Raw genomic sequence first — 72,089 nt, forward strand, 5'->3', positions numbered from 1 at the left:
AGAATGTTTAAAGAGAGAGAGAGAGATGATTTAGAGAGTAAGAGAAGTGTGAGGGACGTGAGGGAGACGTTTAGAGAGTGAGAAATGTGTCAAGAAGGTCCCGGAAAGTGCCCTCAATATAGAAGAGTAAACCTGTATTTATAGGGGGTGTCCTCTTCCAATAAGGCTATGCACGTTTCCTCAATTTGCGAGAAAAATAGATGAAGGCCGTTTTGATAAGTCATAATTTGTTCTTATCTTTTGTTAGGCATGCTTTTGAATCTTTATCTCCAAGTTGGGGGACTCTTCATCAGTGAGGATTCCTAATCGCTATGGAGTCTAAGTTGCCAAGGAATCTAGGGCTTTGGAGAGATCTCCTTGATCCAATATGGATGCTGACCTCGGGATTGATGAGCTCCACGTGGGAGAGTGGCTGCCACATATGTGGGATTTTTGGAGCAAATATTTTGTTGAACTGTGATCATGGTCCGAGTAAGGGGATGCTTTCAGCTTCTTACCTTTGCCAATATGTTTTATGGGGGCACTCGCCAGGGTCGTCTACTGCATCTTTTTGGATCTTTTAGGATGTTACGGGCCTCTTATAATATTGAATTTTTGCATGCAATATCACGCTACATGAAATATCGACCCAAATAATGAATAATGAATAATGAATCAAGGAATTAGTTATTATTCCATTTGTCCGAAGTCTGCCACAAAGAAGCTCATTCCCAACTTGTCCCACCCATTGCATCATATCTAATTTCATTGTCCTAACCAAACATGCCCCCAAGATGTGCTTTTACTACCTAAATTGATACGTAGTCATCTTGATTTTTGTATGATAAAAATTAATACTTTTCAAATGGTTTATTTTCTTGAACAAGTTATAATTTACTCATTGTGAACATAGAAGTTCTCTTGTACCTAATTTATTCATATTATATATATATATATATATTAGCAATTTGAAGCGCAATAAAATTTTTATTTGTATTAATTAGCTGAATAAAAAAAGAAAAGAAAAGAAAATTAATAACTTATTTATATTAATACAATAAATTAACTTTAAACGTGTATGAATATTACTTTAAGAGATATCCAACTAGCTCTTCCTAAATCAGGGGTACCGATTTGATAAATTAGCTACTAACCACGTTTTTTGTTTCTTGGATTGACTGGGGAATGTTGGTTTAGACGGTCATAAATCTTTAAAAATAAGTCCAAATTAGGTATGGATACTTTCGTTTGTTAGCTAACTTCTAGCGATTTCCGCTTATATGCAGTTTATTTATTCTAACTAACCCACGCATTTCGCTCTATACCTCTCTATAATAGATCGTGTTGCAGTTGAAAATGTAAAAATACGTATTTTATGTTACATTTTTTAAACACCACATGCTCATTTTAGCTTCCATCTTTACACCCCCAAGCATTTCATATTACTTATTTAATCATTATCTCACGTTTCACCAATTTTTTCTTTATATTTCTCTATTGACATAAGTATCGGAGTGTTAATTTTTTGCAAGTTAGTTCCCCCTTGATCTTAGGACTTTCACAAAGTTGATTCAACCATTTTGGTGTTGCTGGTTTTCGGTACGCATCAAATATGAAATCATTAATTGAATTAATATAATTATTTATGAAAGAAAAAAGTGCAATTAATAACAGTTCAGACCGATCACATTTTGTCAATCGTTATCATTACTATAAATTTCTCCCTATTAATAAATAATATAAATATACTAATATATAAATGTACCAAATCAATTGAATGTTCATTTAAGCATCGGATGACAACCCCAGAAAAATTCTTTTCATCAGCCCGAAATTGTGTAGAAGTACAAACTACAACTTATTACTACATAATAACATATTATGTTTGATAAATTTTCACAAATATAAACGTAAAATAGTACATTCCAACACTAAAAAACCTTGTTCGATTTTAATTTTACACAATAGCATTATACGTATACGACCCCACTTAAAATTATAGCTTAATTTAATTAGATTTAAATTTTAAATGAAAACACACATCAATTACACAATGGTGTCCAAAAGTCATTGTCTATCCATGTAAAATCATAGTATTATATACCATGCTATTCCCACCTTGGGAGAATCAAGAAATACATTGAATTATGCTAAGAATACCAACTGGTAGAATCTCCTCCTGTGTATAGAGAACAAACAAGCAAGACATCAACATAATATGTCAAAGAAGAACTTCTCATTCTACTTCACTTGGTATCACCCTAAGTTCAATGGACCAACAAACAAATATTATGAGATTGGGACATCAATGTCTTAACTGAATAATTAAAGAAATTGAAAATCCAAAAGTTCTCAAGTGAGTCAGAAATATTTCAGCTGTGATTATTTGTGATTTTATCGTATTTCAATAAGAAAAATAAGATGTAATGAATTTGGTCGGGAGAGATTTCTTTCTTTCTCTTTTCCCTCTTGAGGGTACATTTAGATTGGTGTAGGCCCGAGCGACTGTTTACCAAAAACACAAAATCCATCAATATTCAACAAAATAGAGTTTAAAATTATAATTAAAAGATTTGAATTTTCTTTTAAATTTAGAATTATCCAAATAAATTCAAAAAAAATATTATTAATTCTTCAATTCAAATATAAACTGTGTAATAGTTTTTGCGTGTAATATATTTTGCGTTTCAGACATATTTGGAAGAATTTCTCACAGACAATTGCATATGTGATCAATTTCTCACAAGCAAGCACTCCCTTCACCGCTATTTTTCTCATGATACGCATCCATGTCATTGACCAATACGGCAACTGCAAGTCGACATTCTTTACATTAGTAACGACATATACATTATTAGTCAATCACCACATAAAGAACAAGAAAACAAAGACATATTATTAAGGTGAAAAACATTTTTTTGTTAAATGTTGCAATTATTTTAGAATTAATTACATTTAATTTTTTTTCTAAAAAATACGAAATTATATTTTTATTCAGAGAAGTTTTAAAATTACCCTAAGTCCCTCTAAAAATTTACTGTTACACTTGATTCTCTTTCATTAAAATTTGGATGGAAACTACTTACATTACCAAAAAACATTACTTATATTTTCTAATTTATCCCTGTTTAATGTTCTCATGTAATAACTTTGTACTTATAAAGGGATAAATAGAATGGTGTTAACCTCACTCGATACAATATATATATATATATAAATATATATTATATTAATACTTTTATAAGTGTAAAAATATACATGGGAATGTTAAATGAGTAGCAAATTTAAAAATTTAGATAATTTATTTTGCCTACATACAATATTTTCCGTCTAAACTCTAACGGAAGGGGGGTCAGGTGTAAATAATGAATTTTCAAAGGGGGTGTAAGTATTCAAAATTTATTTACGAAAAAATAATTTCACATTTTCAGAAGAGGTTTAAGTGTAATTAACCCATTATTGTATTCAAGTTCATTTGAATAATCAAATACATAATGTAATATTACAATCTTTAAGATATTATCTCATTATAACATTTATTATTAGGTAAATTATATGAGCTCCTATAGATTTGACATAATCATAAGTATAATTTGATTTTAATGACCATCTAGCCAATCTAATCTATAAGTCCTTGTAAGGTTTTCATAATTTTTTTTTATAGTGAATTGACCAAGATGCTCATATGGACTACGAATTATAATTTTAATTATTTTTTAATTTTTTTTTATGGATTAAGTGGATAATTTTTTTTTTATAATATTTTTAAATTTCAATCCACATCATCTATTTTATAATTATTCATTTTTTAAAAAAAATAAACAAATATAGTAACCACAAAATTGACAGTTTCATACTTTTATCAAAGAATTATATAAATTTATCAAACATTAAGAGATATTGATAATTTTCAAACAATAAAGGAGTATTCATAATTATGTTAGATTTTAGGTGAGCTTGTTATAATGCACCCTTATTATTAATATAAAGAAAGGTCCTATGAGCCCATCCAGGTCGGTCCACAGTGCTCGGTTTGTCCGACCGTCACTGTTTGTAGGCTGGCCCATCAGACCCACAAATTTAGATGAAATGTGGTCTCAGCCTAGCTGCTTGGTTTACAGTTCGGCCCAGTGGACTAATCACCTAGTGTCGAGAATATTATATCATATAAGATTAGAGTATAATTTTAAATGTTATTGTAATTATAGGAATAAATATTTAATTGAAATATACTGTGTTGTCACGACCATGGTTATTATAAAGGATTCTAGTAACAATATTATCCTTACCATTTTTAATAATTATAAAAATAAAATTTAATACAAAAAATCAAACAATAAAAATAGAACCTTGAGAAATTGTGAACAACTATAACCAATGTTTAGAACCCAAGCCCTTTTATCAAATTGGAAAAGTAAATGGATTATGGATCACTGGTTCAAAAAATTACGATCAACCATAGTTGAATCAGTGGTGTGGTATTTATTAATATATAAAATTAACTTCAAATATTAAATAATGTATATATTTTTAAAAATTTATTTTTTAAGCATTTTCCTCTTGCTATTAATATTTTAATAAAATATGGGAATATAGTATAATAATAGTCAAGACATAATAAAAGTTACCAATGTCTAAGATGAGAGGTATCAATGGGTAGAATAAGACTCTACTTGAATCCATAACATAATCCAAAGGCCCATACCCTTACCCAATGAATATTTTTAGACCAGCCCTGCAGACCCATTTAAAAAATATAGATTAGGTTTGGGTTGTACTCTACCCATCAATACCCATGTGTTTATGTACCCAATTTGGACCCATAAAATATCTATCTTTTTTTCTTAGCTTAATTAGATTATTATTTATCAATCGATCTGCTAGAGATTGCAATTTTCAGTTAATCTACCGAAAACTGACTCAATCAAAAATTTGGTTCACTTTTGATTATTTTATTTTAGATTTCAGTTATTCAGTTCGATTTCAATTTTTTACGCCAGTTAATTGAACCAAATGGAATACTAAATTTTTCAAAAATATAAATATATTATATTATGAATATATATAATTATATAAAATAATATATAGATATTAAATATCTTACTATAAGTATTTATAATAAAAAATAATAATTTTATAGTTAATACATACTCAATTGTTATATTTATGTATAATTTATAACAAATAAATTAACATTACATTTCTTTTTATAATTTTTTGTGAATTCGGTACAAAAATCAAATCGGACCAAAAAAGGTCCAATTTTTCTCGAACCAAATCAAACATTTCGGTATGGTATATGGTGTACCAAAATTTCAGTTAACTGAACTTTCGATTCAGTTCGGTTAGGCGAATTAAACACCCATATGATTTACAGAATAAATTTTAAAAATTTAAGACACCATAATATTGTTTATTGTGTAATTTTTTAACTATTTACATTTTTTAAAAATAAATAATTAATTATATTACTATATCATCATGTTGGGTATATTTTTCAATATCTTGAATTTGAAAACTTGAAGTGATAAAATAATTTTAAAATTTTATAATATTAAATTCGAGTGCTATTAAAGACGTAGATTTGATACTTTTTATGATTATTTTGTAAATGGTATAATAAATGATATAATATCTAAAAATTCTATCGAAAAAGAGTTATTGTATATTGGTCTCAATAATTATAAATTTATTGATAAATTATAGAAAAAATAAATAAAATTAATTTAATTAGTATGCCCAAAAAATGGGGGTCTGGATCTAGCTCTACTAAAAAATCTAGTCTTGATCGGCTCTAGAGACCCATGGATCCTGATGAGCCTTGAATGGAGTTTAATCAATTGGGTAGGGTTTGGGTATAGAAATTATTTTTTTCGATCTAGAGAATGTAATAAAAGTTCAACACAAATGACTACACACTTATTATTTTAGTTCAAATCATAAAAAAATAACAAAATCAACATTGTATAATTTTAATTACACCATAAAATTCTGAGGCCATGCCATACATTTACTTTTTAGTCCTTCTTAACCATTTTTCATCCTAAAACATGATGCCACAAAAATTGCTACCATCCTATCTAACTCTAACTGAGACATCGCGCAAGTTATCGTTAGGGTTAAACTAGCTTAGGTCCTATATAGCCTCAATGTTTTTAATATAATCCACATCATCTATATTTATATAATATATCTATGTTAAGATATGTATTATACTGCAGTATGCAAAAATGGTTGTGAGTGGAAAATCCATGCCTCTCCAGTGATGAGAACTACCACTTTCCAATCAAATCTATCAACGCGAGGCATAATTGTGTGTATAAAATAAAAAACAAGCAAGCAAATTGCGAGTACATTGGCAAGAGAATACCGGATTTCGTCAAAGACAATCCTTTAGAGGCACTGGAATTATTGGAAAACAAAATCAGAAGAGATATTTAGGTTGATGTTAACTTATAAATACGAAGTGTATAGAATCAAACAATATGCTGTTGAACTAATGAAGGGTGACGTAAAACAACAATATGCTATATTGTATGATTATTGTGCCACAGTTTGCAAACATAATTCTGGTAGTTCAATAATACTAAAAATTGATAGAGGGCTGAGTCCAGTTGTTTTGCAAAAAATATATGTATGCTATAAATAATAATTTTATTTCTTTTAAGAAAATATAAAATTCTAATCAAGTATTTTAAGTTAAACTCCTAGAACCCAAAATTGGGTTAGGGTAGGGGTGACATGAGACAGGATTGGTACTAGCGCCATACCTGTAGTAGGAGATACCATAGTAACCTGGCTTTGGGGTGGGTTCTCCGTGGACAATGCCACCTTAAATCGTTTTTTTAGTCTTCATCATTTACTCCCCTTTATTTTAGTAGGCGCCAGTCTTCTTCATCTGGCCGCATTGCATCAATATGGATCAAATAATCCATTGGGTGTACATTCAGAGATGGATAAAATTTCTTTTTACCCTTATTTTTATGTAAAGGATCTAATCAGCCAATCGTGGCACAAGTCCCAACGAGAAGAGGAAACCCCATCGAAGAGATAGAACTACCTTGGCCTATTCCTAAGCCCATCTTGGCTATGGATCTTAAGGTAGTAAGGATTTCCTTACTAAACTAATTCAACGGCCGATCTGACATGGAAGATAGAATAAAATGGTTCCATCCAAATAGAGGCAGTATGGATTGGGCCTAGAAGCGGGGTGGGGAAGGTCCCCAGTCTTAATAAATTAAGCGGGTACGTCTCCAATTTGTCAAATGATTAATGAAAAGTAATCCAAGCACACTCCGGACACTTCTTCAATTCAACATAAGACCTCCCTATTAAAATGGTGAGAGCCCCTCAATAATTATCTACATATGGGAAAACATACTTTTGCCAAGGTTAATCTAGTAAATATATTTTTTGATATTTTTGAATTAGAAAAATACTATTATTATAATATTCGGTACTCAATATAATAACATTTGTATCAACTAACAAATTCAAAGAAACAAAAATAATAATATACTAGTATTAAAAGTAAACTAGATATGTATACTCGTAGAGCTCGAATTGACAATCAGACTTCAATCTCACCACTCAGATAAGAGATCATTAATATCTAAATATTATAATCGTAAAATTGTGTGGTGTCTCTTCATTCTTCTTCTGTGGACATGACTTTTTTGCCTTCCTACAAATTTTTCCTCCATTAATAATAGAAATTTTTTCACGATAATAAAGTTTATAATTTTTACAGAAAGTCAAGAGTAACATATTTTTTAGCTTATTGAGCATTCAAAGAGTTTTTAGTCCTTAACAGTACGGCCCTCACACATTCTATATACCATTCATAATATTTAATACCAAATTACTTACTAATGATTCCTTGTCTGGATGGTCAGGTTGAGGTCTCACAATCAAGAGCTCGTGAGTTTCAATCATACTCCTGTAGGTCTTACTCTACTTTTATAGTAGTATTTGAATGTTGTTTTCTTGTTTCACTTGAAGTCGTTGACTGATTTAAAAATATTATATACTGCTTATCGAATATTGTAATAGTCTATTACTTACTTTAAAAATATGACAGTATATTTTAAAAAAAAAAATACCAAATTACCTGAGCGATAATTCCCATCCACACATCATAATGCATTTAAAATCAACACTCACAATAATTTCAAATTCAATAAAAAAAATTAAAATTTATTTAAACACTTATCTTGTTTTGAGTCAGCCCGATTTCTACGACTTTTGTAAGGTTATGTCACCACATCGTGGCCACATAATAATTAATTGTGCTGTAATAAATTGGACAATGTACGTAACACACATTAGTTTATGTTATCCTCCACACTAAGAAATTGTTAGACCAACTAATTCATGTGATTAATATAATAAAAACGCTTAAATCATTGCTTATCTATAAAAGGCTGCCAGCGTGGATATATTCTATGATTGGCGTCGGAAATAATTAATAATCACCAGCTCATGAGCCAACAAATGATTAATCAAAATTATGTACCAATGAGTGGAGAGATAAGCCACAGGTGTCAGCGGCGCGCCGGCCTTTTAATTCTTTATTTTTGTTTAATAATAATATGTCATTATGATTATACTAATTGAGAGTGACAAGAGATTGATGTTACGTGAGAGTGCGAGGTTGAGACATTACAATTGAAATAAAAATAATTATATATTTTTTTTATGAAATTTGATATAATTATATATAAATCTCTTATACTTCAAAAATTATATATAGTATTTTTGGAATTTACTTTCGTCTAATAAACAAGTCTCTCATTTAATTAAAATTTATCGAATTTGCTGATATTACAAAAAAAATAGAATAAAAATTTATATTTATCCTCAATTGATTCATTATTGATTTATTGCAGGTCAAATAAACTTTTTTATGATCGAATTATTCTTATATATCTTTATATATTAATGCATATGGGAAGGTATATCTTCTCCGTTTTATCGGTAGTTTAGTTAGAAAAAATTTGTTTCACCTGCAACAAGTCAATCGGGATTACATAAATACATATTTTTATCCAATTTGTTTGTTAATATTTATAAATTCGATGAATTTTGACTAATAGAGTTGTGTTGTCCTTTTTCTATTAATATTTTCATAGAAAATAAAATATAATTAACGTTAAGAAATAATATGAGAATTATTGATGAAGCATTGCATGCGATCTGAACAATTATTCAACCAAGTAGAGAACATATATATATGTCTGTTTGATAATAATTCAATGTCTTGGTGTGGACAAGGCGTACCCTTCCCAAACAAACGGCTACTTTTCAGGGACATGTAAGGAAGACCTTTTTTTTTTTTTTTTAATATAATTTTCTCATGTTAGGAAAAGACTGTTATAGAACAAAAGGGAAAAGAATATTGGTGAGATAATCTTGGTTTCGGTTTATTCAATATAATTTTTATTATTTTTAAATATTCAATATTCGATTTAATTTTAATTTTAAGTATTGGTCATCGAACAAGATTGAATATTGCAATATTTATTCATATATTAATTTTTTATATTACTCTTATTATTTTACTTAATAAAAATTTTAAAAAGTAAAATATTGTAATTATCGATTTTAGTATCTAATACTTTATTATTTTTATAATTTTTTTGAAAAATTCAATTTATCAAATACAGAACCAAAAAATATAAAATTTTTTCGATGATTACCAAAATGAAATCGAGTAATTAGATTCCATGTATCATTCATTATGGAGTATAAGACAGAAGATTCAGCTCGTTTCGATTTTACCGAATATAACACCCCTGATTATTCGTATCATACCTCGGAACGTGTCACAATATTTTCCAACATTTTTTTTAAAAAAGAATTGAGTGCATGTTATATTTAATATTTAATACTCATTAATCAATAAATAATAATTATTATGAACATATACAAATATCAATATTTTAGTGGAATTCAGACTCAAAATGTTTTATACCCTAACTTTAGTCACCCAATCTTAGTGATTTGCATAATGAATAGTGTTATATCACGATGTGGTGGTGTAATTTTTTATGGAGGTGTTTATTGTGGTTAAACATATATCATAATATAAATGTTGATTTTTACATGGTTAGTCCCTTCTCTCTCTTTTATTTATTTACTCTTTTTATTTTTGCAACAGTAAGTCAACTATAGGGACTCTAACCGTGCAGACATAGCTCCATGTGTTCATTCAATATGTTTAGGTTTTGATTTTTTGCAACAGTAGATCAATTATAGGGACTTTAACCGCGGACACATGGCTCTATGTGTTCATTCAACATGTTTAGGCCTCGATTTTTTTTTTCAACAGTAAATCAACTATAGGAACTGCTGCCGACACGACACACATAATTATGAGTTGATTTTCATGTGGTTAGATTTTAATCAACTATAGAAATTGCTGTCGACACACATAATTTTATGAATTGATTTTTACGTAGTTAGGATTTTAACTTTTTACAACAGTAAATCAATGAATATCTAACTTATTCACATACGGTAAAAGAATTCCATCCACACAAAAAAGGAAGCGGCCTCCCAAAGCAGCCGCCCCTCTACCCTTTGTCTAGTCTAGTGCACCCAAAACGTTGATAACACTCAAAGACCGACATTTCTTTTCATCTTAAATCAATTCCTCACTAAATTTTATTTCATTTAATATATACATTCATGTGACGTGTATATATTAATTAACATAAAAGATCTGATATAATTTAGAATGAAAAATTCAATCCAAATGAATCCAAACTATTTACATAAACGTAAATTTCTATCAATGATTTGCATTCTTTTTCTTTAGAGAAATAACATGAAAAACAAGGAATTCAAATAAGTTGATGATTCAACATACACGCCACGATATAATATGGTATAAGATTTGTGTCGATATGACAAAAAAGATTACACTACTCCTAAATTTGTTTTAAATGACTGCACTCTAAAAATTTATGTATTTTTATTTAAATTGGATTGATTCAGGCCGACCCGATTATAGCATCACTCATACAAAACCATCTATTTATCTAAGATTAGTGGAGCTCAATCATCTATTGTTGATCTAGGCAAGCATCCCAGGTTGGTCGCAAACGCAAAATTTGAGTGGCTTATAAGCACCAAGGCCTCCTCTTCCTAGTGAGGCTCATTTTCAAGACAAAACCGTGAGGCTCATATAAAATCAAAGCGGACAAACTCTTGCACAACAGATCACTGATATCTACCCAATAGGGCATTGATTGAGTCGCAAGCCGCATTATCTATCTAGTGTTTAGCGTCTAAGAAAACTTCAATGAATACCCTTGAACTGTCTATTTACTCACTCGTAAAATATTCTTGAATCTTATAATTTTTAACATAAAAAATTTCTATTTCAGGACTACATTTGAGGACAACATGAGATCAAAAAATTTGATGGGATGATTAAAATTTAAATCAGCTTCCATATGAGCCTCAATTTAATACATATATATACATACATACGTTATGAAGGTAGATTAATATATTCTAGATATGACATTGAAGCATCAATCTTATTCAAATAATTACATGAGGGCCGAAGTCCCCAAAATTCTTCCATTTTAAACTAAGTGTCGGCGGTGGGTCGCCGCTATGGCTGAACCTCAACGCCCGCCCCACCCACAATCAAACCTCGTTCTCCTCCAATCCAACTTAATGCTGGATTGAATTTTTATTTTACATCGCGCGATTGTGGCACGTTGATTTTGTATATATATAATGAATAAATTTTTTTATATATTTTAAAATATATTAGACATAATATTATAAAAAAAATAAAATATATAAATTAATATATTACATTAAAATAAAAATAAGAAAGAAAAAGAAAAATTAATTAATATAAAATTTTAAAAGTTAAATAAGTTAGTTATTTTATCGATAGAAGAGTATTATTGGCTTCACAAAAATTGGTACAACGGTGTCATTAAATATTTATCGCTATGGAATGCCTTTTCTTTTTATATAGTATAAATACGTATTTTTATTTTATTCAGGATAAATTACAGTTATTGTTTTTAAATTTTTGCATAATTATAAATACCTCATGTCTGAAAAATTATAAATACCTCCTTATTTAATATACTTATAATAACGAGCTCGTTTCATTAGATTTTCATTTAATTTTTAGTCAACTGCCAAAATGACCTTTTGAATTATGAATATGAATTATAATTTTATATACCTTTTAAATTTTTATAAAATATTTTTATGAATTAATATTTTCAATGATTATTTACTTTATCCACCCTCAATATTTTTTCAAATATTTAATTTTTAAATAAAAGCAATGATAGAATAGTAATTTTTATTTCACCGTTTAATGACAACATAATTATTTTTTCATTTAAAGGGGATATTTGTATGTAATTGATCAAACAATGAGAAGATAAGTAAAACTACATAAAAAACTTCAGGGGAAGTAGCTCTAATTTACCTTTTTATTTAATATATACACAACAAATATATAAAGATGATATTATTTATTTAAGGTATAATTACATTTTAATATCTCTTGATCGGTGGTCTATTTACAAAAACTGCTCCTATCTTTTGCATAACTACAAAACTCAGTTTTTGGCGGTTAAAAAAAGGGTTAGTTTGTAAATGTTGTTGATATTTGTGGCGGGTATGTGTAATTTTTTTTAAAGAATAAAAATGATTTGGGTAAATGATATTGATATATATGAGTGTATGTATAATTTTTCAAAAAATAAGAATAAATAAACATAATTATTAAAAGGTATGGATGTAATTATTCCTTTATTTTCATTTCTAAAAATATTTTATACACATCTTTTGTATATAATATTAAAAGACCAAAATACGTCCAAGAAAAATTCATTACACAACACAACAACTAACACTGAATAATACAAAACATACAAACGCAGAATTATTATGTAGTGATTGGTCATATCACAGTGAAAATGAAGTCATCACAGCGAGTCACTAGGCCCCATCCCTCTCCCACAAACTCTCTGTATAAATCTTCTCTCATCACACTGCATTAGCCCATCCTTCACTCAGCACCACTGCAAAAATTTCTCTACTCTTCTTCCATCTTCTTGCCCTTTGAATTTTCTTGATTTTCTCGCTTCCAAGATGGAGAGCAAAGAGGAGGATGTGAATGTAGGTGCCAACAAGTTCTCGGAGAGGCAGCCGATCGGGACGGCGGCGCAGAGCCAGGACAAGGACTACAGGGAACCGCCACCGGAGCCGCTTTTCGTGCCCAGTGAGCTGACGTCGTGGTCCTTCTACAGAGCTGGGATTGCTGAGTTCATTGCCACTTTTCTGTTTCTGTATGTGAGCATTTTGACGGTTATGGGGGTTAACAAGTCTGACTCCAAGTGTTCGACAGTCGGAATTCAGGGAATTGCTTGGGCTTTTGGTGGAATGATCTTTGCCCTTGTTTACTGCACTGCTGGAATTTCAGGTGAGTTTTAACTAAGGAAGTTTTTGACTGATCGTATTGATGTACTGTCTTTGTGCATTGATTGATGAACCGTATTTGATGTTATGCAGGTGGACACATCAACCCTGCTGTGACGTTCGGGCTATTCTTGGCGAGAAAGTTGTCGTTGACGAGGGCGTTGTTCTACATGGTGATGCAGTGCCTGGGAGCCATCTGCGGGGCTGGTGTGGTGAAGGGGTTCGGCAAGACCCTCTACCAGACCAAGGGCGGTGGTGCCAACGTGGTTGCACACGGCTACACCAAGGGCGACGGCCTTGGTGCCGAAATTGTTGGTACTTTTGTTCTTGTTTACACTGTCTTCTCTGCTACTGATGCCAAGCGCAGCGCTAGAGACTCCCACGTCCCTGTAAGTACTAAGTAGAGTAATCTTTGTAGTTTTCCTTGATGACATATATCAGCTAAGATTAGTAAATTCCGTTTCAAAGAATGGGGATTGATGATCGAATGGGTGATTGAATGTGTTTTTTCAGATATTGGCACCATTGCCTATTGGGTTTGCCGTGTTCTTGGTGCACTTGGCGACCATCCCTATTACCGGCACTGGTATTAACCCTGCACGGAGTCTTGGTGCAGCCATCATCTACAACAAGGATCATGCCTGGGACGATCATGTAAGCTAATAATTTGACTTCTTTTTCATTTGAATTTCACCATCACCAAATTAGAAGAGAACCAGATATCAATATATGAAAGAAATCTGCCTAAAAATTATATATAGTTCTTAAAAACTTGTTCTTACTATGTGAGTATGATGATATTGTTGCAGTGGATATTCTGGGTCGGACCGTTCATCGGGGCAGCACTTGCAGCTCTATATCACCAGGTGGTGATCAGGGCCATCCCCTTCAAGTCCAAGTGATTCCTATTTCAACTACATGAAAGCAATCCCTTCTGCTCCTCATGAGCATATTGTTATCATTTCATGAAGATGAAGACTTGAAAGTCCTGTTGTGTTTTTCTATTCCCCTGTTGTTCGGATTGTGACTTTGTTGTATGTATATTAATCTTCTATTTGATAGATGCCAATTATGTGATGGGGCAATGCTCATCAGTAGATGGTATTTTACTTCTTGAATGAAAGTCAAACAAAGGACTAGGTTGGCTTTGGTATGATTGTAACTGGCTGTGCAATGAGAAGTTATAATAATAGCACAATGCTCATACCTACCATCTCTTTGTGCGCATATTACACCTGCACCTTCTATATATATATATATATATATATTTGTTGATGGGAAAACAAATATCATTAAGGTGGCAAATCTAACCTGATCAAGTCACAAGCAGGAAATGGAAGTAAGGTAGTGCCTTCATCTCTGCCAACAGCATGACGAGCGTACAACTATATTACTAGTTCTACAAACTTCGGAAAAGAGCAAGACACAAAACTAGAAGAAAGCAATGAAACGTACTTACAACTGATTGGTTCTTTGCTGATACTTGTTGTTCTATTTGAGTATTTTCTGTGTTGTTTATGTAATTGTACCTAAATGTATTCCTTGGAGGTTACTTATTCATATGGTTGACGTTGTGGCCAATGTTTGTTTGAATACTTTCTGGTGGGGTAATTATTTAAATAATATAAAAAAAAATTACAAAAGTAACGCTGGTGTGAATTTGTTAAAGAATTAGGTGGCACCGCGATTTGCAACCGCGGTGCCTGCCATTTTTATTAAAAAAAAATAAAAATTTTAGAGGCACCGCGATTTCGTATCGCGGTGCCTCTTTTTATTTGAAAAAAAAATAAAAATTTAGTGGCCATTTTCTAGAGTTATTAATTTTTTATTAAAAAATTATATTAATATAAATTTTTTAAATATATTAATAATAATATAACGAATAGCGATTTAAAATCGTGACTCAATTAAAAAATTATTTTTTTTAAATGAAAAGTCCAAGTCGCAATTCGAAAGTGCGACTCCAAGTTGCGATTTTTTTTGTACAGTTTTAAAAAATATAATAAGTATACAATTATTCTTGACAATCCAATACTGTCACATTGAATTGTGTAGAAGAATTTCCGGAATTACACAAATACCGTTTGTATTTTTTTTTCTCTTTAATTAAATTTTGAATAATTGATTATATAATTTTATTTAATTATATATAATTAACATATTAAAGTTACAGTTGTATTAATTAACATATTTAATTTATAATTTTGTTTAATTAAAATTATATTAATTTAAAAAATTATAATTAAGTGTACAAATATAATAATATATATTTTTTGTACAGTTGTAAAAAATATAATGAAATATAAAATTATTCTTGACAACCCGATACCGGCACATCTGATTGTGTAGAAGAATTTTCGAAATATTTCTATGAATATTCTATCAATTTATCGTTACTATATAATTTAATTAAGCAACAATACATATAATTACGTATTTAGTTAAATATAACAAATCTAATAATTTAGTTAACCAACTATATTATTTTTATATCAAATGTGATGTTTAATTGAACATTAATATAAATAGCCAAAATCATAAAATACTCCGGTTAAATAATACATCACTCAATATAAACTATATTTAATAAAAAGACTAATTAAATAATATACGAGATGGATTGGGCACAAATGCGTGCAAGACAACAATCCCAACAAAGAAATTTTTCTACACAATCAGATGTGCCGGTATCGAGTTGTTAAGAATAATTGTATACTTCATGGTATTTTTTACAACTATACAAAAAAATTGCGACTCATTATATTATTATTAATATATTTAAAAAATTTATATTAATATAATTTTTTTTATAATAAAAAAATTAATAACTCTAGAAAATGGCCATTGAATTTTTATTTTTTCAAATAAAAAAAGGCACCGCGATACGAAATCGCGATGCCTCTAAAATTTTATTTTTTTTAATAAAAATGGCAGGCACCGCAGTTGCAAATCGCCGTGCCGCCTAATTCTTTAACAAATTTACAGCAGCGTTACTTTTGTAATATATTTTTTTTAATATTATTTAAATAATTACCCCCTTTCTGGTTTTGTTTCTAATGTTGCCTGATCGTTTGCTGTTGTAGTCAATAGCTTTTTTTTGCAAGTTTTTCTAACCCCTTTCACAGGTTCAACGGCTGCTATAGCCATACAGACAAGATCTCCACGCTCATACTAATGTTCATTTATTTATCCTTTTGGAACATTAAATACATTCTGACTTGGCTCCTCTGTACAGATTTATTTGAAGGTACTGTGTGATCCACGATGTGGTGGGATAACAAGAACCTTTTTGACTCGCCATAATTTTTTTTGAACTTGTTCGTGTCTTTTGTTTTAAGGGAGCAGTACTCCTTGTTTAATATTGCTCTATTTGTAAGAGGGTAGTACTCCTTGTTTATAACTTTCTAGAAATTATAGGGAAGTAGCTCTTCCCGCTGTAACTCTTTTTATGCACCTTAATATAGAATTGGGGAACTCCGAAAAACTCCCCCTACCTCTAGGTGGTTAGCCTAGAAAAAAAAAAGAAAGAAAAGAAAACGATGAAACGTTATAGACAATTGTTGAGAAAATGTGGCCCAGGACCTTTTTTGGTAGGTCCAGCCCAAATCCACCTTAATCCATTATTGGATGGCTTGGCCCATTACCCACCCCTTTGGCCCGACCTACTCCTCATTCGACTCGGTTCTTTGCCTAATTAAAAGGATCTCTCACTCTCTCTTACTGCAGAATGAAAACCCTAATCAAACTATGTTGCCGCTTCGTCTCTCCCTCCTTCTCTCGATTTTCTCCACCGCCGCCTTCTTCTCTCTCCGATATCAATATTCACCTATATATACCTCCGATAGTTTTTTGGTAAATAATAACCCGGATAAAAAAACCCCTTCTCCCTATTCTCGATCGAAAGTTTTTTGTGAATTGATTTCTTGGTGAAATCTAAGTGAATTATCCTTTGTGGTATTAGCCAAAGTAACCATAGTAGTTGCCGGCGTTTGGCGAGTTTGGGCTTCCTCCTTCATAGATCTGGCTCCCTGAGCCATTAGTCTCTCTTTTATGTTTTGTTCTTTTGATTTAGTTCTTTAATTATAATTGTGTGATTTATTATTGTATTATTGATTTGTAATATTTAGGTTTTTGGAACCCATCATTTTTTTGTAATGGTTTGATTAGGGTCTCGATTTTTTTTGGGCTCATCACTGCTGGAAGAAGTTTCCAATAGTGGTATCAGAGCCACTCGATTCTGATTTTCTCCAATTGCATTTTGGTAAGATCTAAATCTTATCCCTTTTATTTTTTTCAGCTGAAATATTACTGTGGGGTAAATTCTTTGGTGCAAATAATTTTTCTGTTTTGTGGATCCATTTTATTGTACGTTGTGTGGGGAGAATAATATGTTATCTAATTTTTTTGAAAATCTTGAGATTTTTTGCTGCATGGAATCTGTTTCAGGTTAGTGTTTAAAATTTACGACATTTTCTGAAATTTTTCTGCAATATCTATTCTCTCGAAATTATTTTCTAAAAATTATTTCTGCAAAATATATATTGAAGTCCGTTTTGTGCGAAAAATAGTTTAGTGAATTTTTTCGAAAAAATCTGATATTCCTTAGTACTGTGTTTATTCTGCTATGTGCGATCGCTTCAATCTTGCTATCTTTCTTGAGTGCTTTTTTGTGAAAAATAGCTTAGTGTGAAAATAATTTAGTTTTGGCCATTTTTTTGAAAAACTGATATTAACCGCTTTAGTGCGAAAAATAGCTCAGTGTTGATTAGTATTTGAAAAATCTTAAATTTTTCCGCTGTGTGCGAACACTTTTTTGGTGTGTACAAAAGTTATTTAATGCTTAGTGCATAAAAAGTACTGCTTAGTGAATCTAATTCAATCTTCTTTGTGGTTAGTGCATTATTGCTAGTTTTCTGCTCAGTGCATAGTGCAAATATCCTTACCACGTTTATTGCTTAGTGCATGTTTTCTTTTTGGATATTGTTGCTAGTGCATTACTATTGTTATTATTGTTCTATTGATCTGCTGGAAAATAATATTTCTTATTAGTGTGATTATGTACTGCTTTGTGCATTATTCTTACTGCTTATTATTTTCAGCCTAAGACCAAAACCCTTGCTAATTTTCTCACCTAGTCGAGCCCTTGAGGCTAACGGGTATCTGGTTGAGATTTAGGTAAATCTGTTGATATTAATTTGTTGAAAATATTCTGTATCAATTGTTACCTCCTGCTTTGATTAATATTGATCCTGCATTGTGGATTCTCCTGTTTATTTATTACTATTATTTTCTGCATTTATGGCTTTTATTGGATCTGTTGGACATTTTTGGATTTACTGCATTGATAGTAACTTTTTACTGAAAATTGGTATTTCTATGTTTTCTGCCAAAAGCTTTTTAAAAAATAATGGTTGGTTATCATTTGCAACCTTTTGATGGTACATCTAACTTTTTATTTGGCAACAGGAAATAGAAGGTATTTGAATTCAATAGAAGGTTTTCAAAGCTATTGATGAAAACTATTCAAAAAATATTTTTGAAAAAAAGAAAATTAAAAATGGTGAATATGCTTATTCTTCTATAATTCTAAATCTTTCAGACACTGTTTTAGGAAAAGTTGAAAAATAAAATTCTACAAAAAAATTTATGGAGAAGATTAAAAGAAGTTTATACTGAAACATCTTTACCAAGTAAGTTATTTTTACATGTTGTTTCGATACAAACTGAATTTATTTAAAAATATTGGAAAAAATTATGGATGACTTCACAAAATTAATCCAGGATGTTAAACTAATAGGAGATAAAAAATATTATTGATTATTCTCCCATTATTTTACTAAATACAATACCTGATAACTATAGTGATGTTAAAGCTGCAATAAAATATGATAGAGATAATGTCAGTCTAGACACTGTAGTTAAGGGATTAAAAAGTAAAAAAATAGACTTTAAAACTAGTAAACATAGTCAGGACTAGAATGAGGTTAATTATGTTAGGGGAAGATCTAAAAATAGAGATTCAGACTATAAACATAGAAGACATAGTCAAGATAGAAGTTTCTAAGTCTAAGACTAGGGGTTCCCTCTTTTGGGTCTTGGTTCAAGGTGGGAGAATGTTGAGAAAATGTGGCCCAGTACCTTTTCTGGTAGGCCCTGCCCAAATTCGCCCCAATCTATTAATAGATGGCTTGGCCCATTACCCGCCCCATTAGCCCAACCCACTCCTCACGCAACCCAGTTCTTTGCCTAATTAAAAGGGTCTCTCGCTCTCTCTTGCTGTAAAATGAAAACCCTAGTCAAACTATATTGTTGCCTCGTCTCTCCCTCTTTCTACTCTTGATTTTCTCCACGCTTCCTTCCTATCTCCAATATCAGTGTTCCTCACTTATATATATCTTTGGTGGTTTTCTGGCAAATAATAACTCAGATAAAAGATTTCCTTTCTCCCTATTCTAGATTGAAAGTTTTTTGTGAATTGATTTTTTGGTGAAATCTAAATGAGTGGTCCTTGCTGGACAAAGCCTTTGTGGTATTGGCCAAAGCAACCGTAATGGTTGCTGGCGTTTGGAGGGTTTGGGTTTTCCCCTTCACGGATTTGGCTCCTCCAGCCATTAATCTCTCTTTTCTATTTTGTTCTCCATTACTGATTTAGTTCTGTAGTTATAATTGTATTATTGATTTGTAATATTCAAATTTATGATAATCCATCATTTTTCTGTAATAATTTGATTAGGATTTCAGTTTTTCTTGGGCTCATCACGGGATAAATTCCCAACAACAATCAATATTTGAAGAATGTTCCAGTGAAGGCTAAAGCTGGGATTAGAGAGCGGCACAATTCGGTTCTGGCTAAATCGTTAAGGCCCGTTGGGTAGCATTTTTGCGTTCAGTTGAAAGAGTTGTATGTAGTTAGATTGCTGGCCACGCAAGAAAATGCCCATCAGAATCAGAAGCAATTACTCCTACTTCGAAGTCCTGGTAGTCAGTTTGGGGAATGAAAACTAGAAAACCATCCTTTAATATCCCATTTTAAAAAGGACTCTCAACTTGTTCATAATAGAGCAACATTCAATATATTAATGAAATTCAAGCTCATAGTCGGTAAAATCATGTAATTTCAACTTCCTCAATTGAAAGCATTGTAGACATGAAAGTAGATAAATATTGGATATACGAAGAATTGAACCATCAATCTTATTTCAATAATTATGAGGTTTGAAGCCCCCAAATTATTACATTTAATTAAAGTGCGGGCGGTGGTCGCCGCTCTATTTTCATAATCATTTAATCATTTATCCACAAACCTGTGGACCTCGTTTTGCCAGATAATGGCAGAAGAACACGCAGCCACCTTCAACCACAACCAAACGTCGTTTTCCTCCGGAACGCACACCCAAGAAATATTCACACACACATCACACAGTACTCAATACAGAACATATAAACCCAGAATTATTATAGAGTGGTCGGTCATATCACAGTGAAGTTGAAGTCATCACAGCGAGTCTCTAGGCCCCATCCCTCTCCTACCTACCATCTCTCTGTATAAATCTTCTCTCATCACACTGCATTAGCCATTCCATCACTCAGCACCACAGCCAAATTTCTCTACTCTTCTTCCATTTTCTTGCCCTTTGAATTTTCTTGATTTTCTCGCTTACGAGATGGAGAGCAAAGAGGAGGATGTGAATCTGGGTGCCAACAAGTTCTCGGAGAGGCAGCCGATCGGGACGGCGGCGCAGAGCCAGGACAAGGACTACACGGAACCACCACCGGAGCCGCTTTTCGTGCCCAGTGAGCTGACGTCGTGGTCCTTCTACAGAGCTGGGATTGCTGAGTTCATTGCCACTTTTCTGTTTCTGTATGTGAGCATTCTGACTGTTATGGGGGTTAACAAGTCTGACTCCAAGTGTTCGACAGTCGGAATTCAGGGAATTGCTTGGGCGTTTGGTGGAATGATCTTTGCCCTTGTTTACTGCACTGCTGGAATTTCAGGTGAGTTTTAACTAAGTTTGTTTTTGACTGATCGATTCATGTACTGTATTTGTGCATTGATTGATGAACCGTATTTGATGTTATGCAGGTGGACACATCAACCCTGCTGTGACGTTCGGGCTATTCTTGGCGAGAAAGTTGTCGTTGACGAGGGCGTTGTTCTACATGGTGATGCAGTGCCTGGGAGCCATCTGCGGGGCTGGTGTGGTGAAGGGGTTCGGCAAGACCCTCTACCAGACCAAGGGCGGTGGTGCCAACGTGGTTGCACACGGCTACACCAAGGGCGACGGCCTTGGTGCCGAAATTGTTGGTACTTTTGTTCTTGTTTACACTGTCTTCTCTGCTACTGATGCCAAGCGCAGCGCTAGAGACTCCCACGTCCCTGTAAGTATAGCACTCGTTCCAGTTTTTTGATGACATATATTGGCTAAGACTAGTTAATTCCATTTCAAGAATGGGAATTGATGATTGAAGGGGTGATTGAATGTGTATTTTCAGATATTGGCACCATTGCCTATTGGGTTTGCCGTGTTCTTGGTGCACTTGGCGACCATCCCTATTACCGGCACCGGTATTAACCCTGCACGGAGTCTTGGTGCAGCCATCATCTACAACAAGGATCATGCCTGGGATGATCATGTAAGCTAATAATTTGACTTATTTCATAACTTTCCCATTCATTTGACTTTCACCATCACCGAAGAAGAGAACCAGATATCAACATGGTGAAAGAAATCTGCCAAAAAATGTTGTATAGCTCTTGAAAACTAGTTCTTACTATCTGAATATGGTGATATTATTGCAGTGGATATTCTGGGTCGGACCGTTCATCGGGGCAGCACTTGCAGCTCTATACCACCAGGTGGTGATCAGGGCCATCCCCTTCAAGTCCAAGTGATTATCCTATATTCCACTACATGAAAGCAATCCCTTCTGCTCATCATGAGCATACTGTTATGATCATTTCATGAAGATGAAGACGTGAAAAGTTCTGTTGTATTTTTCTATTTCCCTATTGTTTGGCTTGTGATTTTGTTGTCTGTATATGAATCTTATCCATGTGAGATGCCAATTATGTGATGGGGCAATGCTGTCGTCAAAGAGTGTTTTTTAATCAAAGTTCAACAGAAGAGTAGGTTGGCTTTGGTGTCATTGTAAATGAGAGATTGTTGTAATAAAATAAATTATAGCACAATGCTCATTAATTAATTATAGCTACCATCTCAGTTATGCGAATATTACACCTGCACTGTCCGTATTTTGCTCTTAACCATATAGAGGCTATATATAATATTCGCCCAATTAGTCTGAGCAATGAAAATTTGAATATATATATATATATATATATGTGTGTGTGTGTGTGTGTGTGTGTATTCCAGTATAAATTGTTTGTTTTTACTTTTTTCTTAGGTATTTTTTTTACTAAAATGCCCTTTTTATTTTTATTTTGTATTTTTTAATAATTTAAATTGAAATATTAAATTATGTTTAATTTATTTAATATTAAATATTAAATTAAATTATATTTAAATTTAAATAATTTTATAATTGTTAAATCTAAAATTATTTTTAATTAATTAAATATATATTTAATTACAATTATTATTATTATTATTATTATTCATAATTAGCTAAAATATATTTTAATTAATATAAATCTAAAATTATTTTTAATTAACTAAAATATTTAATTATTAAAATTATTTAAAATATTCTTAATTAACTAAAATATATTTTAATTAATATAATTAAAATTAATTAAAAAAATTTTTAAAAAAAAGAAACTAATTTGCCCCTTTTTGGCCAAAAACTTGAACTTAGAAACATGTTTCCGGCGCCGTCCGGACGAGTTTCCGACAGCCAATAGTACTATTCAAATCCTTTCTTCAAGATGAATATTTTCACATTAATTTGAGTTTTAGTCAATCGAAAAGACTGGGCTTAAGTCATGATTGTCGAACTTGTTTGCCGTCAATTCATTGCCGATCGGTCAAATCTGGGTCTCAAACCACCACCATCAGACTCGTGTTTTCAAGACGATTCCAACGAGGCCGACCTCACTCAATTTGACAAAAAACTTACAAAGATAGGAAGATTTTAAGAAATTGCGCCCCCACGATGGAGATGGTGGTAGGGGGCAGCGGGGCTAAGGGGGTGGGGTGGGGTAGTTAGTTTTTTTTATTAAATATATAATAACATATTTTTTAAATTTTAAGTTATTTATATATAATATAAGTAATAATTTGTTGAATCTAAACCTTTTATCTTTTTAAAATCTAACGGTTGAGATTAATGATTAGATCAACGATCAACATTTGATAAAAGAAGATCTAACAGTCATTAAAATAAGAAATAATATATATTAAGCAAACGTATAACAGTAGTTGGATTTAACAGAAAGGTGGCAATTATGTTGAGTTTTATAAAACACAGGGGGGCTTTTAATCTATTCTCATAAAAGGAGAGTTTTTTTTTTGCAGATTTTTTAAAATACATGGATTTATGCATTTTATCCTTTCTTATTTTGATGATTGTTGGTGAAGGATCAATACAAGCCTGACACGTAAGTAAGCAATGAAAGAGGATAAATAAAATATTAAACGGGATTGAATCCCATATCAACTGGATTGTTCATGCACTTGCACATCAACTAGTTGATGCAAGTCAAAGAGAATGCATCTCTTTGAAAGAGTTGAGGGTCCTAGCTTCAAGAAGCTCACCTCCAACAAAATTCCTTGATTGTTCGCACAATAGCAAAAAAATGCTCTCTCTAACAAGTCCATGCAAAGTACCAATTTGTGTCTCTTTGAGTCTTCCTAGAAACTCAAGAGGGTCAAATTAGAACAACTCTTCTATATATGAAGCAAAGTATTCTGGGAATTTTTAGAAGGATGCAAGAGCAAATACTCTTGAGGAAGAAAAGAGAAGTAGGAGAGGTAGAGAAGCAAATGAAGACACACCAAAGGCCAAGAGCTTGCTAATACCAAACACTCCCTCTATTTATAGAGGAGTGACTTACTTCAAGTCAAGGGAGTGGGTAAGCATCCATCATGCCTTAGCTAAACCCTAGTCGAATGTCTTTATTATATGGTAGGACCTTGTGGTCCTTTGAGGATTCCTTAGGGTTTAACCACATTTTGAATTAAATATATTGATTTTTATTAGTAATTATTTGATCAAACCAATTAATTTCAAATCCGCATCAAATCCTAGTTCAATTCTTCATCTTGAGATTAATTAATCCAATTAATCATTCTAAATCTCAATATTTAATTAATTTATTTAATTAACACTTTGAATTTTTTATTTGATGATACCCCTAGAACCTTTCCTCTAAGCCCAAAGAATAAGGTAATGGGCCCCATCAAGGCATACCAGCGGGCATAGCCCTACTGGAACACGAGCAAGGTAACAAAGCCCATAACTTGCATTAGCATTACTAACTTGATAGACCCAAGAATTAAGTCAAAACCAACAAACTCGATTAGCATACAATAGGGAGGACACGCCATACAGGTTGTTGATACATTAAAACACGTCATAGTAAAAATTCTCCAATTAACTCCAAGAGACTCGATTGTAATTAAATCTAGTAAACAAGTAACTGAATCTTGGAATACTCGAAAAGACTGGACAAAACTCCATCCAATGGTCATATATTCGTCTAGATAAGTTTAAATGTTGAAATTCTTATTTTGTTGTGTAGCTAATATGTGCAACTATCCAATGGTATTGGATTCATCCCAACTACCTTTCGAGGGAAGCACTTGCCTCCCTACTGCAGTAGTCTTTGTTGTTCCACCTCCAAGCAAGCATTAGGGGATCTGCATGCCCTCACTCCACCTTTCGACCTTGCAGTCGTGCCTGCTGCTGGCAACTTTCTCTTCCATAAGCAACTTCGAGAGTGCATTGTGGAGACCATCAATTCAACACTCAGAGTTCCCACACCAGTGGAGAGAGAGACAGTCTTTCCAGTAGGTCAGAAGCGTGGCACTAGGTGATCTAGAAACCAACGAGCAAGTTCCTATTATTTTTCAGCAGGAAGTCTGGAACCTGCTAAGCTTGCCTGCGAAGAGGTAGTTGCCCAAGAGCCCCCTGAGAGCTAGTATTCTCTCATTAAAAAGATGGTGAAGTTTCACTAAGATGTAAGGAGGGAAACCCCTCTCTTGGAATGTGGTATTCCCTTCAATGCTGACATCATTATAGAGGAACTCCATGCTCATTTCAAGGCAGCCTCTCATCTGCCTCCCTTACAAGGACAATATCGACCTTGCTGAGCACATTCGTAAGTAAGTTTGAGAACATAGCATTGCTGCACAAGTAAAAACCATTTGAATTCTACTATCATTGCTTGTAAGATCATCATTTCTACCGGGCCTATTTTGCTTATAAGATAATCTTTTCTACCGGGCCTACTTTGCTTGCAAGGAATGTGCGACTCAAAATATGGAAAGTGAATAGTTGATTTCTTTGATAATGTATAACTCTACATGTGCTTTGTTCTTCACCTTCTTTTTTGAATCACAGAAGAACCTATTCAAATATTTATATTGCCTTGTAAGCATGACTGACATTATAATAATCAAACACAACTATATATATCTTATTTAATAGGTACCTCTCAAATGGGTACATCTACTTGTATTGCACGACACCTCCTAGATGAGCCTCGTATGACAGGTGAACAACGAGTTGCTTCATTAAGTTGAAGAAAACTGAAGAAAATAATTTTTCGAGGTTGCACAGGATGGCAACAACACTACCTTCTAACACCTCAGGTTCGGTGATATCTAGCATGGTCAAGTATAAGACTTAGAATAGAAGGTTCACCTCCGTTAATGCGCTCCACTCATGCTCTAGAACCATATCAAGGAAGGCAATCGGGATCAATTTCTGCATAAATACTTGATATGTGTAGCTCTTCATGCCGTGCATCCTCAACTCCGTCATGTCAATGCACCGAGCAACGTTAGATGCATACTCATCAAGAAATCTCATACAATGAATCCACTCTAGGAGTAGTAGATGAGTCGAGTCGGCTTGCGAGGTTTGATTTTAAGCTCGACTCTAGCTTGAGCTCGGTATACTTTGTTCATAAGCTCACGGGCGAGCGAGCTTTTTGATATGCAATACTATATCAACTTTAATATTCAAAATTAACCATATATTATAATTATTTATTCATATATTTTAATTTGAGATAATTTGAAACTATGGTACTTTTATTTATATATTTAATCACTATACAAAAATAAGCTTAATCAACAATTAGTAGGTTTTAATATTTCTTTTATAAATAATTATTTAATATGACTCATATAAATTTTATTTTAGATTTAAAAATGCATGTGTAATCTCTTATACTTCTTTAAACTAACAAGTCCTGACAGTTAACTTATATATTTTTATATCTATTTGTGAGTATATTTTTATACCAAGATTCATCTTATGGAACTTATTTATTACTTATAAACTTATTTCAAAATGTGATAATTCTCATGAATTAATCTAAAGATAATTAATAATAATAATACTGATGGTTGAACAATTTAATTATTTTTATTGTTATATTATATATTTATAATGAAACCAATCACTATTTTTGTACTTTAATTTAAAGTATTCGTCTATTAATTTTTATTTTGTATATAATGAGATCAACCTCTTTTAGAAAATAACTTATGTTTATTTCTTTATTAATATTAATACTATACAAAATTATAACAATTAGTATTTTTATAATTTTTCTGTACTTTTACTAATTATATTACTACTAAACTAATTAGTAGTTTATATTTATAACAATATATTAAAATATTGTATCATATATTTAATATTTTTTTATAATTAATATAATACTATTTAATGTTATTTATTTATTATAATAAAACTTTATTAAATTTGTAGAAAACTTGAACTCTGGCTCAAGCTCGATGGGAATCGAGCTGACGAGCTTGAGCTTGAACTGTAAAAAGGAAATTGAAGCTCGAGCTTGAGCCCACAAAAAATGGTCAAGCTGGAGCCTTGTTAATTTACTCCCCTAATCCACTCACATACCTTCCTCTTCTACTCCCTGCGTCAGGGTATATCCGTTTTAGGCATAACTTTTGATCTTCGTTTGTCCACATTAAGCTTCGACTGATTATATATGATTTTTAAGTCCTTCCATACATTTAGATTCTTCTATATTTTCTCCTTTATGCCCATCACAGTGTTGAATATGTTGTCAAACACATTCTTCTCAATGTGCATGACATCAAGATTGTGGTGTATCAGATGCGTTGCCCAGTACGAAAGATCTCATAAGATGTTTTTCTTCATCCACTTGAGGTCACTACCGCTAGTGGGAGTGTCAAAAGTTGTTCAGCTGCAAGACTCAACTCTACCACATAATCGCTGATCTGCTCTCCGTTCAGTCTCGACCGTGCAATCTTCCTTTCCACCCGATTTTAAGTGAAGGCCCCGACGATACTGTATATGCTCGCAAATCAAAGAGAGATTTGAGAGTGCATGTGGGTTAATAATTTAAGAGAGTGAGAAAGAATGAAATGTAACAACATGCCACACATATATATAAGATTTTTGGAACGATTGTTGGAGCGGCAAAAAGTAGCTGTTATAATATATAGTAGTTAGGGCGTTGAACGCATTTTTGAAACGATTTTTATATCATATTGCAGCTGAACAAAAAAATCGTTACACTGCTAATTAATACAACTTGTAACGGCTCCAAACCGTTCCAAAACTGTAACAATTTTTCATACACTATTGGAACGGAAGTTTTAGTATTCAACATTTTCGTTCTAAATCAAAGGTGGTCATCTAATATGTATTCCAAATTTGTAACGGTCTCATTTTGGAACAATTTACGAACATATATCTACTATTAAAATGGGTCTTGTAATAATACATTACCCATTACAAAAATACGATAATTCAACATAAGAACTACATGACGATAGCATGGATGTTCCGTTATGGTATTAAAAAGATCATTACAATTTGGAACAAACAATATATATTCCAAAATTTCTGCTCCAAACCACGTGTTTTTTGTACTGGAGTTACTCGTTGAATTTATTAAAATAAAAAAGCCTATTTTTAAAATATAAGGGAAGGTTTCTAGCTATTTAGCAAAAATAAGAGATAAAAACGGAGTTTAGACAAGAGAATGCCATTAAGGTGCCAGTGCAATATGCGCATAATAGAGATGGTAGGTATGAGCATTGTGCGATTATTATAAGTTCACCTCATTCAACAGCCATTTACAATCATACAAATCCAACCTACTCCGTTGTTGGACTTTCATTCAAGAAAAATACCATCTTCTGATGAGCATTGCCCCATCACATAATTGGCATTCTAACAAATATAAGATTAATATACATACAACAAAGCCATAAACCAAAAACTGAAATAGAAAATACAACAGGACTTTCATGTCACAATGCCCACATGCTCATGATGAGCAAAAGGGATTGCTTTCATGTAGTGGGAATAGGATAATCACTTGGACTTGAAGGGGATGGCCCTGATCACCACCTGATGGTATAAGGCTGCAAGTGCTGCCCCGATGAACGGTCCGACCCAGAATATCCACTGCAATAATATCACCATATTCAGATAGTAAGAACTAGTTTTCAAGAGCTATACATAATTTTTTGGCAGAGTTCTTTCACCATATTGATATCTGGTTGTCTTCTTTGGTGATGGTGAAAGTCAAATGAATGGGAAAGTTATGAAGTAAGTCAAATTATTAGCTTACATGATCATCCCAGGCATGATCCTTGTTGTAGATGATGGCTGCACCAAGACTCCGTGCAGGGTTAATACCAGTGCCGGTAATAGGGATGGTCGCCAAGTGCACCAAGAACACGGCAAACCCAATAGGCAATGGTGCCAATATCTGAAAAACACATTCAATCACCCCTTCAATCATCAATTCCCATTCTTGAAATGGAATTAACTAGTCTTAGCCAATATATGTCATCAAAGAAAACTGGAACGAGTGCTATACTTACAGGGACGTGGGAGTCTCTAGCGCTGCGCTTGGCATCAGTAGCAGAGAAGACAGTGTAAACAAGAACAAAAGTACCAACAATTTCGGCACCAAGGCCGTCGCCCTTGGTGTAGCCGTGTGCAACCACGTTGGCACCACCGCCCTTGGTCTGGTAGAGGGTCTTGCCGAACCCCTTCACCACACCAGCCCCGCAGATGGCTCCCAGGCACTGCATCACCATGTAGAACAACGCCCTCGTCAACGACAACTTTCTCGCCAAGAATAGCCCAAACGTCACAGCAGGGTTGATGTGTCCACCTGCATAACATCAAATACGGTTCATCAATCAATGCACAAATACAGTACATGAATCGATCAGTCAAAAACTTACTTAGTTAAAACTCACCTGAAATTCCAGCAGTGCAGTAAACAAGGGCAAAGATCATTCCACCAAACGCCCAAGCAATTCCCTGAATTCCGACTGTCGAACACTTGGAGTCAGACTTGCTAACCCCCATAACAGTCAGAATGCTCACATACAGAAACAGAAAAGTGGCAATGAACTCAGCAATCCCAGCTCTGTAGAAGGACCACGACGTCAGCTCACTGGGCACGAAAAGCGGCTCCGGTGGCGGTTCCCTGTAGTCCTTGTCCTGGCTCTGCGCCGCCGTCCCGATCGGCTGCCTCTCCGAGAACTTGTTGGCTCCTACATTCACATCCTCCTCTTTGCTCTCCATCTTGGAAGCGAAAAATCAAGAAAATTCAAAGGGCAAGAAGATGGAAGAAGAGTAGAGAAATTTTTGCTGTGGTGCTGAGTGAAGGATGGGCCAATGCAGTGTGATGAGAGAAGATTTATACAGAGAGTTTGTGGGAGAGGGATGGGGCCTAGTGACTCGCTGTGATGACTTCATTTTCACTGTGATATGACCGACCACTCTATAATAATTCTGGGTTTATATGTTCTGTAGTGAGTACTGTGTGTTGTGTGTGTGAATATTTCTTGGATGTGCATTCCGGAGGAAAACGACGTTTGGTTGTGGTTGAGGGTGGCTGGATGTTCTTCTGCCATTATCTGGCAAAATGAGGTCCACAGGTTTGTTGATAAATGATTAAATGATTATGAAAATAGAGCGGCGACCACCGCCCACACTTAAGATTAAATGGAATAATTTTGTGGCTTCAAACCTCATAATTGTTGGAGTAAGATTGATGTTTCAATTCTTCATATTTCCAATATTTATCTACTTTGATGTCAACGATACATTCAAATGACAGAGTTGAAATTATGACTTTACATGTTACTAGCTTAAATTCCATCAATATATTGAATGTTCTACTATAATAATATACCATCTTTTTATGCATTGACTTTTCACCTGAAACAAACAAACCTTTAGATGCAATAATTTAAACAATCAAAAGTGAATATCTCCACAAAACGTACATCATCTTTTACTATTGGGTAATTATATGCTTCCTCACTAGCCTACTAAGTGAAGATGAATAATACTAGTTCAGTAAAAAAATATTTATTTTACCTGCAATAAATTTATAATAAATCATTCAATAATAAAATTAAATTTTTATTCATTTTTTTTCCCTAATGTCAACAAAATTCTATAAATTGTACTAATATATCAATCTATTTATTAGAAAAAAATAAATATTAAAAATATCAAATGTATTTCTCAAACCATATCAGATCTATATATGAACATCATACCTCAAGAGATGACTGTGTAGTTATCCATTACTTTTTAATATTCAATTAATAGTACGGTTTTTGTTACTGCCTGATGATATCCTCAAATACTAATTTATGAATCTTTAAACTCGCAATAATGGGATCTCAATCAATTCCCCACAGCAAACCGATGCTTATTCCCCAGGAGTAAATGAAAATGAGAACAAAAGAAAGTTAGTAGTTTTACTCAAAATTGCTCAGATCCAGATCACAAAATAAAATTTTCGGGTTGGAGTACAGCACCAATAAAATGCAGGTAACGTACAACAATAGAAAAAAATATATAGATGAGCTACTACATTGGAGGGAGTCCCACAGAAGCAAAACCGGAGTCTACTACAGGATCTGCGCAGCCGTATTCAGCTTTTCAGCTAAGCTGAGTTGTGTTCTTGTAATACTAGACAAATAAAGTAACAGAAGTTGGTCCTGCAAGAAGTAGAAAGTTGGGGTGAGTTGAGATTTTCATGAAGAACTCACCTCTATCACGAAGCAAGAACGGTAACCAGCTGAAAATATAAATAGAAAAGCCACTTTGATGTCAAAATCGCATGGTTCCTTTCTTCATTCATCTCTTACAAGTTTAATCACCCAACTTTAAAGTTTCTGCGTTATTTTAAGCTGTCCTATTTTGTTGATATGAAATCCTGATGATAGCCAACATTGTTGTCATGATCATTCGAAGGATAAATCAAGCTACTTCTGTAAAGTGACAAATCAAAGGAATCTGCTTCAACTCATATATGCAGCACTGTCGCCCCTCTTTTCTAGAGATAGCATAATTTTATACAATCTTGCGATTTTGTATTCAAGAAATTGTTTTTCTAGATACAAGAAAGATGGATTTCATTTAATAGGACTGCTCAATTTTTGCTATCTCTTAAGAGGTAGGATGTTACAGGTAGAGAAAATATGTTGTTTTCAAGATAATGGTCCTCTTCTTTACTTCTTTCAATCAACTTATGTTTCTTTTTAGATGGTTTAAGATCTCCAAGCTAGACAGGAACGCATAAGAGAGAAACATCTAAGCAGACTTCAGTTTTGGTAAAACTGAACCTGGAAAAGGTGGGAGCGGCAACTAGTATTTGCTTAAAAGTAATTTCAACAGTTTCATATTGGAAGCTGGATAGAAATAGTATATACCTGCAGACTATCATTCATTAGCTTATCAAAAGCATGTGGTGATAGTTTCGGGAGGGATGTTACGGTGTTAGATATAAATCTTCCAATTTTATTGTCAGGGGCAACACGCCCTTCCTGAAATGTAAAAAGAAAGCAAGTCAAGATGATATAGAAGGTTCGTAAGATGGATAGGAAGAGTTTCTAGATATCTACTCACCACAACATCATCTACATATTTGTAAACATCATCTATAAGAGCAAGCAAGCGTTCCATTGAGGCTTCCATCCCCTCAAGATCACTGGGAAGCTTGTCTACATTTGTTGGCTTAAGTACATCAACTACACATACAAAACCAAGTTCAATATGAGTGTATAGAAACTAGTTACCAGAACATGCAATACTGATATATTCAACCTAAAACCCTGTTGAGGTAGCCTGAGCAGCAACGTGATAAATCACTTGCAAAACAAGAAACAAATAAGACTCCACCTAATGGATCCAACAACAAGCTAAAATACCAAATAATTTGTCTTCTGTGCTCTGTGCATGGCTTAGCAGTTAATTGCACATGCACCATTCTAAAGCACTAAAATAGGATAGGTCTAAGAAACCGATCACTCGTTTCATTCCACTTCAACTCAGATTCCACCATACATTCAGAGAAAGAATCTTCAAAATAGAAAGCTTTGTGCAGCGACAAGGTCAAAATTTAGCCAGATGACCCATGGTCCCAGATAATCAATTAGGCCAACAAAAACAAAAACCACAAATACATCTAAGCTGAACCACAAATCGTTGTTGAGTGCTGTAGAATATAACCTAACCACAAAAGTCAGACCTCATCTTTTATTCCCCTACAACATAGAACCCTGCAAGTGGATTGTCATGTCATGCATGGTCACGTCTGTATGCTCATGCATATGATCAAGAATACACATAGCATATAAACAATAACGACTAACTTTAGTGAAGTAAAAATCACATCAATAAGCATCTCATTAAACTACAAGGCCAGATCGATACATACATCCAATCTGCTCTGCCTCAACCATACGTAAGTCCAACGGAATTTCTTGAAATTGTGCAGCAAGTTGTAAATCCCCAAGAGACAGACTAACAGAGATAAAGGCCTTTATTGCAGCATTTCCGCTTCTGAATTCAGTATCAACAGTCAAATGAATAGGATTGCTAACTTCTCTAGAGTAAAACTCATGGATCAAAGCACTGCCACCGGTGACTGTACCAGTTGAAAACCTATCAAAATATACATGTGCATAAGATCATAATCAACTTCACAAAATTAAGAAATTATTTGAACTCCATGAGATCAGACAAGCCATGTATTCTCAGTAATCATTTGTTTTCCTCACTGACTTAAGTTGGTAGAAATAAATTAAAGCAAGGGCCTGGGGGATGGAACCATGAGCAATGCAGACATAAATTTGAAAGATTGCAGCAAGCACAAACAATCTTCATGAACTGGAATCCATACGCAAAGAACAATAATGCATCTCAGGAAATTAACAGTAGTAAAAGTTTTACTTCATGACACATCACCATACAAAGTTGTAAAAATGAAAAGGAAAGGAAATAGCCTAAGAAACCAAAAATTACCATCCAACAATGACTTCCTTCGGGTTCACCTTCTGGTGTGATGACAACATATTGTGATGATAATCGATATCCAATGCAACCTAAATCCAAATCAAATTAAGTATGTAAGTGACAAGCAAAGAAAGAAACATTTTCACCATTCAATTGTAACAAACCAAATAAATACCATTTTATAACAAACCAACAACAATCAAACCACCCAATATGAGAGAAACTACAGAAACAAAGAGCAATGTTCAGTTACTGAATCCAACAATTAATTTTGAACTCCAACAGAGCATGCTCACAGTAAGTAACTACATTGGAACAGTTCATAAAAACTCAGAAAAGAATAGCAACTGAAAAAACAACACAATTAGAAAAAATAACAGTAGTCAAACTTACTTCAAAATCTAAAAAAAAGAAAAAGAAAATCTCGTTTACCTGATCGGAAGATTCATTGTGAGGAACGGCATAAGAGTTGCGAATATCAACAGTTCCGTCAGGCAACACCGATCCGAGGAGTGTGCCGATTACGCGCTCGGCTTGGTCCGGTCGCCTCACATAGCAATCGCAGATGTTGAATATGACCAGAGGATGAACCCTAGCCGACACGCTCGTTGGTGATGGTACGAACTGCAGCACCGTTTGTTCGTTGGAACCCATTGTTTCAACGATGCTGTGCAGAGAGAGAGAGAGAGCGAGCGAAGAGAGCGAGATCCTAGGGTTTATGAATGAGGAATGGAATTGGGGCAGAGATGTTGGACTTAATATGAAATGGGCCTGAAATGGTTTGGACTTTGGACACTCAATATTTCATACATAAGGTGTTGGATAACATTGCTATGGAATGTAGGGTCCAATATTCTAATACCTGAAAATACCGAAATGCCCCTGAATATTAGATATATGGGATGATTACACTATCTCTCCCTAAAGTTCGGTGTAATTACACATAAACTTTAATAGTTTAAAAAATTACATCTATTATTCTTGATAGAACCCTCCATCAGCTAAAATTCACTGAATTTGATGATATTAACGAAAAATAAATAATATAAATCCATATTTATCCTAAATTGATTTATTATCGACTTATTGTAGGTAAAATAAATCTTTTTTTGACAAAATTATCTTATAAGAGAGAAATGTACCTCCTCATATGCATTTTTTTGTGCAAAAGTATAAAAGTAGTTTAGTTAAAAAAAATCATTTAACCTATAATAAGTTATTAATAAGCTAATCAGGGTAAATATAGAATTTCATTCAAATTTTTGCTAATAACATCAAATGGGGGAATTTTTTTTCTAATGAATGGATCTATTTATTAGAGGAAAATAAATCTCAAGAGTACTAGATGTAATTTTTCAAATTACATAAGATGTATGTGCAATTACACCAACCTATGGGAATATCGATGTAATAATCTCTAAATATATTTATCAAGTAAAAATTTTCTTGGTACCTAAGTTGTATCATTGTTATCAAATTGATATATGGACTTTTTTAAATAATTTAATTGCTACCAAAGTTTTTTCATAAATGACAAATTTTGTAAGATAAATACATCCTTTAATCCAAAAAATAGTTTCTCTGTATTCTTTTTTTCTATTTGAATCAAAATTAGTGACGAGTATTCATTTATTCATCACGATACAATATGTGATCAAATAAATTATATGATTTAATTATAATAATAAATGTATTAGTAAATGGTAAGGGAAGTACATATTTTGTCCTTTGCTGACCCAAAAACATTGAAACAAATTTTTTAATAAAATATATATATATATATATATATATATGTTATTCATTGAAGGTATAATAGAATTTTAGTTTTAGTTCCTGTAATAGGGGTGCGGAGTGTTGGTTGGTTGGATTGATACCATCTCGATAAAAGTGAATTTAACTTAATGCTCTGAAACTCATCCTAACCTAGATGCTTGGATTGTTTGAATGGTCAATCGGATAACAAAATGAACTGGTTGAAACCAAATAATTGGAGGAGAAAGAAAATTACTTTTTTTTTTTATGAAAATTATTTGACCTAGTGGTTCAACTAATGAACCGTGTGACCTGATACTAGATTGATTGAATCAGACGAATCAACAATTAAGTATAAATATATGATAAAATCTTTAATTTTTCTTCTAATTACTGTTAAGTACTCTGATATTATGTTATTCATTGAAAGTATAATTTGAAATGTGCATTATTTCAGTTAAGTTTTCAATTTTGCTATTTCTGTTATACTATTTCTGATAATTTAGTGCATCGGATTTTCTGTAAGTTTGAAAATGTGTAGTATTATTTCTTATATTTGATCTTTTTATTAGTTGTTTTTAAATTTATTTACCCCTTAAATTCACTTTTTTCCTTCAAAACAAATTTGGTCAGAATAATAATTTCAAAGTTTTTTAGTAATCTCACAATTTTTACAATATTTTTCCGCTCACTCATTACTCTATGTTTCTCTCTCTGCAAATTTCTCCATATTTGTTTTTCTGACAAACTTTTATATTTTTTAATAAACTCTCCATCTCACATCACAATTCTTTTTATATGCTCGTGGGATCGATTGCAACAACAACTAGTATAATTGAAAAACATCTTTTTGGTGTCTTTGATGTTTTTGGTCTGTTTTTTTTAATTATTCTATATTCATTTTTCTATCTTTTTTCTCAACTTTCCATATTTCTATTTTCTTAACTTCAAATTTCTTTTTCTTCTCACTATTTTCCAAATAATTTTCATAATTTCCTTCTATTTTTAAAACTATTTTTTATTAACTCTAAATATACTTTTAAATAATAATTAATTTTTAATTTAAAACTAATTTTGCATACAGTTGATCGTACCACATATACCACGCAAAAAAATAATAGTGAGCCAATAAGTTACTATTTTGGTTGTTTGAATTTTTATAAAATTTCAAAATTACGTTTAAGTGTAACTTAATTATTGATTAAATCAAGCATGAACAATTCCTATAGAAAAATGAAATATTAGTGACAAAATATAAGTGACAGTATTGAAATTGTCATTAATTGTATGTATTAAGTGATAAGAATATTTTGTGTTGTTACTATAATGATTTTCACGATTCTAAACAATGTATAAAAGTTGCCGCTAACAATAATTAGTGAAAAAAAAGATTTATGCATAAAGTTATTATTATAGATAATTACGACACATTATAGTGATAATATGGAGTTATAACAAATATAATTGTCACTATTTTTATATTGTCATTATTGTTGTGCCATGAATCATTTATATTGGCAACTTTATGTACAATTCTTGTTACTGAGAATCATATTATGTATAACATAATAAAATTTGTTGTTATTTAATATTTATTTTTAATAAAAATTTTAAAATTACCGCTTATATTTTATTAGTAGTATGATCTTTTCTTGTAATAAATTAATTTTTAATTGAGTAGAACAAGAGTTGAAAGCAAATTACTTGAGGTTTTTACGAATCAAAATCAAATTAAATGATATTTTAGTAACAATTTAAATAAAGTAATCAGTAACTTAATTTTTTCTAGCCTTAATTTCTTTTAAAATTTTATATTTATTATTATAATAGTTCTAATAAAAATCTTGATCTCAAATTTTATTAGAGGAATGCAGGTTTATAAGTCCCCTCTTATCACCAAAACGCATACCTTAATTATATGCAAATATTTCAATAATAATCTTGTAAAATTAAATGTGAAAAAATGTGATTTATGTAGTTAATATGAGATATGAAGGTCCTGTTTCATACCATCAATGCCCATATTAAAATCATATTTTTTATTTTTTCATCACCTAATACAATAAAAGACCAAAGATAACAAATCATCAATACAGTGCATCAAGAAATATGATCGGATAATTCATTGCAAAATTTATACCTAGCTGACATTTGCAGGGATCTTTTGCCAACGCTAGCGTCAAACACCACTCCAGTTTCCTTCAACATTCCAGTGAAGTGAATTTTAAACTAAACTCCAAGCAAATATAAGTAGGAAACAAACTCTTCGAACATTAACAAGCAAAAACACAAAAAGCTCATGTATACACATTATATTGATAGAAACATACCTTTCTCCCAAGTTGAGCTAATTTTTCAATAGGACCAGTTTTCCAATAATCAAACCATTGGATAAAGACTGTGTTCACTTTGTTTTTCAGTTATATCATCCTGTTTGTATATGGCTGCCTTATCCTCATTTGGCTCATACACAACTATGTTCCCCTTATTGCGAACTATATTATATATGTTTATACCAAAACTACCTCCCACTTCTGATTTACGTTTTTTACATTTAGATGTTTTTTTTTTTAATGTCGTCTTCTTGGACCGAGTATCCATGGAAAGTGAGTTATATATAATATTAATATCACTGCAATGTTAAAAGCTGCAATCAAATGATAGCATTAAAAGTACAAAAAGAGATGACAACAAATTCAACAAATTTGGCTCATCTACTAAAACTGCTTAGCAAAAGAAATCTGCAAAACTAATATATCATGATCTCTATACTCTAGTTTCGCTCATGAGTAACTTAAGATTATTCAAATGTCACTCGCTTAAAATCTTAAGATATTTGAGAGACAGAATCTTTAGCATATCTAGGCGTATCTTCATCATGATATGTCAAAATATCTTCCTTGTTAGAAATGTCAAGTCCTTGCTTTATTGTCACAATTTCAATTGCATTTTTTAAATTTGCAGCTTCATATGCAACTGAAGACCCCATAAATATAACTATATCATTCATCTTCTTTGATCCCAAACAAATAACAACCGGGACATGGTCACGATCATCTTTCCTGTTTAAATATGGGTTATAAGAAATTTGCTTAAGTAAAGATTGCCAGCAATACAATGTTGTATTATGCATGAAAATAGTTCAATCTTTTTCTATTTTGAGTTTAAAGCAAAAGTCATTCTTACATTTGCAGAGCTATTTGGTTGAATATAATTATACATGTTCTGAGTTGAGTGTATTCCACCCTCTCCAACAACACCTCTATTTTTTAAACTATCAATAATCACCATCATCTCCTCATAAGATTGGTTTTTATCACTCAGCACAAGTCTTAAAAATCATCAAATAAATAGTATGGCATGTTAAGATATGATAACAAAATGAACAATATTATGATTGACAACAGAAGCTTTCTTGGTTTTGAGTTCAAAGAGAAGGGTATTATTAGACATTTGTAGAGTCATTTGGTTGAATATGATTGGATGTGATCTGAGTTGTGTATAATCCATCATCTCCAACAATACCGCAATTTTTTATACTATCACGAACCACCATCATATCCTTGCTTTCAGCATTTTTAGATTCTCGGTCTTTGGCATCTCATCACCAAGGGCTCCATCTGTTGGGAAATTTATTTCTAATCACCTATTTTTGTGTCTCTATCATAATATATAATGCATCATGATGAGGATTAGACTCATATTGCAGTTTTTCATCTTGTGTAAATAGTTCAAAAAGAAAAATAAAATAACAACAATAAAGAAGAAATTGTTGAATATGACTGAGAATGGAACATAACAAAGTTAAAGAAATTATTGTTTTTGAACAAAGAAGATAAAATTAATTACAAAGCTATAATCAGTTGTCCACGCTACCTTGTTGACAACTTGCCTCAATTACATCGTCCTTTTCCTTCAGTTCACAACCCTAACTACCACCATCTTTGTCTTTGCTCTCATTCAAGTCATCATTTTGATCAAACTTAAATGCCAAGCTTCTTCTTAAGCCGTTTAAGCCTAATGTATTTGGTCTTCTTTTTTCCTGACAACATTATCTCAATGCTTAAATCAAATAGATTATGGTCTAAGTAAAACTCAATATTTAACATGCATGACCAAGCGCCAAACAAAGCTAAAGAATTTTGGAATGCCAACATATAGTTCTCCAATTTTCATTGGCAAATTGTTCCCTAATAGACAAACATATTCATTCTATCATGTACTACTAGATACCTAAATCTACTTTCACTCTTAAAAATCACAAGATGCTGGAAATAAAAACTATAGAGAAAATTAGATAAAACATATACTATTTGAACAATGTGGCTTATGTATACACGCATTTATAATAATCAATAAATGAGAAAACATTACGTCATCTACTATTTACAATAGTAAAAGAAATATAGCATATTTGGATATGTAAAATTACTTATCCAAACTAAATTTATTATCTTCAAATGAGAAAGTTGTCTAAGTAATGTCATAAGCAGTATAAGAGTCCCAAATAATTTAACGGATGTTTTTTTAAAATTTTAAACACTAATCCTTAGTACAGAAAGTTTTCTAACCAATTTGATAGGAACAAAGCTTCTCTTAAAGAATATACTTAAGAAATAATAATTCTCTTGATATAAAAATACAATGCTTTATGTATACTAACAATTATATGGAAAGTTGTCTAATTAATGCACAAGAATGAAAATATCCTTATAGCACATCAATAAAAGAATTACAATAATATTTAATAAACATAGTTGTCTTAAACATATAAGTATTTATAAAGAAAGTTGTCCAACTATTATTACATATATGAGACCAAAATCTACAAAATATTTATAAGAATTCATAATATTATTGAAAGAATTAAGCACGTAATGAAGATTCAACATGATCAAATATATAGATGAATCCTGGCGAGACGATATTCAGGAAGGTGCCGAAACTGGTAACTTGTTGTCTTTAATAGAACTATCTTCATATTTGTCATATTCAAAGTGATCAGAATCCCCTTCAATATCTTCAATGCTAATTCCATATGGTTCTCTATTTTGTTCAAGTAGAGGAACATAAAAACTATGAAATATCACTCTTTAGTATAACTAATTAATGTATGCTAGTTCTACATAGTGAAGATTGGATCTAAAAATATTAATTTAATTAGATACAGAAAGCAACAAATTGAAATAGAATATTTAAAGATGAGAAGGATACAAATTACTATCCAAAAAAACAGGTTTATTGTCATGGACAAAATAACCACTCAAATGAATACTCTGTGGGCCAATATTGAGAAAGTAAAGTCGTATGCCTCATTAAACTCCAACAACAGGCGGCATGACTCAGCTTTATTTAGCACTAGCGGATATGATAATTGACCTCTTACTCCCAATACTACAATGGATAAATGTCTTTTTTGTCGCATTACCTCCTAATAAAGAACAAGTACTCAACATAATTAAGTTCAATCTCACACAACGATCATGATTGGAGCTAAAGACGCAAATTAAATGAGATAAAAAAAAACAATCAATTTAAATAGAATATTTAAAGATGAGAAGAATACGAATCACTATCCTAAAAATAGATTTATTGTCATAGACAAAATAACTAGTAAATTGAATACTTTGTGAGCCAACTGAGAAGGGCAAATTGTATGCATCATCAAATTTCAATTCTAGATGGCATGACTCAGCTTTATTCAGCACCAAAGCCCAGAGGATAATTGGTCTCTTCCTCCCAACACTACCTTGGATAAAGATTTTTTTTTTTTTTGGATTACCAATCCCCAAAGATGCCTAAAAAATAAGAAGTATTCAACATGATTCAATCACACACGATGATCATGATTGGATCTAAATATGCGAATTTAATGAGATAAAGAATGCAATCAATTTACAACACTTAAAGATGATAAGGATATGAATCATTATCCAAAAAAATAGATTTATTGTCATGGAGAAAATAAAATGTCAAATAAATACTCGATAGGCAATCATTGAAAAAGTCAAGTCGTATGCATCATACAATTCCAACTCTAGATGACATGACTCAACTTTATTCAGCACTAAAGTTTAGAGGGTAATTGATCTCTTCCTCCCAACACTACATTGAATAAAGGTATTTTCTATCGCATTATCGATCCTCAAAGAAGACTAAAAAAACAACAAGTAGTTAACATGATCAAGTTCAATCTTACACAACAATCATGTTTCGATCTATTAGATGTTAATTTAATGAGATAAAGAAACCAACCAATTTAAATAGAACACTTAAAGATGAGAAATACGAACCACTATTGAAAAAATAGGTTTATTGTCGTGGACAAAATAAGCAGTCAAATCAATACTCTGTGAGTCAATCATTGAGAAGGTCAGGTCGTATGTATCACCAAATTCCAACTCCAAACGGCTTGACTCAACTTTATTTAGCACTAAATCGCAGAGGATAATTGGCCTCATCCTCCCACCATTACATTGGATAAAGTTTTTTTTCTATGGCATTACCAATATCCAAAGACGCCTAAAAAACAATGAGTATTCAACATGATTAAGTTCAATCTCACACTACTATTATGATTGTATCTAAAGATGCTAATTTAATGATATAAAGAAAGCAACCAATTTAAATAGAACAATTAAGGATGAGAAGGATACAAATCACTGTACAAAAAAATAGATTCATTATCCTGAACAAAATAACCAGTCAGATGAATACTCTATCGCCAATCACTGAGATCTGAGAAGGTCAAGTCATATGCCCCATCAAATTCCAACTCCAGACTGCATAACTCAATTTTATTCAGCACCAAAGCACAAAGAATAATTGGCATCTTCCTCCCATAACTATATTGGGTAAAGGTTTTTTCTATCGCATTATCAATTTCCAAAGACGCCTAAAACACAACAAGTATTTAATATAATTAAGTTCAATCTCACACAACGATCTTGATTGGATTTAAAGATGCTAATTTAATGAGTAAACAAAGCAACCAATTTAAATAGAATAGTTAAAGATGTAAAGGATACAAATTACTGTTCAAAAAAATAGATTTATTGTCCTAAACAAAATAACTAGTCAGATGAATACTTCGTCGCCAATGACTAAGAAGGCCAAATCGTATACCTCATCAAATTCCAACTCCAAACTACATGACTCTGCTTTATTCAGCACTGAAGCGCAGAGGGTTACTAGTCTGTTCAGTAACAAAGGCGCCTAAAAAACACTAAGTATTGAACATCAAGTTCAATCACACACAACAATCATGATTTAATGTAAAGATGATAATTTAATGAGATAAAGAAAATAACCAATTTAAATACAATACTTAAAGATGAAAAGTATACGAATCACTATTCAAAAAATAGGTTCGTTGTCACGGACAAAATAACTAGTCAAATGAATAATACTTTGTGGGTCAATACTGAGAATGTCAAGTCGCATGCATCACCAAATTCCAATTTTAGCCAGCATGACTCAGTTTTATTCAGCACCAAAGCGCAGAGAATAATTGGCGTCTTCCTCCCGGCACTACACTGGATAAGGTCTTTTCTATTGCATTACAAATCCCGAATGTTGTCTAAAAAATAAGTTCTCAATATGATCAAGTTCAATCCCACACACTGATCATGATTAGATCTAAATATGTTAATTTAATGAGATAAAGAGAAAATAACTAATTTAAACAGAAAACTTAAATATGAGAAGAATACAAATAATAGTTCCAAGAAAAAAGGTTTATTGTCATGAACAAAATAACCAGTAAATGAATACTCTATGGCTAAACAATGAGAAAGTGAAGTCGTATGCCTTATCTAATTCTAACTACAGATATGATGGCTCAACTTTATTCAGCACAAAACACTTAGGATATAGCTGGCTTCTTTCTCCAAACACTGCATTAGATATTGGTTTTTCTGTCGCATTACCAGTCTAGACGCCAAAAAAACAACACGTATTCAATTGATCAAGTCCAATCACACACAATGATCATGATTAGATTTAAAGATGCAAATTTAATGAGATAACAAAAGCAACCAATTTAAATAAAATACTTAAGATGAGAAAGATATGAATCACTATCCAAAAAATAAGTTTATTACTATGGACAAAATAAAAACTCTAATGAATACTCTGTGGGCCAATCACTGAGAAGGTCAAGTCATATGCCATATAAAATTCTAACTCTAGACAACATGATTCACCTTTATTTAGCACCAAAGCGTGGAGGACGATTGACTTGTTTCTCCCAATACTATATTGGATAAAGGTCTTTCTAGTCGCATTACCAATTTCCTAAGACACCTAAAAAACACGGATTCAACATGAACAAGTTCATCACAATGATCATGATTGGATTTGAAGATGCTAATTTAATGAGATAAAAAAAAACAATTAATTACATAGAATACTCAAAGAAGAGAAGGATACGAGTCATTATTCGAAAAGTTAGGTTTATTGTCATGGACAAAACCAGTCAAATGAAGACTTTATGAGCTAATCACTGAGAAGGTCAAGTCATACATCTCATCAAATTCGAACACCACACGACATGACTCAACTTTATTCAGCACCAAAGCACAGAGAATAATTGATCTCTTTATTCCAGCATTATATCGGATAAAGATCTTTCTTGTCGTATTACCCATCCCCAGGAACACCTAAAAAATAAAAAGTAATAAACATAATCAAGTTCAATCACACACAACGATCATGATTGGATCTGGAGATGCTAATTTAATGAGATAAATAAAGCAACCAATTTGAATAAAACACTTAAAGATGAGAAGGATATAAGTCACCATCCAAAAGAATAGGTATTGTCATGGATAAAATCACCAGTCAAATGAATAGTCTGTGGGCCAATCACTAAAAATATCAAGTTGTATGCCTCATCAAAAATTCGAATTCCAGATGGCATGACTCAGTTTTATTCAGCACCAGAGTGCAGATGATAATTAGTCTCTTTCTCTCAATACTATATTGGATAAAGGTCTATCTTATCGTATTACCCATTCCCAGGGACGCCTAGAAAACAACAGGTATTCAACATGATTAAGTTCAATCATACACAACTATCATGATTGGATTTAGAGATAATTTAATATGATAAAGAAAGCAATTAATTTAAATACAATACTAGAGATGAGAAGGATATGAATTGCTATCTGAAAAATAGATTTATTGTCATGAAAGAAAATAACCCGTCAAATGAATACTTCATGGGTCAATCACTGATAAAATCAAGTCATATACCTCATCAAATTCTAACCAGATAGCACGACTTAGCTTTATTCAACACCAAAGTGCAAAGGATAATTGGTCTCTTTCTCCCAACACTCTATTCGATAAAGGTATTTTCTGTTGCATTACCAATTCCTAAAGACCCCTAAAAAATGAGGATTCAACATAATCAAGTTCAATCACTCACAATAATCATAATTGGATCTAAAGATGCTAATTTAATGAAATAAAGAAGCAACCAATTTAAATAGAATACTTAAAGATGAGAAGGATGCGAGTCACTATTAAAAAAAAATAGGTTTATTATCACGGACAAAATAACTAGTCAAATGAATACTCTGTGTGCCAATCACTGAGAAGGTCAATTCGTATGCCCCATCAAATTCCAACTCTATACTGCATGACTCGATTTTTTTCAACACCAAAGCGCAGAGGATAACTAGTATTTTCCTCCTAACATTACATTACATTACATTAGGTCTTTTCTGTTGCATTACCAATCCCCAAGATAGCTTAGAAACAACAAGTATTCAACATGATCAAGTGTAAGCACAGATCAAGGTGTTCATTCCTAATCAACCTTAATCCTTTATCATAATTATGTGTTGATAATTTACAAATAAAATTTAAAAGGCCCTTCTTCCCACTATATATATTGTTCATATAAACTCTCAGTTCACTCAATCCTGATTATCTAAATCAATATTTTCAAAAACATGCTTCCGACCCTCAACATATCTAAAATTGGGTTTTGATACAAAATATCCTTCCCACTAGAATTCAACACTATGACATTCAAAATTCTACATATCACTTTACAAAAAATAAATAAAAAAGAAGAAAAAAGCACCAACAATTTCAGAGGGGGATTAAACACACCTAAATTAGGGTATATCTGCCCTTTTGGCATGTGGATTTAACCTAAGCTATATACAATAAATTAATATAGAAAAAAAGGCTTAAGGATCGCACGACAAGTAGTTATATCTGAGACCATACCGAACAATTATTATAAACATTTCATACTCATCCAAAAAAAAATTCAAAAGGAGTATTTAAGCACCACATGTCAGTCAATCCAAAGATATAAAAAAATTATAAAAATAAATTAGAATTTAATTAAAATAATAAAAAGTATAACACTTTGCAGAAATATTGATTCCCTAATTACAAGGACATATACAAAAATTTAATAACCCTAACTACAAACCACATAAAACCCTAGACATAGGGAAACAGATGAATACCCTCACTATGTCCACAATGGATTAAAATGATACACGATAATCTTGTCAAATAGTGAAATATATAAGAACTAGAAAAAAAATTAAAAAATACACAAAATAAGAACAAAACCCAAAAATGTAAATGTTACTATTTTTTTTTACTATAGATCGATCCCTTGCTTTTCCAATCTTAGAATGTTGCAATTTAAAAACTCTGTACACAGATTTCTAATCTTCTAGACGGTTTGAATCACTAACCTAACAACCTATTAAATCAGTAGTTTGTTCTAAAACATCATAAATTTTTTGATCCGACAAATTTTTCAAATGACTCAAGTTACGTATTTAGGGTTCTTTTATATCTAGGGTTCCCTCTCAAATTCCCTCTTTTTTCATCTCTCGACATTTTTATTGATTGAAAGTCAAGTCAACCTTCTCATATATATAAGGGAGGGCAATTCAATCTTTTACCTGTCCTTGGACTTTCAATTTCATTAGGCAGGCAATGAGCTTTATTTTTAACTATACAGGAGTTCCTTTGCTTATTTATTTAATTTACAAAGGAAATAAATCTCCCTTTTTGGCTAAGTAATTAAATCATCGTTCCCCATTAATTATTTCAAGTTCCACCAGATATATAAGTACTTATTTCACCTAATATGAATTTATTGTAAAAAATATTTATCTCACTAAATATTATTTTTATTGTAATATCAATTTATTCTATCAACGCTTTTTCTCCGATCCAAACAACAACATTAATAGCAGTGGTGTCTGAAAAATGGGGTATTAGTTGGCAGCAAAACTGACGAATGCATGCTGACAAACCTTAGTGGAGACAAGAAAGAAGGCGACGGAATTTAGGGGGATGCCTAGATTTCACACCCCTCACACACACAAACTTCATTAGAATTGTCGAATCTCACTGAAAAACATTTTCCCTTTCCCCCCTCGAATCTTGATGTCTGTAAGTAGAGTGGAATACATTTTCCTTCTGTGATGAACTCGATGGGGAAAAAAACGGGCAGAAATCTTGTTATCACTATATACTTGGAGGAAAGGAAAGGGACAGCTAAATCCGACGCATGGCACTTTTATCCATCCCTACTTTTGGTTCTTCCCATGACACATTCATATATAGAGAGAGAGGATTAAAATACATCGGGTTCTTTTGAAATTTGTCATAATTATAAATACTCTTTCGTTATTTAAAAAATTATAAATATCTTTGTAAAATTAACGATCGTCTAACAAATACTTCTATGCAATGGACTGTCTTTTTAGAAATATTTATAATTTTTTAAACATTTGAGGAGTATTTGTAATTATAACGAATTTTTAAGAGCCCGTTGCAATTTATATATTTAGGGAAAGAGAGAAGAATATGAATTTTTTTGAACTAGAAGCTAGGTAACCAACATTATAACAAAAAGAAGAAAAAGATTATTTCCTACAATATTATATATCACTCGTACGGTTTAAAAATCTTAACGAATCAATATATACTCTCTACCATGTTAAATAAAATTGATGTCGAAAATGGCCAAAATTAGTATTTGGAATAGTTTTTAGTTGTATCTAATATTTTGATCCCGCTTACAAAACAACGGCTAATAATTGTTGGGCAGTATGATTAATTAGTATTAATCATAATTTTTAATTTTTAACTATGATAATCAATTTTAATAAAAATTAATATTTCTTTTATGGAGATTAATTAATTAATTTATGGTATCATAATATAAGTTGCTAGATATTCGACATTTGTTGACTACTCTGTGTTTTATGTACGATCCATGGTGAAAAACTGAGTGGCTCTTTTGATCGAATGATCTTAGAGTTAAAAATTTTGAATTTAGTGTTTGCAACAAATTCATTGTGCATACTTAAATTGCATTTTTAGACCTGAAACTGACCTATTATTTTTGGTATCATCTTTATTTAATAATTTTCAGTTTAATTTTGGTCGGACATTCTATTAATCAGTTGGAATGCAAGTCTTGAATCAATTACAAGACTGTAAGTTCTGAACATCATTTTAGATAATTATGTGTCGTTATTGTAAACTGGACGTCAGTGCCGTGTTATTTCTCTATGCATATAGTAAATATTATTTTATATTTTAAAATATATTATGTATAAAATAAAATATATAAATTAATAAATCAATTTTTTAAAAAAAAACAGCCCAAGGTATTATGGAGACAAAAAAAAGATGTAATGATGTTAAAATAACGTTAAGTCACTTTTGTTAAAAAAAGGAGTAATTACAATTTATTTTTAAAAGTACCTAATTGGAGGTATAATTATTATATTTTAAAATTAGTGTGGTAATATTATTAACCTCTATACACAAGTGTGGAAGATTTATATATATATATATATATATATATATATATTAGTATAGATGACAATAATGAACCATTTTTACAATTGCAAATTATTTTTCTCTCAAATAATTCAACCCGACTCCACGAAAAGGTTGGTTTCAAGAATGGTGCTAAAATTTGAAGTTTGACTTAGATTGAAGGGTGGATCGATTATGATTACATCATATATTTTATTTATTAATAATTATAACAATTATTACATCAATAATTAGTATTAAATATTTATAATTAATCCATCATTGTTATGAAAGTAAATTAATAACTTTTTAATAAATAGGATAATACTCAGACATTTGTGGAATTTGAAGTCTATATCCTTATAGTTATTCGTCAATTAAATTAGATTGTATTGACCCGCAATCATAAGTATAAAGTATAGACCGACATATCTATAATATACTTATATATGTCGGTCTCTCTCACTGGCCCTGCAGATTTGGGAAAATTGTAATTTTTCATCGTGTGTCGTGATTAAAATGTAATATTTAATCATGGCTAATAATAAAATAATCGTTGCAAATAGTCCTTGACCATGGTCATGCAACGGTTGCCGACCGTGGTATCCGCTAGGGTGGCTAAATCATTTGTCATGGCAAATAACTTGTTTTTTGGTGGAAACCTATAATTTCGTATCGATTTTATTTAACCGTGGTCAATAAAAATTATTTACCACGGGCTTTAGTCCATAATTATTAAATTATAGACAATAGTCATTTTTTGTTCTAGTGCGTATACTTTCAGTTTTATTAGTTAGGAGATTCTCATTAATGATCTCATAAGTTACAAAATTTCTATTTGTGATTTTTTATGTAACTTATAGGACTATTAATGACACTAAAAATGTTAAATATATGACTAAAAGTGGTTGAAACGGCTGCGTATTAAAAACTTAACTTTTTTTTTATTAAAATACTATCTAAATCTGATGAATGAGATTTTTTATAACTTATGAGATCATTAACAAAAATTTCATAATTAATAAGACGAAAATTATACTGATCCTAAAATCTGGGACAAAAATACTATTTCCCAATCCTAGTGTCATCACAAGATAAGAGAGATGACCAATACAAGTGCATATATAAGGTGATGGTAGTAGTTCTAGAGTGCACACAAATAATCTGATCGAAAATAACAAACAAACAAAAAAAGGGAAAAGAAAAGAAAGAAATACTCAGTACAAATTGGTGTAGATGTATATAGAAAGAAAATGCATTTTTCGTCTAATTACAATGCGGTAGCGTCACACATTTAGTCTACTTCAATTTTAATTTTATAGTTAAGGATAATACTTGTTTTTTAAAAAAAGTTGGAACATTTCATCCAATTTTTGTTGGAAAATACCAATTTTGTTAGAGTACGAACAAATGCTTGGCACGTTATAATCTTTTTTTTTGATAAAATTAATAATTTCATGAAAATGAGAGAAAATGTATTACATTTTAAAATTTATTGTTCTCAAATGCAGAACTGAAATCGAAGTGGACAAAAAGTATAAACTCCCAAAGTTGTAAGATGAAAAATGTATCTTTTCCAATATATATACATATTACTTCAAAGTTAGTCAGTTTCCAAAAATTTAAAAAAAAAAGAATTAAAAAAACAATGCCGACTGAAAGCCAATGGCGTGTTTGGGAGATCGACATTTCTAGGAGTTAGAATGATGCAAATGGCAGAGCCAAGAGCAAAGGACAAATCATCTGATTACTAAATTATAGGGTTACATATAGAGATCCAAACATTCTTGGGACTTGTGTAAAGCAAGCACAACAAATTGGCTGGTCCAATTTCCCGATTCTTATTGTTATGGAATCATGTGCCCTTCAAATCTAATATAAAACGTATTATTGTTCCTTGACTAAGGATAAGAAGTGCGACATCATCATTAATTAATATTAAACGACTTATTATGTGGAAGAAGGGATAAATAAATCAAACAATTAGCTAATTAAAAGATATATATATATATATATATATATATTAATTATAGTTAGAGCTTTGAAGTTGATTTGCAATCTACCTTAGTTCTTGTTAGTTTAAGGTTAAGAGGGGATTCGACATCATTTCTTGGTCGTAATTTGACTTAATTTTGTCTATATGATGGCATTGAAACTTTTTCGGTTGGGTAAATTGATTCTAATATACAAATACTTCATATTTTTTATAAAATTATAAGTATAATCATTTTTAATGGGAGTTAGTGTGAATTGTGACGCACCTCAAAGAAAATTTGTGTAAACTTGTGTTACTGAACATGGAATGTACTTGTATTTTGCAAAGAGGAATAAATATTTTTGTATCTATGATATGGGGTATATGTATAATACGTCATTGTGGGAAAAAAAAATCCTCCATATTTTTAAAAATGAAGAAAAATCCCCTTATAGAGGGTTATATATAATATATAATATTTATAAGAATATGTATTTTTATTTAAAAAAATACAAATCTAAAATCCTCTCTTGATTTGGTCGCCACCCCCTTCCTCTATCCCTGTCACGGGTAAATTATATTTTTGGTCCCATAAGTGGATCTGTTTCTAATTTTAGTCCCACACTCGAGCCAATTCGCAATTTAGTCCCATATGTGGATCTTTTTTTCAATTTCAGGACCAAAGGGGGGATTCCATTAAAACCTTAACGCCAGCCTCAATTTTTTAACAGAATCCCCCTTTGGTCCTGAAATTGGAAAAAAAATCCACATATGGGACTAAATGTGCGAATTGGTCTAACTGTAGGACTAAAATTGAAAACAAGTTCACTTATGGGACCAAAAATATAATTTACCTCATTGTCAAATGCCCTATCAGTCGAGTATATGGATATTTTTGGATAACTCCAACAACATATTAGTATATAATTAAATATTGAAAACTATGATTTATTTATTATAGATTTTTTTTTTAAAAATGGAACTAGATATATCAATAAACAAAAAGTGCGTAAAATAGGGGTAATTATTTTCATAGAAAATAAAAATATATTATTTTAATATATAAAAAATTATATATTGTTTTAAATATATATATATATTTGTATCCATATGTATATTTCTAAATTTAGTTTCCCTCTCCTCCCATATCTCCATCGTTCGATGACTTCTCGACGCCAACATACCACCATTGGAAAGCCCATCTAACAACGAGTATTTTAATACCCCACCCACCGCCAATCTCCTAGACATCAGCGAGTCATCTTTATTTTCTTTTGTTCAAAAAATCCTAACCAGTGGTCGATCTTGTATCGCCTTTTTCTCCACCGTCCGATCACCTCTCGATATTGGTCTACAACTATTGGAAAATCCATCCAATAACGAGTATTTTAACAGCCCACCCACCACCATCTAGCATTCAGTGAGTTATCTTCATTTTTTCTTTCATCAATCTCCTAACCTGCGCTCCGGTCTTCTACTACTTTTTTGTCTCCGTCGCGGCCACCGCGCTTTAGCTCCTAGTTGACTACTTCTGAAAACCAACTTCAAGCGGTCATTTTGCACCATCACCCACCTTCAATCTCCCTTCCTCTGGTGACTTCTCCTCCTTTTTGCGGTCCATCATTCCACCGTGTTTCAACATCCTCCTGTCACCAACCTCCATCGTATTCGCTTTTCTCCCCTCGTTGATCCTTTTCCTGTCGCCTCCACCACCTGCCCCCTAACTTTCCCTCATCGTCGTGCCCTCTCCTCATCTACCCCACCACCCTCTCGTAACCACCCTCCAGCCCCCATTGCCGTTGTCGTCACTGCCCTTCCCCTCCAATCCTTCTCTCTCTCTCTCTATATATATATATACACACTTATACATTATATATTTTGAATTAAATTATAATATATATTATATAAATGTACAATTAAATCAATTGTTGGTCGTAATTAAGTACAATCTGATCATTGATCTGTTAGTTTAATTTGAACTTATATTCAAATAAGATCCAACGAATTTTAAATAAATAATATAGATATTCTTTTATAATTTAAAATAAAGAAAAGCACAAGAAAACACACAATTGCAAGGGGTGGTTTTGCTTCATTCCGAAAAATACATGGGATTAAATTATTTTTTTTATAAAAAAATAAATTGCTCATTTACAATATCATGAATGGTAAATTACATTTATCCCCAGTATTATGTATCTATTACATGTTTTCTTGATTTAAATTCCTTAATTTTTTTAATATGAAATGAAGTCAGAAATTTTCGTTGAAAGAGACATATATGCTTCTTTAATGAGTACATATATATACACCTATATATACATGTAGTATATATATATATATAGTATATATAAATGATCGCTTCAGAATTCTTTAAAACTCATCCAATGTAATTCACATATATGAAAAATGCCGATCAAAACTCTCTTTTATTTATTTGTTGATTTTAATTATCTCATTTTTGACAAATTATAAGTACACCCCCTTTAGGGGTGTCAATACATATAATCTAATTTAGGACTGTATTTATAAAATTTTGACAGTAAATAAAAAGTGTATTTATAATTATAACTACAATTTTAAGAGATCTTACTTATAATTCTTTTAAGAAAAAAGAGGGACTATTTGTGTAATTAGATGAAAACTACGGGATGTCAAAATAATTTACTCAATATATATGTGTGTGAGAGAGAGATTAATTTCATAATCTCTTGGAGAATGGATTTGAGTTGCATGCAAAAGAAATTAACGTAGCAAAAGACAAGAAAAAAGAAAATAAAAGTTAAGTTAAAGAAAACGTTGAAACTTGAATTGGACCTCCATCAAGACAAACCCTAAAGAACAAAAAGTGGTGTTATCACCCAATTAATGAACTACACGCTTTTAAATATCTATAAAAACCCTGCATGCGTTTCTTGGGTTAATTAAATTTATTTTTCATTTGGTAATTAAAGTTTCTTGGAATATTAATTGAGATATATATAATTAAACCAAAGTTTGATATATAGGAATTAATATTTCATTAAAGAAATAAACCCTAATATATATATAAATAAATAAATAAGACAGGAAAAGGAGTGAGACATGAGAAAAGGCAAGTTGGGGTTTGGTCCCCCTTAGGCTTAGGGTTTGAGTTGGTGATGGCATGTGTTGTCTTTCTCTCTCTCAAATCTCAAATTGGTGGCTTTTTATGTCCTCTAGTTCTTGTCTGTCTCTCTCTAGCATCCTTAAAAGGAGGGCTTTTTTCATCCCAAAACACAAATGTTTTTTTGACTGAATTAATATTGTTGAAGATCAGATGTGGTGCTGCTCTGGTCAATTCACCTCAGTAGTAGTAGTAGTATCTATGTCAGTAATGAATGTTTTGTGATCACAACCCTCCAACTGGGATCAAACAATGTGAACATTGACTTTCATAACCATGCATATCATCAATTCTTGCTTCCTACTAATATTATTATAATAATAATAATAATATTCATATATATATATAGTACTCTTGTTCAAAAAATTACATTATTCGTTAATTAGTACTCTCTCTCTGTTAAGTTTTATTTTTCTCTCATGGTGATTAAATTTATTGTTTCTTGATATATATATATATATATATATTACAAATGGATAAAATAAAATAAAAAAGTAAGAAAAATCCATCCATTTAGGGTTAATTAGGTTAATTTGTTTACTCGATCAAAATGAAACAAAGACCAGGCCATTATTTGTTGAATTGTTATTTTAAATATTATTGTAAAGAATTACATGAATTTGCATAAACTGCAAAATATCGATCGGTCCCAGTTATAATTTATAAAACTATTCTTTGCTGCTTTTTCTGAAAATTAAACACAAAGAGGAATTTATGTTTGATGTGGCTTATGAAATTGGTGCCCAGTATTGTCCGCTATAATTTTGTATTAGTCTCAGAAAAAAATTTGAAAAAAACACAAAATTAAAAAAAAGGATGTCTGGAGGCTTATTATAAGTCATTCAAACTCTTTGTTTGCGATCGATATAGGATCGTGTTACATCACTGTTTCTACACATTTTCTTTCGCCAAAAATACAGTGATACATAGTTTAAATTGTAGTTTAATTTGTAATTACAATAAATAATTAATTAATAGGACAATTACCTCCCATGAGGTTTTGGTGTAATTACATATAAACTTCATGTTGTTAGAAATTACATCTAGTACCTCTGATATTTGTTTACATCTAAACCTTACTGAATTTGTTGATATTAGCAAATAAATTAAATAAAAGTCCATATTTACTCTGATTAACTTAATTACTCATTTATTGCAGGTTAAATAAATCTTTTCTAACTAAAATATTTTTATAATACCTCCTGACTTGTATCAGCGTATGAAAATGTATAAATGCATAGGTCAATAATAAGTTAATTCGTGGTAAATATGAATTTTTATCCAATTTTTTTGTTAATATCAGTAAATTCGGTAAATTTCAACTAACGGGAGAAAAAGAACTTATTTATTAGACATAAACAAACTTAAAAAACTATCATATATAAATTTTCAAACCATAAAAGAATAATTAGAGCAAATCTCGGGAATTATCGCTAATTAACAAATATAACAAGCCCACACGTTATGTATATACTTAAATGAATTAAGAAAATAGGCAGTTAATGGATGCGATCACAAAAAGGTGTTGTCTCAAAACAGTTTACGAATCAGCGGGAAATTTTTAATGCAAAAATGTACTACTCACCTCTTTGTCTGGTCGCGCGACCCTAAACTTTGAACAGTGGCAGCTTTTGCGCATGTCTATCTCTCTTCCCTCTACACAAAAAACCAGGCGAAAAACCAAAAAAAAAACACCACCCCTCAAATCCTCAAACTTCTCTATCCCATCCCTAAAATCAATGTACTATGCATATAGTCACATTAACGTTAAAGCTCTTATCTTACATTAAAAAACCAACACATCAAAACTTTCCTTACACTTGTGCTTGTGCTATAAATAGGTAACACCAATAGGACTCACTCTTTTATAGCTCAACAAAGAACTTCAAACCTAAAAGATTACAAAGTTCCAAAAGTTTCAATTCAAAAAATGGATGAGTATTCGGCAGGGTTTTGCATTAGGGCGTCCCGTGGCGGCGGCACAGGGACTAAGTGCGGGCGGTGGAACCCGACAAGTGAACAAGTAAAAGTTCTGACCGAACTGTTCAGGTCAGGTCTAAGAACTCCCAGTACGGATCAAATTCAAAAGATTTCGTCACAGTTGAGCTTTTATGGCAAGATTGAGAGCAAGAATGTTTTTTATTGGTTTCAAAACCATAAAGCCAGGGAGAGACAGAAACGGCGCAGGGTTTTGGTAGATGAAGGCAATGAGATTATGCACTTACATGACAGCACCAAGGTTTCATCAACAAAACGTAAGTTATTAACATTTTTTTTTGGCTTCAAGTACAAGTATTAATTTAATTAATTAATTAATACTTACTAATATTGGTGCTATTCTATAGTAATTTCTTCTAATAATTAAATAAAAATAAGATTCACTACCTTCCTTAAAATGTTACATATTTTACTTTAATTCTTGTTTATATTAGATATATTTAAATTTATAATGCTTTGAATATATATATATATATTTCGTTATTAAAATTTAAATCCAAGACTTCTAAAAATTAAAGTTTAAATCCAAGATTGCATGCTTTGGAATGTCAACTCACACTCTATCTGTATATTCCAAGATTACGGCTTTCTTCTCTTCTCTTTTTCTAAGGTGTCAGAAAAAGAAAAAGACTCTCTATTTTCTAAGATGATTTTTTTTCTAAACACAATCTTCCAATTTAAACGACCATTTGAACATTATTAACTCATAATCATCTTTTTCGGACAATAAAGAGGTATAGAACATTTCATTACATATCAACCCTTGCTTCAAAATTTGTTTAGCATCAAAACAAACCTGTAATTTTTCGAAAAAGGGTATATATATGTTACGAAGAAATGGGTTAGTTTTAAATAAACTCGAATAAAAGATGAAAGATGGGAGCGGATCATGATAATGAGACTTACATCTCTGATTATATCTTTTTTTTTTTTCTTCCTATGTTAACAGATTATACGGAAGCTAATCAGGTTTCAGAGTCAGAAAGAGTGATTGAAACTCTGCAACTCTTTCCACTAAACTCTTTTACTGAATCAGGTTCAGAGAAAGTGAGACAATTTACAAACGATTGCAAGGAAAATGCCTCGTTTACGTACAATATTGGCACAGAAATGGATCATCCCACGTTGGATTTGCGATTAAGCTTTGTTTAGAACATGTAGAAAGGATATGGATCCTCTTATCATATGTCTTTCTTAAAGGACTAATATTTCTCGTCTAACCCTGTCGAAGAGATTTAGTCGTAGATTAATGCATGAACGTGAAGTACGTACGTTTATCAAGAAAATATTGTCAAAGTTGGTGTTAAGTTATTTTTAGATGTACAATGCACGTAGCTCTAGATAATGAATCAATGTTTTGATATTCGAAAATGCTTGGACATTCTGTGAAAATTTGCAGGAAAACCAGAAACCAAAAGAAGAAGAAACAGAGGAAAAACCATTGTTGAATGTGCTTTGCTCTCAATTATGAAAATATCTCAAGTATAGAAAAGGGTTCGAACCCCAGCTTAAATACATAGCCAAAGCTGTAAAACGGAATGCTAAGATAATAACTGCCCGAACCAGCTACGTGGACCAATCCCCCAACAAATAAATGACTCAACAACCACATAGGCAAATCAACAAAAGCTATACGTACAAAATGAATTAAAGGTGCTATTCGAAAACGACTACACTATCCAGCATCAAGAACAACAGCATCGTCGTCTTCATCCTGAATCTCCAAGTCGGCAACAATGGTAGAAGGTTGTGATGGATATTCAACAGCCCCGCACAAGTGGGACTGGGTTGCAGAGCAAACCAGGCCCAACTTGGCTATTGAAGAAGCAAAATGTTTCGAACTGAAAGTTTTGGTAAACATGTTAGTTATCAGCAAAGTACTACGGATATGAGAGGGAGCAAAGAAGCCATCCTTGTAAGCATCCCGAACCACGTGACAATCGAGCTCACGTGCTTCGTCCGTTCATGAAAAATGGGATTAGCCATGATGTGTAAAGCAGCCTGATTATCACAAAAGAGTTTGATAGGTAGCTGCAGAGAAATGCCACGATCTGAAAGCATATAAGAGAGTCATTGCAATTCACAGACAGTAGTCGCCATACCTCTATACTTTGCTTCAGCCGTAGAACGAGAAATTGTGGAATGCTTCTTGGTATTCCAAGATACAAATGCATCGCCAAGGAAAATACAAAATTGAGGGAACGCCTAGAATCTGTACAAGATGTCCAATCAACGTCACAATAAGCACGAAGTTCAAAAGAAGAACGAGAGGGCAAGAACAATCGCTTTGAAGGAGTACCCTTAAGATACCAAACAACATGAATAGCAGCTCTCCAACGCACGTCACAGGGCCTAATCAGAAACTGACTTAATTGCTGCACAGAATGAGGTATATCTGGGCATGTAAATCCCAGATACAATAAACACCCAACTAACCTTCTTTATTTTCTGATCAAGAAGCAGAGCACAACAATTCTCACTCAATTTCAGACTCAAAGGAAGCGGGGGTGGAAGTAGATTTTGCACTCAACAAGCCAATGTCCTGCACATACTTCGTTTGGGCGATTTATATATCATCATAATTTCTAGCAATTTTTAAGCCAGGAAGTACCTTGCATCCCTGACATCTTTAATAGTAAAAAGAGAATGAAGATAATCCTTTACAGTTTGAATGATAGCCAAAGTAGGAGCAGTTACCAGTATATCATCCACGTACACAAAGGGACCATAACACTTGGGGGAGTAGCCTTAGTAAACAAACAATGATCATGGACCGACTGTCTAAACCCAAACTCCAAAAACTTCAATGTTAATTCAGCATTCCACTGGCGTGAGGCTTGTTTCAAGCCATATATGGAGCATCCCAACTTGCAGACTAAACCAGGCTCTACAGAATATCCCTTAGGAGGAGTCATGTACAGGTCCTCATCCAAATGCCCGTGCAAGAAGGCATTATTAACATCCATTTGTTGCCCGAGCCAACCATGAGGTGCAGCCAAAGTAAGAAATAAATGGACTGTCACTGTCTTTGCCACAGGAGAGAAATTATCGTTGTAATCAACACCTACAATTTGATTGAAACCCTTCGCCACAAGACGCACCTTATAGTGCTCAACAGATCCATTAGCTTGGAGCTTAGTTTTAAAAACCCATTTACAACCTATGGATCGTTTTCCTGTTGGTAAAGGAGTGAGCTTCCAAGTATAATTTCGTTCCAAGGCATCAAGTTCAGTCTTCATGGCATCCTGCCATTCTACATGTTCCACTACCTCCAAATACAATTTGGACTCCTGCAAAATTGACAAAGAAGCCACAAACAACGAATGTGCAGTATTGCAAGAGTATAACAGAGAAGTATTAGAAGCACAAGAGATGATGGTGGTTTGTGAGTTTATCTGTGAGAATGTCTAAGAGGAGGAGGGGCATAACTAGTACTATCAGTGATAGGTGAAGCAGGAGTGGCAGAGAGTTATGAGGAACTCTTTGTTCAGTCGATTTAGTAAGATGTGAGGAAGGAGCTAATGTATGATATGAATGTAGTAGCACTGTTGGCAAAGGAAGTGAAGAACTTTCACACTTTGTGTTTGAGAAAGGGAAAATAGTTTCATAGAAATCCACATCTCTAGAGAAAAGGACCGATTGATTATCTAGATCAAACAGCTTATATACCTTTTGGTGCATAGCATATCCAATCAAAATGCATCTTAAGGTTCTGTTGTGGAACTTTGACTTGTGGGTAGTAAGAATAGTAACATAACATAGAGACCCAAAAATTCTTAGATGACTATATTGAGGAGGATGGCCATAAAGCTTATCATAAGGTGTTTTCCAGATTCTGTTTATGATATAGGTTGTTGTAAGTACTGCAACCCCCTAGAATTTAACGGGAAGAGATGCCTGAAACAATAAGGCTCGAGCACATTCAATAAATATCGCTGTTTCCTTTCAACTCTACCATTTTGTTGGAGAGTATAGGTACAAGATGTTTGATGTATGATTCTAAGGCTAGCACAAAGTGTTTGACACTCTTGATTGATAAATTCTGATCCATTATCAGAATATATGATTTTTATGCATTTATTGAACTGATTTCGAACCAAGCAGCAGAAATTTCTAAGTATCGATGAGACTTGGGTTTTCTGTTTAAGGAGAAAGGTCCATAAGGAACAAGAGTGATCATCTACTAGAGTTAATATGTATGCCAGATATGGTATTAGCTGTGTAAGAACCCCATAAGTCCATGTGAATCAGATAAAAAATTTCAAGAGAATGTGAGAACTAAGTGGAAGAGGAAGCCAACTCTGTTTCGCTTTATGACAAATGTCATAAGGTATATCAGTGGAAATATCACTACAATCAACTTCCAGACTATGTTTTATTGCTTGAACATCTCATGACCTAAACGATTATGCCACACAGTAAGATTACAGCGAGTACTAGAAGAGCAAGATACATTTTGAAATAATGCATGAAGCATCCCACCAGGGCACTGTACAGAATGTCGCAACCTAAGCTTGTGGAGCTTAGGAAGCAGCTAAAGGACATGTTGGAGAGTGGCATCATTAAGCTCGCTAATAGAAGAATCAACAGGAAGATTATGATGTTGCTTGTAGATGTATAGCTTCTTTAAAAGAACTCCCATGACCAGGTTTTCTTTAGTTCCCTGGTCCTGCAAAACACAGCCATCCTGATGACAATTGGCTAATTGATAATAAGTTCACTGAAAATTGAGGTATGAAAAGAACATTCTCAAGGATGATTTTATTATTAAGTTTCACAGTTCCAGTATATTGAACAAGCTTTTTTGAACCATTAGGTAGGTGTATATAGTGAGGATGAATAAGTTTGACATATGACTGAAAGAAAGCAATATTTGCACAAAACATGGTTAGTGGCCCCAGTGTCAATAATCCAACAATTCAAATTAATACTAGTGGGCATAACAGTGTTACCTGCAAACTCTTCGTCAAAATGTGCATAGTTTGCGTAATTGGTTAGTGGATCCAAGTGAATGTTATTCTTCTACAACAATTTAAGTACTTTAGCCACTAATTCTGTAACGTTTTGTGGAAATGCTTTCACTGAACCTTCATCTTTTCCCTCTTTTCTTTTTAGCAACCAATGTTTTGTACTAATCCGGCACACCATGGAGTTGAAAACAAGTGTCTTGTGCATGCCCCTTCTTGTGACAGTGTGCGCATATCAAATTCTTCTTATCAATAAACGATTTCTTCCTTTATATAGATTTATCACCTTCTCTTCTATTTTCACTCAAGGCTAATTGATAAGCCATATCACTGGAAGTGACCTCCAGATCAGTTTGCACCGCTCTCTGTTTCTCAACAACATAAATCATAAAGTCCGCAAAAAAAACCGTCCTATTTTAAAAATAGACTAAAAGCTCCCATGTATTTTGTAAAACTCATCTCAATCGCCCATTCTCCGTTAAATCCAACTACGGTGTTATTTTTTTAGAAAATGACCGTTATACCTTTATTTAATATATATTATTTCTAATTTTAATAACCGTTGGATCTTTTTTGATCAAATATTAATCGTTAGATCTAATCAATTAATCTCAACCATTAGATTTTAAAAAAAATAAAAGATCTAAATTCAACAAATTATTTAACTTATATTACATATAAATAATTTAAAATTTTTAAAAATATATTATTATAATATATTAAAAAAAAAAACTAACTATCCCACCCACCTCGTTATCCCCACTGCCCCCCGTCCCCACCCCCTTACCCCGGCTTCCCCCCGAAAATCTCGTCGTATTTTGTTACCAAATTTAGCGAGCCTAGTCTCGTTAGAATCGTCTTGAAGAGACGAGTCTGATTGTGGTGGTCTGAGATCGAGATTCGATCAGACGGAGATGAATCGACGACAAACATATTCGGCGATCGTTGCTTGAGCCCACTCTCTATAATTGACGAAAACTCAAATTGAAGGCATGAAAATGTTCGTCTTGAAGAGAGGATTCTAATGGTACCACTGGCCGTCGGAGGAGCGAAATAGCAGATTTTCTTTTTTTTTAAAATTTTTTTTAATTAATTTTAATTATATTAATTAAAATATGTTTTAGTAAATTGAGAATATTTTAAACAATTATAATAATTAAATATTTTTGGCTAATTAATAATAATTATTGTAATTAAATATATATTTTAATTAATTAAAAATAATTTTAGATTTAATAATTAATAATTATAAAATTATTTGAATTTAAATATAATATAATTTAATATTTAATATTAAATAAAACAAATATAGTTTAATATTTTAATTTAAATTTAATATAGCAATTTAATACTTATTTTTAGGGTTTGAAATGATAAAAGAAAGACACAAAATAAGCCAAAAAGCCTTTTGAATATTATATAGACCCATATAGGGGTATTTTAGTCCAAATTATCATTAAATATGAATTTAAACCGCAGAAAATGACTACTGAACGCAGCAGACGCGCATTTCCTTCACTTTTCGTTAGTTATTAACAGAATGTGGTTTTTTTGGTGACTAAAACAAAACAGGAGGGGATTTTTAGCATATTATGAAAATAGATGGGTGTTTTTTGCATACTTTTTAAAATACAGGGAGGTTTTCATGCATTTTGTCAGATATTGAAAGTAAAAAAGAAGAGAGATAATGAACTCTCCCATGTCCTGTTATTGCTCTTCATTTCAATAAATACTCTTTCATATCAGGTAAACAAAAATAAGAATACACATCTACGCAAGCACACAAAAATGTTATAAATGACATAAATAAATCACAAAGATACACAATACCCGTAATGAGCGTAAAATGTTGCGAAACAATGGTGATATCCTGCACGAGAAAAAGGGTTGTGTAGATACAAATGAAGACTTAGAAACTGAAGCAGAATGGCAAATGTAACAAGACGCATATGGCATTCGTTGGCGCAGAAAATAAAGGCAACACCTCAGTTCTTCTATGTTCAAAATGGAAGTAAAATATATTTTGCCGTGACACACGCACACACACACACACCCCGCACACGCACACACACACACACCCCCAAACACCACACACACACACACGCACACACACACACACAAAAAAAAAAAAGAAAAAAGACGCACAGACAAGGAAATTGAAAAGCCGGAACAATAAGGGCGCATCATTCAGCAAAACTTCTCAAGAATTGGTTAGCAGATCATAACCACCTAAGCCATTTATCAGATTTCATGAATCCTCCACTCATTTTCTCTCACTATATCCCCTCTAGCAAAGTAAATCAATCCAAGACCACTCTTGCTAACGAGATATATGAAAGGACAAAATGCATAAAAGCCCACTGTGTTTTAAAAACTCTGCAAAAGACCCCTCCTATTTTCAAAATAAGCTAAAAACTACCATGTATTTTGTAAAACTCAGCTCAATCGCCCCCTCTCCGTTAAATCCAAATAAGAGAAACAATGAACTCACCCATGTCCTGTTATTGCTCTTCATCTCAATAAATATTCTTTCATATCAGATAAACAAAAATAAGAACACACATCTACGCAAGCACACAAAAATATTATAAATGACATAAATAAACCACAAAGATACACAACACCTGCTATGAGCATAAAATGTTGCGAAACAATGGTAACATCCTTCACAAGAAAAAAGGTTGTGGAGATACAAATGAAGACTTAGAAACTGAAGCAGAATGACAAATGTAACAAGACGCATATGGCATTCGTTGGCGCAGAAAATAAAGGCAACACCTCAGTTCTTCTATGTTCAAAATGTAAGTAAAATATATTTTATCGTGACACACGCACACACACACTACACACACACACACACACCCCGCACACGCACACACACACAACCACACACACTCACACACACACACACCCCGCACGCACGCACACACACTACACACTACACACGCACACACACACACACACCCCGCACACGCACACACACCCCCCCACACACCACACACACACACACACTGCACACGCACACACACCCACACACCACACACACACAATGCACACACACACACACACACACACACATACTGCACACGCACACGCACACACACACACACACACACCCCCACACACCACACACACACACACATTCCGCACACGCACACACACACCCACACACCACACACACCCACACTCACACACACACACACACACACACCGCACATGCACACACACTACACACGCACACACACACACACACTCCGCACACGCACACAAACACACACACACACCCACACACCACACACACACTCACACACACAAAAAAAAAAAAAGAAAAAAGACGCACAGACAAGGAAATTGAAAAGCCAGATCAAGAAAGGCGCATCATTCAACAAAACATCTCAAGAATTAGTTAGCAGATCATACCACCTAAGGCATTTATCAGATTTCATGAATCCTCCACTCATTTTCTCTCACTATATCCCCTCTACTAACGTAAATCAATCCAAGACCACTCTTGCTAACGAGATATATTAAAGGACAAAATATATAAAAGCCCACTGTGTTTTAAAAACTCTGCAAAAAAAAAGCCCCCTATTCTTAAAATAAGCTAAAAGCTACCATGTATTTTGTAAAACTCACCTCAATCGCCCCTCTCCGTTAAATCCAAATAAGAGAAACAATGAACTCTCCCATGTCCTGTTATTGCTCTTCATTTCAATAAATACTTTTTCATATCTGGAAAACAAAAATAAGAATACACATCAACGCAAGCACACCAAAAGGTTGTAAATGACATAAATAAACCACAAAGATACACAATACCCGTAATGAGCATAAAATATTGCGAAACAATGGTAACATCCTGCACGAGAAAAAGGGTTGTGTAGATACAAATGAAGACTTAGAAACTGAAGAAGAATGAAAAATATAACAAGACGCATAGGGCATTCGTTGGCGCAGAAAATAAAAGCAACACCTCAGTTCTTCTATGTTGAAAATGGAAGTAAAACATATTTTACCGTGACACACGCACACACACACACACTGCACACACACACACACCCCGCACACACACACCCCGCACACGCACACACACACACCCACACCCCGCACATGCACACACACACACACACACCCACACAAACACTCACACACACACACACACATCGCACATGCACACACACGCACGCACATGCACACACACACACACACACACCCCACACACACACACACCCTCACACACACACACACAAAAGAAAAAAGACGCACAGACAAGAAAATTGAAAAGTCGGAACAAGAAGGGCGCATCATTCAGCAAAACTTCTCAAGAATTGGTTATCAGATCATAACCACCTAAGCCATTTATCAGATTTCATGAATCCTCCACTCATTTTCTCTCACTATATCCCCTCTAGTAAAGTAAATCAATCCAAGACCACTTTTGCTAACGAGATATATTAAAGGACAAAATGCATAAAACCCCAATGTGTTTTAAAAACTCTGGAAAAAAAACCCCCCTATTTTCAAAATTAGCAAAAAGCTACCATGTATTTTATAAAACACAGCTCAATCGCCCTCTCTCCGTTAAATCCAAATAAGAGAAACAATGAACTCTCCATGTCCTGTTATTGCTCTTCATTTCAATAAATACTATTTCATATCTGGAAAACAAAAATAAGAATACACATCAACGCAAGCACACCAAAAGGTTGTAAATGACATAAATAAACCACAAAGATACACAATACCCGTAATGAGCATAAAATATTGCGAAACAATGGTAACATCCTGCACGAGAAAAAGGGTTGTGTAGATACAAATGAAGACTTAGAAACTGAAGAAGAATGAAAAATATAACAAGACGCATAGGGCATTCGTTGGCGCAGAAAATAAAAGCAACACCTCAGTTCTTCTATGTTGAAAATGGAAGTAAAACATATTTTACCGTGACACACACACACACACACACACTGCACACACACACACACCCCGCACACGCACACACACACACCCACACCCCGCACATGCACACACACACACACACACCCACACAAACACTCACACACACACACACACATCGCACATGCACACACACGCACGCACATGCACACACACACACACACACCCCACACACACACACACCCTCACACACACACACACACAAAAGAAAAAAGACGCACAGACAAGAAAATTGAAAAGTCGGAACAAGAAGGGCGCATCATTCAGCAAAACTTCTCAAGAATTGGTTATCAGATCATAACCACCTAAGCCATTTATCAGATTTCATGAATCCTCCACTCATTTTCTCTCACTATATCCCCTCTAGTAAAGTAAATCAATCCAAGACCACTTTTGCTAACGAGATATATTAAAGGACAAAATGCATAAAACCCCAATGTGTTTTAAAAACTCTGGAAAAAAAACCCCCCTATTTTCAAAATAAGCAAAAAGCTACCATGTATTTTGTAAAACACAGCTCAATCGCCCTCTCTCCGTTAAATCCAAATAAGAGAAACAATGAACTCTCCATGTCCTGTTATTGCTATTCATTTCAATAAATACTATTTCATATCAGGTAAACAACAATAAGAATACACATCTACGCAGGCACACAAAAATGTTATAAATGACATAAATAAACCACAAAGACACACAATACCCGTAATGAACATAAAATATTGCGAAACAATGGTAACATCCTGCACGAGAAAAAGGATTGTGTAGATACAAATAAAGACTTAGAAACTGAAGCAGAATGCCAAATGTAACAAGATGCATATGACATTCGTTGGCGCAGAAAATAAAGGCAACACCTCAGTTCTTCTATGTTCAAATAGAAGTAAAACATATTTTACCGTGACACACGCACGCACACGCACATACACACTGCACACACACACCGCACACGCACACGCACACGCACCGCAGACACACACACACACACACCCCGCACACGCACACACACACACACCCACACACCACACACACACACACACACTCCGCACACGCACACACACACACACACACACACACTCCCATACACCCCCACACACCACACACACACACACACACACAGAGACAAAAAGAAAAAAGATGCACAGACAAGGAAATTTAAATGCCAAAACAAGAAAGGCGCATCATTCAGCAAAACTTCTCAACAATTGGTTAGCAGATTATAACCACCTAAGCCATTTATCAGATTTCATGAATCCTCCACTCATTTTTTCTCACTATATCCCCTCTAGTAAAGTAAATCAATCCAAGACCACTCTTTCTAACAAGATATATTAAAGGAAAAAATGCATAAAAGCCCACTGTGTTTTAAAAACTATGCAAAAGAAACCCTCTATTTTCAAAATAAGCTAAAAGCTACCATGTATTCTATAATACTCAACTCAATCGCCCCCTCTCCGTTAAATTCAAATAAGAGAAACAATGAACTCTCCCAATTCCTGTTAATTGCTCTTCATTTTAGTAAATACTCTTTCATATCAGGTAAAGTAAAATAAGAATACACATCTACGCAAGCACAAAAAAATGATATAAATGACATAAATAAACCACAAGATACACAATACCCTTAATGAGCATAAAATGTTGTGAAACAATGGTAATATCCTGCACGATAAAAATAGTTGTGTAGATCCAAATGAAGATTTAGAAACTGAAGCAGAATTACATATGTAACAAGACGCATATGACATTCATTGGCGCAGAAAATAAAGGCAACAACTCAGTTCTTCTATGTTGAAAATGGAAGTAAAACATATTTTATCGTGACACACGCACACACACACACACTGCACACACACACACACCCCGCACACGTACACACACACACACACCCACACACCCCACACACCCACACACACACCTCGCACACGCACACACACACACCCCCACACACCACACACACACACACACTCCGCACACGCACACGCACACCCACACCCACACCCCACACACACACTCACACACATATACACACACACACCCCCACACACCACACACACACTCACACAGACACACATACAAAACAAGAAAAAGACACACAGACAAGGAAATTGAAAAGCCGGAAAAAAAGGGCGCATCATTCAGCAAATTTATCAAGAAAAAAGGGCGCATCATTCATAACCACCTAATCCATTTATCAGATTTCATGAATCCACATCTACGCAAGCACACAAAAATGTTATAAATGACATAAATAAATCACAAAGATACACAATACCCGTAATGAGCATAAAATATTGCGAAACAATGGTAACATCCTGCACGAGAAGAAGGCTTGTGTAGATACAAATAAAGACTTAGAAACTGAAGTAGAATGACAAATGTAATAAGACGCATATGGCATTCATTGGCGCAGAAAATAAAGGCAACACCTCAGTTCTTCTATGTTCAAAATAGAAGTAAAACATATTTTACCGTGACACACGCACACACACACATATACACTGCACACACACACACACACCGCACACGCACACGCACACACTCCCACACACCACACACACACTCACACACACACGCACCGCAGACACACACACACACACCCCGCACACACCACACACACCGCACACACACACACACACCCCGCACACGCACACACACACACACACACACCGCACACACACACACACACCCACACACCACACACACACTCTCACACACACACAAACACACAGCACACACACACACACATTGCACACGCACACACACACGCACACACCCACACACCACACACACACACACACTCCGCACACGCACACCGCACATGCACACACACGCACACACATACACACACATACCCACACACCACACACACACACGCACACACACACAAAAAGAAAAAAGACCCACAGACAAGGAAAATTAAAAAGCCGGAACAATAAGGGCGCATCATTCAGCAAAACTTCTCAAGAATTGGTTTGCAGATTATAACCACCTAAGCCATTTATAAGATTTCGTGAATCCTCCACTCATTTTCTCTCACTATATCTCCTCTAGTAAAGTAAATCAATCCAAGACCACTCTTGCTAACGAGATATATTAAAGGATAAAATGCATAAAAGCTCACTATGTTTTAAAAACTATGCAAAAAAAACCCCCTCTATTTTCAAAATAAGGTAAAAGCTACCATGTATTTTGTAAAACTCAGCTCAATCGCCCCCTCTCCGTTAAATCCAAATAAGAGAAACAATGAACTCTTCCATGTCCTGTTATTGCTCTTCATTTCAATAAATACTCTTTCATATCAGGTAAACAAAAATAACAACACACATCTAAATAAGCACACAAAAATGTTATAAATGACATAAATAAACCACAAAGATACACAATACCCGTAATGAGCATAAAATATTGTGAAACAATGGTAACATCCTGCACGAGAAAAAGGGTTGTGTAGATACAAATAAAAACTTAGAAACTGAAATAGAATGACAAATGTAATAAGACGCATATGGCATTCGTTGGCGCAGAAAATAAAGGCAACACCTCAGTTCTTCTATGTTCAAAATAGAACTAAAACATATTTTACCGTGACACACGCACACACACACATACACACTGCACACACACACACACCGCACACGCACACGCACACACTCCCACACACCACACACATACTCACACACACATGCACTACAGACACACACACACACACACCCCGCACACACCACACACACACTCACACACACACACCCCGCACACACCACACACACACACACACCGCACACATACACACACACCACACACACACACACACACCCCACACACGCACACACACACACACCCACACACCACACACACACTCACACACACACACAGCACACACACACTGCACACACAAACACACAGCACACACACACACACTGCACACGCACACACACACGCACACACCCACACACCACACACACACACACTCCGCACACGCACACACACTCACACACACCCACACCACACACACACACTCATACACACACACACACCGCACATGCACACACACACACATACACACACATACCCACACACCACACACACACGCACACACACACAAAAAGAAAAAAGACCCACAGACAAGGAAATTAAAAAGCCGGAACAATAAGGGCGCATCATTCAACAAAACTTCTCAAGAATTGGTTTGCAGATTACAACCACCTAAGGCATTTATCAGATTTCGTGAATCCTCCACTTATTTTCTCTCACTATATCTCCTCTAGTAAAGTAAATCAATCCAAGACCACTCTTGCTAACGAGATATATTAAAGGACAAAATGCATAAAAGCCCACTATGTTTTAAAAACTCTGCAAAAAAAACCCCCTCTATTTTCAAAATAAGCTAAAAGCTACCATGTATTTTGTAAAACTCAGCTCAATCGCCCCCTCTCCGTTAAATCCAAATAAGAGAAACAATGAACTCATCCATGTCCTGTTATTCCTCTACATTTCAATAAATAATCTTTCATATCAGGTAAACAAAAATAAGAACACACATCTGCATAAGCACACAAAAATGTTATAAATGACATAAATAAACCACAAAGATACACAATACCCGTAATGGGCATAAAATATTGCGAAACAATGGTAACATCCTGCACGAGAAAAAGGGTTGTATAGATACAAATAAAAAAATAGAAACTGAAGTAGAATGACAAATGTAATAAGACGCATATGGCATTCGTTGGCGCAGAAAATAAAGGCAACACCTCAGTTCTTCTATGTTCAAAATAGAAGTAAAACATATTTTACCGTGACACACGCACACACACACATACACACTGCACACACACACACACACACACACACCGCACACGCACATGCACACACTCCCACACACCACACACACAGTCACAAACACACGCACCGCAGAAACACACACACACACCCCGCACACACCGCACACACACTCAGACACACACACCGCTCACACACACACACACACACGCACACACACACACACACACACACACACCGCACACACACACACACACCCCACACACGCACACACGCACACACACACACACACACCACACAAACACACAGCACACACACACACACACTGCACACGCACACACCCACACACCACACACACACACACACTCCGCACACGCACACACACACACACACACCCACACCACACACACACACTCATACACACATACACCGCACATGCACACACACACACACACATACACACACATACCCACACCCCACACACACACACGCACACACACACAAAAAGAAAAAACACCCACAGACAAGGAAATTAAAAAGCCGGAACAATAAGGGCGCATCATTCAACAAAACTTCTCAAGAATTGGTTTGCAGACTATAACCACCTAAGCCATTTATCATATTTCGTGAATCCTCCACTCATTTTCTCTCACTATGTCTCCTCTAGTAAAGTAAATCAATCCAATACCACTCTTGCTAACGAGATATATTAAAGGACAAAATGTATAAAAGCCCACTATGTTTTAAAAACTCTGCAAAAAAACCCCCTCTATTTTCAAAATAAGCTAAAAGCTACCATGTATTTTGTAAAACTCAGCTCAATCGCCCTCTCTCCGTTAAATCCAAATAAGAGAAACAATGAACTCTTCCAAGTCCTGTTATTGCTCTTCATTTCAATAAATACTCTTTCATATCAGGTAAACAAAAATAAGAACACTCATCTACATAAGCACACAAAAATGTTATAAATGACATAAATAAACCACAAAGATACACAATACCCGTAATGAGCATAAAATATTGCGAAACAATGGTAACATCCTGCACGAGAAAAAGGGTTGTGTAGATACAAATAAAAACATAGAAACTGTAGTAGAATGACAAATGTAATAAGACGCATATGGAATTCGTTGCCGCAGAAAATAAAGGCAACACCTCAGTTCTTCTATGTTCAAAATAGAAGTAAACATATTTTACCGTGACACACGCACACACACACATACACACTGGACACACACACACACACCGCACATGCACACGCACACACTCCCACACACCACACACACACTCACACACACACGCACCGCAGACACACACACACACACACACCCCGCACACACCACACACACACTCACACACACACACCGCACACACAGACACACACACACCGCACACACACACACACACACACACACACCGCACACACACACACACCCTACACACGCACACACACACACACCCACACACCACACACACACTCACACACACACACAGCACACACACACACACCACACACACACACACTGTGCACACACACACACCACACACACACACACTCCGCACACACACACACACACACACACACCCCCACACCACACACCGCACATGCACACACACGTACAAACATACACACACATACCCACACACCACACACACACACGCACACACACACAAAAAGAAAAAAGACCCACAGACAAGGAAATTAAAAAACCGGAACAATAAGGGCGCATCATTCAGCAAAACTTCTCAAGAATTGGTTTGCAGATTATAACCACCTAAGCCATTTATCAGA

The 72,089-nt window shown here is 33.4% G+C and overlaps 5 protein-coding genes across 5 annotated transcripts; 3 read left to right on the forward strand and 2 right to left on the reverse strand.

The window, feature by feature from the left end:
* The first annotated feature begins 13,028 nt into the window (after nt 1-13,028).
* On the forward strand, nt 13,029-14,656 carry LOC105160901 (aquaporin PIP1-2-like). The gene is made up of 4 exons (XM_011078419.3): nt 13,029-13,447; nt 13,537-13,832; nt 13,957-14,097; nt 14,253-14,656. The coding sequence occupies exons 1-4, from the start codon at nt 13,117-13,119 to the stop codon at nt 14,343-14,345; spliced, it is 861 nt and encodes a 286-aa protein (XP_011076721.1). The 5' UTR covers nt 13,029-13,116; the 3' UTR covers nt 14,346-14,656.
* Nucleotides 14,657-20,961: 6,305 nt separating this feature from the next.
* Nucleotides 20,962-22,652, forward strand: LOC105160903 (aquaporin PIP1-2-like). The gene is made up of 4 exons (XM_011078420.3): nt 20,962-21,438; nt 21,527-21,822; nt 21,937-22,077; nt 22,244-22,652. Exons 1-4 carry the CDS (start codon nt 21,108-21,110, stop codon nt 22,334-22,336), a joined length of 861 nt encoding a protein of 286 aa, XP_011076722.1. The 5' UTR covers nt 20,962-21,107; the 3' UTR covers nt 22,337-22,652.
* Nucleotides 22,653-28,656: 6,004 nt separating this feature from the next.
* LOC105160904 (aquaporin PIP1-2-like) lies at nt 28,657-30,270 on the reverse strand. Its single transcript, XM_011078421.3, has 4 exons — nt 29,844-30,270; nt 29,460-29,755; nt 29,204-29,344; nt 28,657-29,037 (listed from the first exon to the last, which is right to left on the reverse strand). The coding sequence occupies exons 1-4, from the start codon at nt 30,172-30,174 to the stop codon at nt 28,945-28,947; spliced, it is 861 nt and encodes a 286-aa protein (XP_011076723.1). The 5' UTR covers nt 30,175-30,270; the 3' UTR covers nt 28,657-28,944.
* Nucleotides 30,271-31,339: 1,069 nt separating this feature from the next.
* Nucleotides 31,340-34,643, reverse strand: LOC105160905 (eukaryotic translation initiation factor 3 subunit F). Its single transcript, XM_011078422.3, has 6 exons — nt 34,339-34,643; nt 33,916-33,995; nt 33,329-33,555; nt 32,518-32,639; nt 32,322-32,435; nt 31,340-31,607 (listed from the first exon to the last, which is right to left on the reverse strand). The coding sequence occupies exons 1-6, from the start codon at nt 34,558-34,560 to the stop codon at nt 31,518-31,520; spliced, it is 855 nt and encodes a 284-aa protein (XP_011076724.1). The 5' UTR covers nt 34,561-34,643; the 3' UTR covers nt 31,340-31,517.
* Nucleotides 34,644-55,396: 20,753 nt separating this feature from the next.
* On the forward strand, nt 55,397-56,888 carry LOC105160906 (WUSCHEL-related homeobox 5). The gene is made up of 2 exons (XM_011078424.3): nt 55,397-55,849; nt 56,542-56,888. The coding sequence occupies exons 1-2, from the start codon at nt 55,525-55,527 to the stop codon at nt 56,742-56,744; spliced, it is 528 nt and encodes a 175-aa protein (XP_011076726.1). The 5' UTR covers nt 55,397-55,524; the 3' UTR covers nt 56,745-56,888.
* The last annotated feature ends 15,201 nt before the right edge of the window (nt 56,889-72,089 follow it).

The sequence above is a fragment of the Sesamum indicum genome, linkage group LG4, assembly GCF_026168435.1.
Source record: "Sesamum indicum cultivar Baizhima isolate 11 linkage group LG4, ASM2616843v1, whole genome shotgun sequence".
Taxonomy (NCBI): domain Eukaryota; kingdom Viridiplantae; phylum Streptophyta; class Magnoliopsida; order Lamiales; family Pedaliaceae; genus Sesamum; species Sesamum indicum.

Bases quoted from the DNA above. Each gene is read 5' to 3' on its own strand.
- LOC105160905 (XM_011078422.3), bottom strand. From the start codon at position 34,560: ATGGGTTCCAACGAACAAACGGTGCTGCAGTTCGTACCATCACCAACG. The intron at 32,640-33,328 runs GTATGTATCGAT...TTGTATGTGTAG, and splicing joins TGAGGCAGAGCAGATTGGAT to TTGATGTACTTAAGCCAACA. The intron at 32,436-32,517 runs GTGAGTAGATAT...TTTACATTTCAG, and splicing joins AATATGTAGATGATGTTGTG to GAAGGGCGTGTTGCCCCTGA.
- LOC105160903 (XM_011078420.3), top strand. From the start codon at position 21,108: ATGGAGAGCAAAGAGGAGGATGTGAATCTGGGTGCCAACAAGTTCTCG. The intron at 21,439-21,526 runs GTGAGTTTTAAC...GATGTTATGCAG, and splicing joins CTGCACTGCTGGAATTTCAG to GTGGACACATCAACCCTGCT. The intron at 21,823-21,936 runs GTAAGTATAGCA...GTGTATTTTCAG, and splicing joins CTAGAGACTCCCACGTCCCT to ATATTGGCACCATTGCCTAT.
- LOC105160906 (XM_011078424.3), top strand. From the start codon at position 55,525: ATGGATGAGTATTCGGCAGGGTTTTGCATTAGGGCGTCCCGTGGCGGC. The intron at 55,850-56,541 runs GTAAGTTATTAA...CTATGTTAACAG, and splicing joins CAAGGTTTCATCAACAAAAC to ATTATACGGAAGCTAATCAG.
- LOC105160901 (XM_011078419.3), top strand. From the start codon at position 13,117: ATGGAGAGCAAAGAGGAGGATGTGAATGTAGGTGCCAACAAGTTCTCG. The intron at 13,833-13,956 runs GTAAGTACTAAG...GTGTTTTTTCAG, and splicing joins CTAGAGACTCCCACGTCCCT to ATATTGGCACCATTGCCTAT. The intron at 14,098-14,252 runs GTAAGCTAATAA...ATATTGTTGCAG, and splicing joins ATCATGCCTGGGACGATCAT to TGGATATTCTGGGTCGGACC.
- LOC105160904 (XM_011078421.3), bottom strand. From the start codon at position 30,174: ATGGAGAGCAAAGAGGAGGATGTGAATGTAGGAGCCAACAAGTTCTCG. The intron at 29,756-29,843 runs GTGAGTTTTAAC...GATGTTATGCAG, and splicing joins CTGCACTGCTGGAATTTCAG to GTGGACACATCAACCCTGCT. The intron at 29,345-29,459 runs GTAAGTATAGCA...TGTGTTTTTCAG, and splicing joins CTAGAGACTCCCACGTCCCT to ATATTGGCACCATTGCCTAT.